The sequence below is a fragment of the Spermophilus citellus genome, assembly GCF_964194105.1.
Source record: "Spermophilus citellus genome assembly, chromosome: 4".
In the NCBI taxonomy this organism is placed as follows: domain Eukaryota; kingdom Metazoa; phylum Chordata; class Mammalia; order Rodentia; family Sciuridae; genus Spermophilus; species Spermophilus citellus.
The window spans coordinates 167,936,679-168,008,767 of NC_138185.1; positions in this window are offsets into that span (position 1 = coordinate 167,936,679).

The following is a 72,089-nucleotide window of genomic DNA, read 5'->3' on the forward strand; positions in this document are numbered from 1 at the left end:
GAGGTAGTAGTCCTGGATGAGACTCTCTGGAAATTTCCCTGAGACCCCAATAAAACTAGAGGACAGAGAAACACTGTACCTCTCCACTGTAAGAGACCCCGTTCTCTCCCTTTCCTCTTTCCTTTGAATAGACTCACACCTGTTATTCTGAGTGACATGTCTGAACTCTTTTAGCCTATTCACAAGAATCCAGGTTTGAAAGGGGTCTCTGAGCTGCCCCAGTTTGAATGGGAGACGCATCCCTGTAACAATGATTTCCTATAGCAGGTTCTGGTGTCTCCTAGTGGCAGGAGTAGTACATCTCTGGTCCCCTGGGCAATCTGAGGGTGGACCAAGGGGCTTCTCCAAGCCCAGCTTTACTTTGGTTTCCTGGAATTTTTTTTGAGTAAATTCATACAATTAAAAAATTCAAAATTACTACTATTTTCTAATTGGCCTTATACTTAAATATTAGAATGATATAATGATAACATAAATGATATTATTTCCCCTCTAATCTTCAAGTATGTGATACGCAAGTTTTATCCTATGAATATGAACCCTTCATGGCTCTTTTCCATGAACATTTTGGGGGTTATATGTAAACTAGTTTGACATCCTTTTTTCAAATTCTTCATTTCTCAAACTGTGGCTAAGTTCTTTGGTCTCCACTCATGGGCAATGAAATTTAAGGTCACCAGCCTAGTGTCTGAACTTCTGCTAATTTATAAAATAGGGAAGTTGGAATAAATCTTTTTTTTCCCCTCTCATTATCACTTTTCTCTCCTGAAATACTCAAATTTGCCTCAACATTCTGCTTAATTTATGCAAAATCATAGCCCCCCTGCAATCTCCATGGATCTCCTTTTATTTGCAATAACTATGACCAAATGATACTAGGCCTTCCTGTGGGGTTGTTCGGAGCCATCAAAAATAAAAGTTACTGCAAAGCTCTCTGCATTAAAGAGAGAATTACACAAAGACCTGTTAATTAATTTTATGCCCATTTGGTTCTGGTTCCAACCTAGCCTTTTCATTTTAACATATAAATGTATTTATGTATGAATGTGAGTGTAATTAGGTTTGTCAAATTATTTCCTTGGCTTAAAGTTTCTTCCAGGCATAATGCTTAAGAAAAATCAAAACAATTAATTAAAAAGCAGCATTATTTTGACTAGTAGGTACCATCAGAAGAGAAATGTGAAGACCTACAGTGGCTGCAGGTATTTTGAAGACGTGTATATGTGGGTCTGAAACACTGCCCTGGGTTTTCTATGTGCTAGGAGTTGATTTGATGTCTCAATGATTGTGCTGGGATTTAGGAATTTATTTTTCTCCTTCCTAGAGACTTATTTTTCAGAGAGGCATAAGTCCTGAGGTAGAGTAGTTAGTCTTCCTACAAGACATTACTCCATGTTACATGGGGTAATCTATAATGTACTCACAAGATCTGGATGCCAGCTCCATGGGAAAGGAACTTGGAGGACATTGTGGTTTCAAAACTGGACTCTCAGGCAAAGGCCCAGGCCCTGGAGAGAAAGATTTTAGCAGAGATCTCTGTCCAAGGAAACTCGTTCATCCACAGAGACATTTGCACCCTTGTTTTATGAGTGTCCTTATTATCCAATCAGTAGTATGAACAGAAAATGCACTTTTCAAAAATTTGATTGTTTTCCGAGTGTTAGGGAAGAGTCCTACTCTGCTGAGCCTCCTACAGCCTACTTCTCCAGTCCCAGCCCCTCCAGTCCCAAGGACTCCCCAGTCTCCTGTCAAGTTGAATGAATTGCTATTTCCTAACCAAAGCCATTATACACTTTAGCATTCCTTCTTTCTCTTCCCAGCTGTTCAAATTCTATTTATTCACTGTAACTCTATCATCATCCTCTGCAGGAATCCTCCTCTGGTGGCTTTGGGCGCCACAGGGCATGAGATGTTCACCATGTGCTAATACCCTCGCTCATCACTCCTCTCACATGGATTGTGATCTGGGATTATAGTCTACTTTGTTGATAGGCTGGCATTCTAGGGAGGGAGTGGCTGGACCATATTCATTGCTGTATCCCCAACTTGATCCAGGCTCCCTAAGTGTTTGCTGAAATGACTAGTGTATGTTGTGCTCAGTTAAACCTCTGCTTTTTCTGGACCATTTTGTCTTTAATTTCTCAAAAATTAGTTGGGCTGCATCTGATATTGGTTTGAGTGCATGTACTACGAAGCCAGTGTGTTTAGAGTCACGTGTCTGCTGCTAACTAGCTGAGTGAGTGCTGAGTCTGTTTCCTCATCAGTAAAATGGGGATGATAATAGAACTTAGCTCAAAGTTGAGAATTAAATGAGTTAATAATTGTAATACTCAAGGTATATTTAATTTTAATTTAATTCTGTGATTGAACCCAGGGTTTTGCTCCATGGTAAGCACGTGCTCTTAGGCTATACTCATGTCCCCTAAAGATTTTTTTTTTAATAAATAAAATGATTTTGGGGAATCTGAATGAACACAATGAAAGGTTCTGTACTCATATTGTATACACAATGAGCTTTTCAATGGACACTATACAAATTTACATCCTATATAATGATGATTAAAGATGATTTTAGAAAAGTTCTTAGAAGGAGTGAAAACTTCTTTATTTTCAGTTGAAAGACACCACAGGCCTTCAGCTCAGGAAAATAAAGCATGATTTTAATGAACTCTTTACCTATTTTTTAAAAAATTTGCAGTTCTCATTTGATTATATCACAGTCCAGTTAAAACTTGATTTTCCTAAACCCCTTCCCATGCCTTACAAGGCCCTATGACCTGACCCTGCTCAACCCTGACAGCCTCAGTTCTTGCTCCCACACCTGCTATCTTGCCTGTGCCAGCATGCAGTTTCAGACATGAACTCTTCTCAGTTGCTAAACCCTCCACTGTGTTTCCTTAGTGCATCCTTCTTATCTGTATAAACCCACCTCCGCACAGTGCTCTGGTTTTCAATTCAATTTAAGTATCACCTCTGGATTACTGTGGGGTCCCTTTGCTGCCCTAGCACGCTGCTCTCCCTCTATCAAACCATTGATCACACTTAGTGCCTTTTATTGCTTATCAGCCTTCCCCATCGAATTATAAACTCCAGCCAGGCAGACACCAAGTCACTCTTGCTTACTGTCGTATCTGGAATATTTTGAACTAGGCTTGGCATGAAGTAGGTACTCAATACATACTTATTGAATGAATGTGTACTTTTAGAAATCAAAGACTTTTAACTCTAACCTAACACAGATTTCAACTATATGAGTCCTACCTTGTGGCATTGCAATAGTCTGTTAAGGCAGTGAGAAATTGACTTGATCCCCCACCCTGTTTATGGTGGGCAATCTAATCTCTAGCTCATTGGAGGGTGGTTTCATTTGGGCATCTCTGCGGACTTTTTTTTGCAATTCACTTCCTCTGCCTGCTGGCCCTTTTCTTTACTGCAACCTTCTTGGATGCCATCCCAATTCCATTGTTACTCAGGTTATTCCAACTCAGGACAGCACAGTGAGCAGTTTGAAATAAAATGACACATCCCAGTGTTCTTAATTTTGGGATTTTTCTTGTTCAGCTTTGGACTTGGACAGCAGGTTCCTATAATGATTCTGGGCCCTTCTTTATCTTCTAAATCCTCAAATTCCTGTTAATTTCTTATGCAGATCCAGCCCAGCAGTTTCATTGTGTGGCTTTTACTCATTCAGGCTCTGTTCCTAATTTTTTTTTTTTTAAATGACCAAACATGTCCATAATCGCAAAGAGAAGGCTGGAGGGTCATGTTGAGAGGATGGGCCTTACCATTCATTCTCAACTGTCTTCATCCTTAAGGCTGTGTGGCCTTTCCCATGTTGCTTCACTACCACCTGCTTCAAACTCCTCATTTGTAATATGGTCATTGTGATGAGGATCAAATGAGTTAACGCAAACAAACACCTAGAAAATTCCATTGCATATAGTGAGTACCTATTAAATCTGAAATTTTTTTCTCATTAAGATATTTTCATAATAGAGAGTTCTCTTCCTGAGAAGAATTCTTCAGAAGGCTATCTAAGGAACAGCTCTTTTTTATTTTCACTTTGTACCAGTTCCGGGTCGCCTGTTCTAGGACACCTTCTGATGATTGTCCCCACGTGGGGCCTAGCTAAAAGGGCCAGGACAGGAGCAGACTGGGCTTAGTGCTTGATTCTACTTGCTTTCCCTTTGTGATCTTTTGAAATTAGTTAACTTTTTTAAAAAAATTTGTATGTAAGGAACATAATGTTATGAGACATATATAGATAGTAAGAAGGTTTCCATTGTGAAGCAAATTAACATATTTATCATCTCACATAGTTACCCATTTTAATTTTTTTTTTAAAGTCTTTATTTAAGGGCTGGAGTTGTGGCTCAGTGGTAGAGTGTTCGTCTAGCATGTTCAAGACCCTGGGTTTGATCCTCAGCACCACATAAAAATAAGTAAAATACAGGTATTGTTTTCAACTAAAAGATTTTTTTAAATACTTATTTTTATTTTAAAAAAATGTGCATTATGGAAACAGAAAATCACAAGAAGTAAAGAAGTCAACCAGTCACAAGCAGCTTGGTTGGGTGTGTCTACCTAAGTCCTGTATATTCATACACAATATCCCATTTCCTGTGAGTGAGATCTGGTATGCATCATGCTTTCCTATACATCATGAATATTCACCAATATTCATCATGAATATTTACCACCCCCAAAACTACACGAGTATTGTTGATAACCAAGAATATACTACACCAACCCAATCTGTTAGCAAAAATTGTAATCCTGCCTTTATTGGGCACAGAAATTTTACTGACGGCAGAAATGGCAACAGGCCTCTAGACAGATGCATTGGCAGAGTTACAATGAAAATACTGCATTCCCTTAATGCTCAATTGAAACCAAGACAAAAAGCAACAGAGTACACCAAGAATAATGTTTCTAAGAGTTCATCATCAGATTTTTACTATTAAAATATTAGAAAGCATGTTGCCAATGGAATAAAATATTTCAGAAAGTATAGCCAGAAGATGCACACTCATCAGTGACTCTCATCAAGATGTAAATCTGAATGTTCCTGCTCCCATCCCTCCCTGTGAACCTCCTCCTCCCCTCTGCTGCCAGCCTAAAGAATAAGTCCTGACACAAACTGCCCAAGGGCATCAAAACTCCATGTCTAAGATGCATCTTTTCTATCAGTTATAGCCAAAAATATATTTCCAAGTTGGCTAATTCAGTAGCTCTATTTTTTACCATATACTGTCGCCTCAGAACTTCTGTGGGACTTAGATGTTGTGAAATAAACTATGAACTTTGTACACAATAAACACAAGTATTTTAACAAAAATGCACAGAGTGATTATGATATAAAATTGTCTACCAGAAATGGAGATACTAGCAAAGAGCACTTCCTCTCACCAGTCCTCTTGTCCCCTTTTATCATTAATTATTCAAATGACTAAGTTCAGGACTGCCCCTTGACTAACACAGATTACTCCCAGAATACATTTCTTCTCCCAAACAAGAGGACATTTACAAAGAGATTATTTTGCTACTTCTAACATACTTTGGACATGAGAACTCATCCTTTAATATCCAGCAACATTAATTAAAATGCACATCTAGAACAATGTCTGGATAATCTGAACTGATCTAGGGGGCACAGGATGCTTTTCTCTGCATGCTTTCTCCTTCCCCTGCCCCTCCACATACAGAACCGACAACATGCTCTTCAAGACATTGAGTTCAACAATTCCACTCCCCGAAAGCAACCTTTCCTATGTGGTAACAAAAGACCCTTATTACTTTAGTCCTCTATTTTTATCTTGTGCTTTGCAATTTAACAAAAAAAATTTGTTCTAATTAGTTGTACATTACAGTAGAATGCATTTTGACACATTGTGCACAAATGGAGCACAACTTCTTCCTCTGGATGAACATGGTGCATAGTCACACCCATAATGTAATCATACATGTATATAGGGTAAGAGTGTTCGTCTTATTCCACCTTCCTTCCCATCCCCATGGTCCCTCCCCTCCCCCACTTCCCTCTGCGGAATCCAAAGTTCCTTCAGTCCCCACTTCCCCATTATGGATTAGTAGTGACTTCTCAGAGAAACATTTGGCCTTTTTTTTTTTTTTTTGGATTGGCTTATTTCGCTTAGCATGATATTCTCCAGCTCCATACATTTACCTGCAAATACCATAATTCCATTCTTCTTTAAGGCTGAGTAATATTCCATTGTGTATATGTACCACAGTTTCTTTATCCATTTATCTGTTGAAGGGCATCTAGGTTGGTTCCAAGGTTTAGCTATTGTGAATTGAGCTGCTATAGATACTGATGTGGCTGTGTCACTGTATTATGCTGTTTTTAAGTCCTTTGGGTATAAACCGAGGAATGGGATAGCTGGAGTGATTCCATTCCCAGTTTTCTGAGGAATCTCCATACTGCTTTCCATTATTGGCTGCACCAATTTGCAGTCCCACCAACAAGGTATGAATGTGCTTTTCTCTCCACATCCTTGCCAACACTTACTGTTTGTATTCTTGATAGTTGGCGTTCTGACTGGAGTGAGATGAAATCTTAAGTAGTTTTGATTTGCATTTATTTCTCTAATTGCTAGAGATGAACATTTTTTTTCATGTTTGTTGGTTGATTGTATTTCTTCTTCTGTGAAGTGTCTGTTTGGTTCCTTAGCTCATTTATTGATTGGGCAAATTTTGTTTTGGTGTTAAGTTTTTTGAGTTCTTAATATATCCTGGAAATTAGTGCTCTATCTGAGGTGCATGTGGTAAAGAATTTCTCCCATTCTGTTGGCTCTCTCTTCATGCTATTGTTTCCTTTGCTGAGAGGCTTTTTAGTTTGAGTCCATCCCATTTATTGATTCTTGATTTTACCTCTTGTGATTTAAGAGTCTTGTTAAGGAAGTTGGTTCCTAAGCCAGCATGGTGGAGATTTGGTCCTACTTTTCCTTCCATTAGGCACAGCCTCTCTGTTCTAGTGCCTAAGTCTTTGATCTACTTTGAGTTGATTTTTGTGCAGGATGAGAGATAGAAATTTAATTTTATTTTGCTACATATGGATTTCCAGTTTTCTCAGCACCATTTGTTGAAGTGTCAAGACAAAGTTTTCTTGCTATATACATAATAGTGTTGAGGAAACTGCATATATGTAGCAATGGTTATGTCTGAAAGCATCTTCTAAGTAGAATCATTCTGGCCTAGAATCTTCTATTTCTTCCACTTCCTTCTCTTCTACATCACAAATGATATAGGTACATGTGGCACTTAGGTTATGTTACAGTTTCACATCCAAAAGTCCTTTTCAGAAAACTGCCTTTCTCCGAATTTTAGCGCAAAGTGTACAAAATATGTTAGCTTCCTAACTTTTGACATCTTTTGGCAACCTCTTTAATACCTAGAGACTAGGTATTATAAAACTAGGACTTCTTTGTCCAGCATATACACATATATACAGTGCAACAAAGATAAATAAAATGCACATAACATAGAGGGCAGTGGATAAGCTGAAAATTCTATTACAACAAAGCACCTTTTGCAGTTTCTTCCCTTCTACCTCCCTCAGTCCATGGAACAAGTACAGACAGTATACTGTCAGAGATATTTAAATGATTCCATTTCCAAATGCAGCATTTCCTGTCAGTTTTTAAAAGTTATTTACAAGAAATTCTATTACTTCTGTGGCTAGAACAGCTTAAATCTATTTAGCATGAATCCCACATATAGTAAAATTCTTTAAGACTCAATTTCTTCATCAGTAAAATGAGCACCATGCTGCCCTCTGGGGTGTGTGTGAGTGTGTGTGTGTGTAGGCATTAAATGAGCAAATGTTTGTAAAGCACTTAGGACAGTATCTGGCATGTAATAAGTACTTCATAGCTGTGATTAATACGTTAATTTATGTTTTTAAAATAAATGGCTATGGCAGATCAAACAGATTCTGGAAGAATTAAATAGTTCACAGCACATGACAAAGTGAGGTGCTATCTTTTTGTTTATTTGAGGAGGCTGTTAATCTTGAAGTTCAATGAAGCCCTTACAAAGGAGGTATGGGAAGAGGCATGAAGTCCTTTATGTGAAAGGAATGAGAAAACTGTTCCGTACGGTATTTCCACAGAAAGCTGCCCTTTTCTCAAGGGGCCACGGCTCCCGACTAGAGCTTTCCCATCTTCTTTGGTTAGTGCATGGATGTATGTCTCTTGCTATCCAGCAGGGAGGCTGAGTGAGACCCTAATGGAGCCACTGGCAGAGGATAAACCAAGACAGAAACAAAGCTGCATTCCAAATAATGCTCAGTGCCTTTTTTTTTTTGATAGTTTCCATTATAATTCATTCCCATTAGAGGTACTTTGGACCATTTTAAAGCTATCACATTGTAATTTCAGAGCTGACTGTAATCTTAAAAGAACACACACAGTTTCTTAACAATTCAAAGAAAATCGGGGAAAAAAATAAGATTTTTCCATCCAGAATCCAAATTCCAAAGCCAGTGAGGTGTTGAAATACTGCTCTGCATTTCATTTGAACACCAGAGACAACACAGCTCATAAAAACCTCAAACTTCAAACAATCATTCCCATGCTGATTGTATAAACACGTATATCAAAGAGGGTAGAGAATCAAAAATCTAAAGGGGGAAAAGACCTTTTGAGAATCAAATGGTCCTGAATTTAGCTTGACTCTTCAGCTAAGATGTGCAAAATTGTGAACAGTTGCCTCCTTGTCCAGGTGGCAGTTAGGTTGTATGACAAAGCACTAGAAGAACAGCGCGCAGACTACTAAAGGCAAGTGCCTCACATGATTTTCACTTCACTGATTATTCCATGTCTGGGCCAAGATAAAAACAATTCCAAGTTTGTCAAATAAAGTCTCTTGCCAAGAGTCTTTGGACACAATTTTTACTAGGTAATAAAGCCTATGTGGCTACACCACGTGGGCCACTTTACAGATGATCTTGTAGTTCAGGCACACTGCAGAATTTATTCTTTTGAATCAGGCTTGTTGATAGTTTTAATTGAAATAGCTTTGGCTTCTAGAGTTTCTTTGTCATAACTACCTTAGGCAGCTCTGGACTAGAGAGGCAACAAGGACAAGGAACAGATAGAATGACATTTTTTTTCTTCTGCCTGCCACATGGTCTTTCTGCACTTCCCTAAGCTAGAGAAAAGGACTGGGTATAGACTGGAGCCTGTTTCCCCAGATGTACCTAGTTTCAGCAGGGCTGGGCTCCATGGTGGGCGTGGCTTGAATTTTTTCATTTACATGCTTCTACAAATGACCCAGTTACATCTACCCAACGAGAGCCCAAAGATCCTGGTAATCATCTGACATGGACTGACCCTGAAATTCTGCCTCAGACCTCAATACCTCCTCATGTCAATCACAGTTCAAGGATTCCTGGGACATGTAGGTTAGACAGTGAAGCTGTATTACTTTAGTCTATTACTTTTTAACCTCTCTTGCTTATCTTTCAAACATGGAGATTTAGTGGGCCATATGTTTATAAAATGCTTTTTAATTTACTGTTTCTATATTCAACCTAATCAACACTTGGATTGGGTTCAAATAGTGGAGATGACTCTAGATCTTCCTAACAAACACATGTTACTATTCTCCTTATATTCAACTTGCTATGCTCATACCTTAGACTTCCACTGAAAACACTGATTTTGTCTTCTCCTCATTCTGGGGGGATCCTTTATCATGTTTGGTGAAGATACTGGAGTTTTTTTTTCCCAATTCTGTTACCTTGCCTCCTTCATGTAAATCATGTTTCACATGAACTCTACTTTAACTTCCAATATAAACCTGAGGACTTGTTTAATGTGTTTATCCTCAATTGTACCATGAGATAGATTCTATTTTCTCCATTTAATTGATGAGGAAACACATTTAAGAGGTTAAAATAATGGCTAGGAAGTGGAAGATGTGGGATGTAGAACCTAGGCTCTCAACTCGTATATTATATTAGTCCCACTCACCTTAAACTGCTTTTAGCATTTTGAGTCTTGCTGTTGAAGTTAAGCACCAAAGTTTGACATTTTCCAGTGACTACTGGTGTCAAAGCTAAGCCAGGAATAGCAAGGAAGCTGGAATTATTCCTGAACTTAAATTCTCATATTTAAAAAAAAGTCTCATATAATTTTCACCTTGTCTTTGCATTACCATTTTTTCCCCAAAGCATCTTTAATATTAAACTATTATTCTTTTTGTTTCTCTATTTCCAGTGTCTATTGGGTATATATGGTTCTTCACATAGGGGGAATCTAGCAGAAGTATAAAGACCTCAATATTTTATTTCACTTATGACTACTTTTTTTTAATCCATTAATTTCTTTATTTGTTCTAATTTGTTATACATGCCAGCAGAATACATTTCACTTCATTGTACACACATAGAGCACAATTTTTCATTTCTCTGGTTGTACACAAAGTAGAGTCATACCATTCGTGTCTTCATACATGTACCTAGGGTAACAATGTCCATCTCATTCCACTATCTTTCCTACCCCCATTCCCCCTCCCTCCCTCTTCCCACCCCTCCATCTCCCTTACCCTGTCCAAAGTTCCTCCATTCCTCTCATGCTCCCCCTGCCCCCATTATGGATAAGTATCTACTTATCAGAAAACATTTGGCCTTTGGTTTTTTGGGATTGGCTTACTTCCCTTAGCATTATGTTCTCCAACTCCATCCATTTACCTGCAAATGCCATGATTTTATTCTCTTTTAATGATGGGTAATATTCCATTGTGTATATATGCCACAGTTTCTTTATCCATTCATCTATTGAAGGGTATCTAGGTTGGTTCCACAATTTAACTATTGTGAATTGTGCTGCTATAAACATTGATGTGGCTGCGTTACAATAGTAGGCTGATTTTAAGTCCTTTGGGTGTAAAGTGACAAGTGGGATAACTGGGTCAAGTGGTGGTTCCGTTCCCAGTTTTCCAAGGAATTTCCTTACTGCTTTCCATATTGACGGCACCAATTTGCAGTCCCACCAGCAATGTAAGAGTGTGCCTTTTCCCCACATTCTTGCCAACACTTAGTTTTGTTTGTATTCTTAATAGCTGCCATTCTGACTGAATTGAGATGAAATCTTAGAGTAGTTTTGCTTTGCATTTGTCTAATTGTTATAGATGTCAAACATTTTTTCATATATTTGTTGATCAATTGTATACCATCTTCTGAGAAGTGTCTGTTCAGTTCCTTAGCTCATTTATTGTTTTTTTTTGTGTTAAGTTTTTTGAATTTTTTTATATACCATGGTGATTAGTGCTCTATCTGATGTGTATGTGGTACACAATTTCTCTCATTCTGAAGACTCTCTGTTCACCTCATTGTTTATTTTGTCAAGAAGAAGTTTTCAGTTTGACTCCGTCCCATTTATTGATTCTTGATTTCTTTCTTGTGCTATAGGAGTCTTGTTAAGGAAGTTGGGGCCTAATCTGACATGATGAAGATTTGGGCCTACTTTTTCTTCTGTTAGGTGCAGGGTCTCCTAGGTCCTTGATCCACTTTGAGTTTTATGCATGGTGAGAGATAGGAGCTTAATTTCATTTTGCTGCACATGGATTTTCAGTTTTCTCAGCACCATTTGTTGAAGAGACTATCTTTTCTCCAATGTATGTTTTTGGTGCCTTTGTCTACTATGAGATAACTGTATGTATGTGGGTTTGTCTCTGTGTCCTCTATTCTGTAACATTGGTCTACAAGTCTTTTTTGGTGCCAAGACCATGCTATTTTTGTTATTATTGCTCTGTAGTATAATTTAAGGTCTGGAATTGTGAGGACTTATGGCTACTTTTTCCTTACCATGAAGAAAGTTACATATTCAAGTTTCGATGATAATCTGGGAAGAATGGTTGTCTCTTTCCACTTTGTGCCTCTATATAGAATACCCGAAACTGAGTGCTGTGGTTGGAATCATTCTCCAAAAGTTCATATATTGAAAACTGACCCTCCACACTTATATGTTAATGGATGTTGGACATAGGACCTTTTGAACTTACTTATGGTTAGGTGAGGTCATGAAAGTAGAGCCCTCATAATGGCATTAGTAGCTTTGAAAGAATATGACTGCCTTTCTTGCTTCACCTAACCACATGATGCCCTCTGCCATGGCATGGTGCTCTTGGACTTCCTGGCCTCTAGAACTCCAAGTAAACTTCTGTCATTTATAAATTACCCAGTCTCAGGTATTTTGTTATGGTAACAGAAAGTGGATGAAGACACCAGGTAATTTATAAAGAACAGAAGTTTATTCTTTCACATTTCTGGAGGTTGGGAATCCAAGATCAAGGCACTGGTATCAGATCTGGGTTCTCTTACTGTGTCTACACATGGTAGAAGGTGGAAAAGAAAAAGAGGGGTAAACTCTGTTCTCATGTCACAGAAAAGTGCAGACCAACTCTCACAATCCTTTTTTTATAATAGCATTTAATCCATTAGGCTCTCCTCAAAGGCCTCACCTCCCAACACTCTTGTTTTAGAGATTAATTTACCAACACATGAATTTTGGGGGGGACACATTCAAACCACAGCAAGGGCTTTCTTTAATATTCTTTTAAAAGTCTTCAAGAATAGATTTTCTGTAATTTGAGAGTAATATTTTCTAGAACAGAAGTAGAAAATTTTTTCCATTGACATTTTTTAATCTTAATTTATAGCTAATATCGCATATGGCTTGTCTTTGATTTGAAAATCTGTTTTGAAGGGGCTTCAAAGACTGAAGGAGTCAAATTGATGTGGAATATGGTGATACTATTTTATTCATTAGAAAAGATCAGCATCTGCAAATGCCATGATTTTATTCTCTTTTAATGCTGATTAATATTCCATTGTGCATATATGCCACAGTTTCTTCATCCATTCATCTATTGGAGGCCATTTAGGTTGCTTCCACAGTTTAGCTACTGTGAATTGAGCTGCTATAAATATTGATGTGGCTGTGTCACTATAGAATGCTGATTTTAAGTCCTTTGTGTATAGACTGAGAAGTGGGATAGCTGGTTTGCAGGTAAATGGATGAAGTTGGAGAATATCATGCTAAGTGAAGTAAGCCAATCTCAAAAAAACAAGGGCTGAATCTTCTCTCTGATAAGTGGATGCTGATCCATAACCAGGAGTGGGGTGGGGGGTGGGGTGGGAAGAATGGAGGAACTTTGGGCAAAGGAGAGAGAGGAAAGGGGGCATGGGGGCAGGAAAGATGGTGGAATGAGATAGACATCATTACCCTAGGTACATGTATGACTGCAAATATGGTGTGACTCTACATTGTGTGCAACCAGGGAAATGAAAAGTTGTGCTCCATTAGTGTAAAATGATTCGAAATGCATTCTGCTTTCTATAACTAGATAGAATAAATAATAATAATAATAAGGACTCAGATGATTAGATTGAGACCACACTAATAATTTAGCATAATCTCTTTATGGTCCATAATCAGTGTTTTTTTTTTTTCCACGTGAGGTAGCATCTGTACATGTTCTGGGGTGTAGGATGAAGAGATCTGTGGGGTAATTATTTCATCTACCACAGCAGGGTAGAAAACCGTTATTCAATCCTTGTACAGTCTTTCCAAGTACATTTTAAATGAAAAGCACTATGTATGAAAGTGGTCTCATTATTTAATAAATAAAAGATAAAGCTACATTCTTTGCTAATTTACTGATAGGCATATTAATAGATCTATTTGATATAGCATTTGGCTCCTAGAGGGCAAAATACTTTTCCATCATCACAAAAGAAACAAACTGAGAGTCTAAAATATTAATAACAATAGATTCAATAAATGGGAACTAAAGCCAGATCTACAGGCATGCCAAATTCTAGGAAAATGTAGACAATAATAATGTTCTGTATTGTATTTTGCTTCTTAGAAGGCAAACCCCAAAGGTCTTAACACAAAGAATTTACATGAATAAAAATAACTGTATGTTTTTTGAGTACACATACACATACTCTTTTTCTAAATAGTTTTACTTTTTGACTGAATCTTGATCAAAATGGAAGATACTGGAATGCTTCAATATCCTAAAACAAACTAGATGAGAACATTTCTTATAGTTTGCTAGTTGTCACATAAGGAAAATGTCTAAAACAACACCCTGTTTTCTGAGCAGTTAAAGTGTTTCTGGGACAGAGATAACAATGATGGAATGTGGGTAAGTAATATTTCAACTATTATTTAGGGGATGAGGCTGCAGTGGGGTATATGTGTTGGGGTGCCAGACTTGACATGGCACATCATTTCCTTTTGTTTTAAATGTAACCTCAGGCAAGCCCAGTACTTTCCTGGTTGGAGGAAAGGATAGGAGTGGAGGGAAAGGGGGGAAAAGGGAAAAAACTCAAGTTGGGTGAGTAGGAAGGGAAGAGAATAAATTCTTGTAAACACTTCCAATTGCCATTTAGGAAAAGAGAAAAAGTGCAGTCTTGGATTTCAGCAATAATAGCTAATGACAAGAATCAGAAAGCATTATGGAGTGACAAGCACCGTGTTTTAACTATGTTGTTTTGCTCACTGGATTCTCCATTTTCAGTGAGATAGGTATTATTGTGATTACCATTTTACAGATGAGGAAACTGAGAGGAAAATTTAAAAACTTGCCTAAGGCCACACAGCTATCGGAGCCAGGATTTTAAATTCCATTTGTTTTATTTATTGTCTCCTGTCATTCCCAAGCTGGCTTGGATGGGAGGTAGGGGGCATCTCAGTGGTAAAGGTCTGCTGCCCACTTGGCCTCTCAAGGTTGTCCTGCGGGATAATGCTGTCCTGAAGTTGCTCCATGGGACCACTTTTGGGAATTCCTGTCCTCAGGGTGGACTGCTGCTGTGTGTGTGTTTGGATGGGAGCACTTGAGGATATGGAGCAGAAGCTTGGGGTGAGGAGCTGGAGGAGAGCCTTCCCTATGTGGCTTACATGGGAGGCTGGGCTGTCACTGCAGTTTCTGGGGCACCACAAAAGGAAACGGGAACTGTAGAAGCTCTATGGGTGTGACAATGCTTCTTTCATGCAATGTCCCCAAGCTGGCTCTGCATTTCACCAAGTGCAATGGGCATGTCCTGAGAGAGAGGCTGAAGTTTAAACTCTCCCTGGAGGGGGATGATGGTGTTGGACTGTTCTCTCCATCATGGCTGGGTGCACCAAGTTCAGGGCTTAAAATGATGCCGTCCCTGATCATGTAGAGGTAGCATTCAGTGTGTCAAAAATACACATAGTAGATGTATATGTATTTATTAGGCTTTTCCTTCACACACACACACACGCACACACACACACACACACACACACAAAACCCAACAACTATGGAACCCAAATGAGCCCATTGGGTTCTGAGTTTATTTATTAAGCTAACAATTGTTTATTCATTTATTCAGTACATGGTCTATGGTAAGCACATTTTTTTCCATCCTTTGAGAGACAGCATGAGTGGCACATGGTTGGCATTAGATGGAATGTGAAACACATCCACCTAAGAGAAGTGAAAGACGTGGTTTCCATAGATTTTAAATCCCTGTGGGAACTATATATATTCGAAGCCAAAGAATTAAATTGTATTTTTAAATGGGGCAAATCCCAGAAAGGACAGAGTATTGAGATTAGCAGTTCTTGGCATAGATTTGGTTTAAATCCTGAGGTGCACTTGGAAGGAAAGGTGGAAATAATTTGGAAGTGAGATTATTCCAGGCAGAGATTTCTGGGATGGTGTGGGGTTGGGAATGAATGTCACTTGGCATGAACATGTCACTCGGGACAGCCAGAGGAACTGCAGAGCAGTTAGGAAGTTGGTGACCGCCTGATGTGATGAAACTGGAGAGAGACAACCTTCCCACAGGGTGCCTCATACAGAGTGGGAAAGGGTGTGGATGGGCACAGTCAGAGTGGGGCTGGCTCACAGATAGCCTTGACCCCTGAGGAAGGGGCTTGTGTTCAATTTAGGGAGAATGAGAAGCTGTAGATTTAGGAAGACACCCAGTACCTACTTGTTGAACTAAGACAAATCTGGAACAGTTTAAGAAAAAGTTTAATCTGTAGTTCTTATTTGAGAATATTAACTCAGATACTACTGAAAACCAGAGAAGATTTTTTTCTGGGGCCTGGGGTTGTCGGGAGAGGTACAGCATGAGAACTGATTCTGTTCTTCCTCTTGTTGTGGTGGGAGCAATGTGGCAATGGGGGCACAATTTGCTGTGGGATTCTGGAATTCCCTGGGCCCCTGGGCTTGGGCTGATGTGGCTTCCTCCTGTGTGGCTTTCATGAGAAGCATTTTGCTGACTTCCTGGAGTAAGAGGGTAAGCAGACAGGCTGTGGGAACCAACCCAGGACCTGGCAGAAGCCTGCACATCTCCTCTGGTGCAGAGAAGCTTTTGTTCTCCCAAGAGCACTGGGCCGTGTGTTTACTTCCTCTGGTACCCCCTCAGCCCAGATATTACAGACACCCTGCAAGGAAGCCACTCTAAAGACCCGTGTGGGGCCCATTAGAGCCTCAGCAGCAGTTCCTGGCGACTGCTGGAACAGCAAGACATCATTTCAGAGGCTCCAGTCTGTATCCGCAGTGTGAGAGCCGTTTTAATCTTGACTTTGCCTCCCTCATGCTTCATTGTATTTAGAACCGGGTGTTTTTCTGCCATTATTTTCTTGCAAGGAAGCCATTTTATGAAAAATGCCTGATTATTGCTGCCAGAAAAATAATATCCAACAATTTGCTTTAAAATGACATAGTCTTAAAAGTTAGTGTTATTCAGATAAATGCAAATAATTTCAACAATTACTCTGCATTTAATCACCATAAAATTAGGTCCTCCCCATGTCCCTTCTTTCACTCGGTGTGCGATAATGGAGTGTTTTAGCGAAGTAAACACTGAATGGAGTCTTGGAGGTATTTACCCCCTTTCTATCACGTCTCTTAGGAAACCCGATCCATTTCAGCAGAAACCAGTTGACTATTAAAGTGGCCCTGAGCAAATATTTATGCTGTTAGATCCCAAGAGCCAATAGAGGGACATCACACATTCCTTCCAAGGGGTGAGGCTGTGACCAAAATACTTGACAAGAACAATGTTGAAGAAGAAAAGTTTCATTTTGGGCACACAGTCTTAGAGGTTTGGTCCATGGTCCTCTGGCTCCATTGCTGTGAGCTGAGATGAGGCAGAACATCATGGAGGAAGGGCATGTGGAGGAAAGCTACTCATCTCATGGCAGTCAGGGAAACTTTATACCCACTGCAAGGAGGACAGTGAGACTCTATGAGAGCTAGGGGCAAAAGTAATTCCCAAGGACATGTCCCCAGTGATCTACCTCTTTCAGCCATGTGCCACCTGCCTATAGTTACCACTTAGTAATCCATTCAAATTTTTTGTCCATTAAACAGATTAATCCACTGATGAGGTTCCAGCTATCACAATCTAATCATATCACCTCGAACATTGCTTCTTTAGCACATGAGCTTTTCAGGGGACACCTCATATTTAAACCATAACACCAGGGATCCCAAACCAAGAGAACTGAGCACAGAGGTGAGCTGTAGTAGGGGTCTTTGAGAGCTGAATTCTTCCTTTGCAAAGATGAAAGGTTCAGTTAATGAAACCTTTTTAATTTTAAAAACTGGGTCTCGCTTTGTTGCCCAGGCTGCCCCTGAACTCTTGAACTAAAGTGATCCTCCTGCCTCAGCCTTCTGAGTAGGCGGGACCTCAGGTGTGTGCCATCATGCCTGGCTATGAAACCTTTCCAATGGGAGCAGGTCTCGGAGAACACGAAAATGGGTTATACTTTGCTCACTTAAGGACTTCTTGGTGCCTCTGAAGGTTTAAATGGATCCTGTGCTCATAGGAAATGTGTGACATAAAGGTTTTCAACAGCTCACTGAAAGGGCTCAGTGAATGTTTCTGATCTGCTGTGTTAGGAGCCACAAGCAAAATATATGATGTATGGCACCTTTGGTTGTAAAGCCAGCTAGCCACTGAGGTATTATTATGCTAAGATTTACATTCATATGCAAATTGGGCTCCTGCTGTTCACCTTGGCCTACTACTGGACTCATGTTACGGGGACTCATGGAGAGTTCCCATTGGTTGGGGAAGGATAGTAGGAGGAAATTCCGGGGGAGGTCCGGGGGACCCCGGTTCCGGGAGCCGGCGGTTCCGGTTAGACGCCCGCGTGGGAGGACCGGTTTTTTGCTTGCTGGCGCTGAGAGTGTTGGCGGCTTTTTCAAAATAAAGTTTTGTTCCTGCTTGAATGGCTCGTGATTCTGTGCCCAGCCAAGACTGCGGCATTTGGTGGCCCGTACGGGGAACGCCTGAAACTTAGAGGTGAGTAAAACTGCTCGCCCCTGAGGGAAGGCGACAGAATGGGTGAACATTTAGAAAAACAATGTGTTCTTGTTTTGATTTATTTTGTTTTTATTTCAAGCTCCCTAGCCCTAGAATTTTCTCAGGCGAACTGGGAAAAATGGTTGGCTCAAGGTTTGAAGTTATTCGGCCCTGAGAAAGAGAAAATTGATACAACCATTGTCTGTTCCGTTTTTGTTTCATTCTGTTTCGGCTTTGTTTTATCCTATCTTATTGGGTTACGTTACCTTTATAGTAGATTAGAATCCAGTAAAAAACAAACCGAAAAACTGCTAAGTAAATTGTTAGAGGTCCAGACTATGGTAGAAAAAACGCTAGGTCAAGCAAAAGAGAAGGTCTCTCAAGCTAGTCAGACAGAGGAGAATTTAAAGAAAGCAAGCTTAGAGGAAAAGCAGCCATCAGGTGGAGAATTACAACAGGAGGTTGCTACTAACTCCGTTCTATCACCAGAGGGCGTAACTCAACCAACAGCTCCATCTACCGCTGAGCGGCCCTCAACTCCCGTAGTTGATGGACGGAATTCTGAGGCAGGACCCCAAAGATTAGCATGCCCTGTACTTGAGCAGGCAGGAGGGCAACGAATTCACCGTGCTTTAGATTTCAAAACAATAAAGCAATTAAAGGAGGCTATAACGACCTATGGGCCGCAAGCTCCCTTCACAATAAGCATGGTCGAATCTGTTACCAACTTGGACATGACACCAGCAGATTGGGCTAACATGTGTCGATCTGTGCTAAACGGAGGACAATATTTATTATGGAAGGTTGCCAATGAGGAATTTTGCATGGAGACAGCTAGGCGAAATGCAGAAGCTGGTTATCCTCAAAGAAATATAGAGATGCTTTTGGGAAAGGGACCTTATGAGGGTCAAAGACAGCAAATTGAATATGACCCTGGCGTATACGCACAGATTGCTGTAGATGCAGTTAGGGCATAGAAAACTTTACAGGGGCATGGAGACTTACAAGGTCAATTATCTAAGGTAATACAAGGAACTAATGAACCTTACGCTGAATTTGTAGATAGACTTATTCAGTCAGCCTCTAGGATATTTGGTAATACAGAACAGGTAATGCCATTTATAAAACAACTGGCTTATGACCAAGCAAATCGTTGCTGCAGAGAGGTCATTAGACCATGGAGACATGAAGATTTAAACACATATATTAAATTATGTAGAGACATTAATGAACAAGGACAAGTCTTAGCAGCAGTACAACAGGCTTTAGATGCCAGGCCAAAAACATGCTATAATTGTAATCAAACAGGACATTTTAAAAGGAGTTGCCCCATAAGAGGAGGGTTTAACAAAGCTGGGTATCAAAGAAATAAAATACCGGGTATTTGCCCACGATGCCATAGAGGGAAACATTGGGCTAATGAATGCCGTTCTCAAACCACCATAGAGGGTATTCCGTTATCAAAAAACAGACAAGGACCAACTGTTTACCCACGATATCGTGGAGAAAGGTATCAGGCTCCGTTGCCAAAAAACGGACTAGAGGGCCCAATGCCCCGGGGCCCAAAACCACAAATATATGGGGCAATGGAGGAACCCAACAGCACCATCAAGGTAGTGCCCAGGACGCATTATCCATTAAATCCCTCATCAGACAAACTAGAGGGAACGCAGGGCTGGACATCTGCTCCTCTGCCAGAGCAGTACTAACTCCAGAGATGGGAGTTCAAATCATTCCCACAGGAGTAAAAGGACCTCTTCCCCAGGGAACAGTAGGCTTATTATTGGGACGCAATTTCTTCTACACTAAAAGGACTTACGATAAGTCCTGGGATAATTGATCCCGATTATGAGGGTGAAATAAAAATTATAGCTAGTTCTCCAAGAGGTATATCAGTAATTTCACCAGGAGATAGAATAGCACAGTTATTAATAATACCCAGCCTACATGATAAATTTTCCAGTCGTAATGTAGAAAGAGGTTCCAAGGGATTAGGCTCCACAGGTGTAGATTGGGCTATGCTGTCTTTGAATTTAGATTCTCGCCCAATGCTAAAATTAAATATTCAAGGACATGACTTTAATGGACTGCTGGACACAGGAGCTGACCTTAGTGTCATCTCTCGTCAAGAATGGCCAAAACATTGGCCATTACAACAAGCCACTCAAACGCTTCGAGGCCTAGGAGTGGCAACAAATCCCCATAGAAGTGCTATGGTATTAGATTGGAGGGATCCTGAAGGATGTGAAGGAACTATACAGCCCTATGTATTGGATCATCTTCCTGTAAATTTATGGGGACGAAATATCCTAGATCAATTAGGATTGACATTAACAAATAACATCAATCCTAACGTGCCCACTACTAGGGCTAAACAAGGCTTTAGGAAAAAAAAAAGATTAAGAGAACAAGAACAAGGTATGACAGCACCTATTCAAATAGATCAAGAAATAAATAGACATAAATTGGGTTTTCAGAAAGGGCCACTGAGACAATCAAAATTACTTGGAAATCAGAAAGACCAATGTGGGTTCCTCAGTGGCCCCTGACTAAAGAAAAGATACAAGTAACCCATGACTTGGTCAGACAACAATTAGCGGAAGGACATATACAACCTTCCGTATCCCCCCATAATACTCCCATTTTTGTCATTAAAAAGAAATCTGGTAAATGGAGATTATTACAAGATTTAAGAGCCATTAATAATGAGATGGTTATTATGGGACCTACTCAATCAGGGATTCCTCAATTGTCTGCTTTACCAAAAACCTGGCATGTTTTAGCTATAGATATTAAAGATTGTTTCTTTTCAATTCCAATTCATCCCGAGGATAGTCCACATTTTGCATTTACTATCCCTGCACTGAATCATGAAGGTCCTGATCAGAGATATGAATGGAAAGTACTCCCTCAAGGGATGGCTAACAGCCCAACTATGTGTCAAATTTATGTTAATAAAGCAATCCAGCCACTTAGAAACCAAAATCCTAAACTACAAATATTTCACTATATGGATGATGTGTTATTGGCACATAAAGATAAAAACACATTGCTAAAATGTTATGCCACACTTACAAACTTATTAAAAAATTATAATCTAGAGATAGCAAAAATAAAGTACAATTAAATCTTCCAATTAATTATTTAGGAGTTCTATTATCCTCAACCATGGTCCGTCCACCAAAAATTCAAATACGAGTAAATCAACTCAAATCACTTAATGACTTTCAAAAATTATTGGGAGACATAAATTGGATAAGGCCTTATCTAGACATACCAACAAGAGAGTTAGGACCTTTATTTGATATTCTAAAAGGTCCATCAGATCCAAATTCACCCCGCATGTTAACGCCTAAAGCAAGAAAAACATTAAAAATCATTGAAACGTATATAGAAAATATACATTTGGATAGAATTGATATAAGTTTGCCTTTATTATTTATTGTACTACCAACAAAAAATATTCCTACAAGAGTATTTTGGCAGGAAGGTCCATTATTGTGGATACATTTATCTTATTCTCCTAACACTATTCTTACTAGATATCCTGAGGCTGTAGGACAATTAATATTCAAAGGAATAAAAACAGCTAAGGGAGTGTTTGGGATTTCTCCCAATAAAATTATCACTCCATATACTATGGATCAAATTGATGAGTTAGCTAATAAGTTAAATACTTGGGCAATAATCATATGTAAAACTAGTGTTTCATTTGATAATCACTTACCATCTAATCCTTTGTTGTCTTTTTGGTCTAAGCATCCTGTAGTTTTTCCAAAAATGACAAGAAAAACCCCTATCATAAATGCTCCAAATATATTCACTGATGGGTCAAACAATGGTACAGCAGCAATAGTTACTCCTGATCAAACTTTTACATTTTTAGTACCCAAACAATCAGCTCAAAAGGTAGAACTTAATGCAGTATTACAAGCTTTTATGATGTTTAAAGATTCTGTATTTAATTTATTTTCTGATAGTCAGTATGTAGTTAATGCTATAATATCCCTTGAAGATGCTGGTAGGATCTCACCTTCTTCTACTGTTTTCTCTTTGTTTTCCACTATACAAAGTCTAATCTGGGACCGAAAAGATCCATTCTTCATAGGTCATATCAGGGCACATACAGGATTGCCTGGAGCCCTTAGTATGGGCAATGAACTAGCAGATAAATCTACACATGACATACATATTTTCTCCACAATAGAAGAAGCTATAAATTTTCATAAAAGGTTCCATGTCAATGCTAATACTTTACAAAAGCGTTTTAAAATAACTAAAGAACAAGCCAGACATATAATAAAACAATGTCAAAATTGTGTGACATTTTTACCACAAGTTAATCTTGGAGTCAATCCTAGAGGACTGATACCTAACCATATTTGGCAGATGGACGTCACACACTTGCCAGAATTTGGAAAATTAAAATATTTACATGTTACAGTTGATACCTCTTCCGGATTTTTGATGGGCTCCCTTCATGCCGGAGAAAAAACTAAAGATGTTATAACTCATTGCTTACAAAATTTTGCCACTGTGGGCGTTCCAAAACAGTTAAAAACGGACAACAGTCCTGGTTATACTTCCACCTCTTTTAAACAATTTTGCTCATCATTTGGTATTACTCACATAACAGGAATTCCATACAATCCACAAGGACAAGGCATAGTTGAAAGAGCTCATCAAACTATTAAAATGTACTTATTAAAACAAAAGGAGGGAATTGGAAAGGGGTATATATCCCCCAAAGATAAACTTAAAATAACCCTTTTTACTCTAAACTTTTTAAATTTAGATTCATCGGGACTTAGTGCTGCGGAAAGACATTTGTACCCCAAAAATGTACATAAGCCTAAGGTACTTTGGAAAGATATTCTAACAGGACAATGGAAAGGCCCAGATCCAATGATAGTCTGGAATCGGGGCGCTGTCTGTGTTTTCCCACAGGATGAACAGCAACCGATTTGGATTCCAGAGAGATTAACTAAAACAATTTCTACAGAAAAAGAAGATGATTTGACTCAAATCCATAACAGCTGACATCCAAAGCTCCAACTTGGCTATTCTTACATCTGCGACAGTGATTAACCAAGGTGTTTTTTTCAATATCTATTTTATTATTGCATTTTTCCACATCATAAAGTTCTATTTTATTTTTGAGCTCATACAAACCTAGGTTAATGTTTTTCTGATCAGTTTTATTTTTTGACTGTGTTTTATTTTTTGACTGTGGAGTTTTTAAACATTGCAATGGAGATTTCACCTAGGTATAGTTACAAGGCCTTTATTTACTATTGTCTTATGTGTTGTATGTTGTGTGCACACTTCTGTTTTGTGTTGTATGTCTGTATGTGTGTATGTCCATATTTCTTATATGAGGAGCGCTCATGAAAAAATGGATCCGAATTTTTTCTTTATTCACGTGATTTATATGGTTTAATTTAAATTAGGTGAACAGCTGTTAATGATTGTTTTTAAAGATGGTTAACAGATCTGTTTGTTTGCTAATTTAAATTTGGTAAACAGCTGTTAAGGATTGTTTTTAAAGGAGTTTAACAGATCTGTTTGTTTACTTTCACCTTTCCTTTTTATTATATTTAATAATTCTGTTCAGGATAATGTCTCTTTAACATCATTGCCAGAATTTCCATCTCCATCCCAATTCCAGTGAAGACTGAGATAAAACCAAACTACAGCTTCTATGATAGCAATCACAGTAAACTGTATAAACTGATGCATCAATGAATATAACTCAACAAGTAATGCTATCAAGGACTTGATTTACTTTGGGAGGAAATGGACATATTGATAGACTCCTCCAATTTGAACTGCTTGCAGAACTTGCCTGGACTATATATCAGTTACATACATTGTGAAATATCATCTGGTGCACCAAATTGTGGTACTGCTGGCATATCTTTGCTGATGGTGTCACCAGTGATGCAATTTCCTTGCCAGCTCACCCCATGTTTATTGTGGTAATACTGGCATATCTTTGCTGATGGTGTCACCAGTGACGCAATTTTTCCAAGGAGCCATCAATTGGCTTGGTGTCATGGCATTTCTGTATCCTCCTCCCTTCTACTAGTGATGGTCTAAAATTTGGGGGCCAACAGAGGTGAGGCAAAGAACCTTACCCCCCACTGGCACCAAGGCAAAATTTGGGGGCCAACAGAGGTGAGGCAAGAACCTCACCCCCCCACTGGTGCATAGGCCTATCCACAAGCATGGCTGAATGCTGGACCGGTAGTCAGCGACGGGTTGCTCTGATTACAGTGGATTCAACCTAAGACAGGAAGCTAACGCCTAAAGGTCAGTTCTCCCATGACGGGTAAGAACCATATGTTAAATTGGACAACCTACCAGGCACGGTCCCTAGCCACATTGCTTGTTACTTAATTAAACAGAAGGGGGCAAATGCTAGGAGCCACAAGCAAAATATATGATGTATGGCACCTTTGGTTGTAAAGCCAGCTAGCCACTGAGGTATTATTATGCTAAGATTTACATTCATATGCAAATTGGGCTCCTGCTGTTCACCTTGGCCTACTACTGGACTCATGTTACGGGGACTCATGGAGAGTTCCCATTGGTTGGGGAAGGATAGTAGGAGGAAATTCCGGGGGAGGTCCGGGGGACCCCGGTTCCGGGAGCCGGCGGTTCCGGTTAGACGCCCGCGTGGGAGGACCGGTTTTTTGCTTGCTGGCGCTGAGAGTGTTGGCGGCTTTTTCAAAATAAAGTTTTGTTCCTGCTTGAATGGCTCGTGATTCTGTGCCCAGCCAAGACTGCGGCACTGCTGGTATCCTAAAGAGTAAATCCAAGCCTTTCAGGTACTCAGCTCAGACTCTCACTAAAGTTTGTGGGTCATGGAATCACAGCTAAGTATAAAGATCCAGGCAATGTTTTCCCATATTAGCCAGAAGCGGCTAGGAGCTCTGTTATAAGCTTACGAAGATTTTGCCATTGTACACAACTTCTTTCCCAAGAAATTCCCAAACCCTCTTTATATAGCAAGGGTTAATATATCTATAGATACCTAGGACTGTTCTTTGATCTTCATTGTCTCTGGAAGAAATGATAATCTTTGATAACAAAAATACCAGTTGCATGTTATAATCCATGAGCTTTCTGAATTGCTTTTCAGAAAAGAAATCCCATTCACAATATTTATTGAGCACCTACTAAAGTTAGGTATCATGCCTGGCACTTTTCGTGGGTGAGTCCTCCCAGGTGTGGGCCCAGTGTGTGTTGTCTTGGCTGGTGAGGACTGTTTCTGACCCCTATCTCTGGTGTGAGGGCAAGGTTATCTTTGGATGAAACTGTAGCATGCAGGGAATCACTGGATGTGGCCACACTGTCCTCCTTGCAGTGGGTATAAAGTTTCCCTGTTAGCAAATCATTTAATTTGCTAGCATTCATCCCATTACCTTCAGTACCTCCCACCCTCACCCCAATATAGTCTACACACCACTTGCATTAGAATAACCTGCTTGTCAAATATGCATCTGTTAGTTCAGAAGCTCTGGGAGCAGGGCCTGGAGATTTGCACTTTTGACAAACACTAAGGTCACTTGTATGTATGTATTCTAAAGTTTGAGAACCAATGGCTTAAAGTGTAAGATTTAAATTGCTTGGACCAATGTAGGTGCCCTTTCACAGTGTGGTCCTAGTTGATCTTTCTGGCTTCCTCTCCAGAATTTCTCACATCTTTCCCCTCCACAATGTGCTATTGTTCCTGTTATTCATTCCACCTCTCATGCCTTTTCTCCTTTCTCTATTGGCCAATTCCTATTTATCCATCAAGACCCCGACCAAATATAGTGTCCTTATGAAGCCTTTCCAGGCCTGGTGGGATGAGTTTGTTCTTCTATCTGGTCTTCTTCCTTCATGGCTCTTCCAGGCTGTGAGCCCTTCTAGGTAGGGAATGGATTTTTGGCATACTGCATGTAAAATCTACTGACTAGCATGAGTGTTCTATAAATACTGACAGATAGGATAATTCTTGTCTCTTGCATTGAAATACCTGTGTTGTCCTTATATGAAGAAGAGTCTTTGGCAGACAGTAATCAGTTCTATTTCCACTTTTCTTTCTTACTCCTAATCAATGACGCCTTGTGTTCTTTGGGGATGTGCTCTGCATCAATAATAGTTTGCATAATTTTGCATTTTCTGCATAATTCTATTTTGCTGCATAACAATGTGTCAGTTCATTTCCCCCTCTCTGTACCCTGGAAAGAAAGTCATCTGAAATGTCTGGCAATCTCACAAGTGTTTGCTCGTTAACATTACATCTTGGAAAGATTCCCCAGAGGTATGCTAATAGGCGACAAGCAAAACAACAATAAAGAAAATCAAGAGAGGAAAAAAATATACACGCCTGCAAAACAGATTTGTAGCTTTCGGTGCTTACCAGTCACTCTGCTGCTCTGCCTCTGAGCTGTTAATTGTATGTAATTATGAAGTGCTGAACTATGAATGGTCCCGACTTAAAGCTGGGAACACTGAACCGAGGCTGTATTCAAATGATGCATTGATCTGTGAGGAGTGATATGCTGTTTACCATCTCAATGAGTTATTTACACCATAGTTTTATGATTCTTCAGATAACATTTTTAGTGGTGGAGAAACTTCAAGAAAAATGGTGCAGACTAGAGCATGTTCCACACCAGGAGTTTAGGGAATTGAATAAAAATAATATCTGTTTTCATTAGCGTATGCCTCAGGACAGAGGATTTTCATTGTGATAATTTGGGCCTAAATCTTACTACAAATATTATGCAAATACTCTTAAAGCAAATGAAGAGAGTGTCTGGGAGCTGTAAGAAGAACCAACAGCTCTAAGAGTGAGAGGCTTCCAGGTCCTAGAGGGCAGAGGAGGTTTTGAGTTGCCCTTTAAACCTGTCTTGAGTAGTTTGTGTAGCATGGGAGGTTTTGAAAAATGCCTTGATGGTTTCTTTTGAACTGTAGGTAACCTTGAAAGTAATTTAGGGAAAGCCAAATTCTAGAAAAATGATAAATATTATCAGTTTCATTTTGCTATTTTTTATTATATTTTCTAACCCTTGGAGAAAAGAAATTATTATTATTATTTTTAAATTTTATTTTAGTTGTTGATGAACACAATATCTTTACTCACTTATTTTTATGTGGTGCTGAGGATTGAACCCTGTGCCTCACACGTGTGTGGGCAGGCGCTCTACCGCTGAGCTACAGCCCCAGCGCAAGGAATTCTTTAGACTGAATTTATGTTACAGAACATTGCCCATCATAAGATGACTATAGGAGGTCTCTGGGAGACTGAGTCTTTGTTTACTGGGTTCAAGGACACAAGTTCAAGGTCTACCACCTACTAGCTGTGTAACTTTATAGTCTTGGTGAAGCTTCAGTTTTTGTAAATTTGTAAAAGGAGCATGATACCAATACGTTTTCTATCTCAGAGCAATGTTCAGAGGATTAAATAAGATATTGCCTGAGAAAATGGTTTGTAAACTGGGATGTTTTATAATTGTAAGCTGTTACTATGGATCTATTTCTCCTCTTCCTCATACATTTTCAGCTTACTGATCTAACAATTGCCATTTTTGTTGTTGTTGTTACCCCAAATTGTGTTAGACACTTAAAATATACAGTTGATCCTTTGAATGATTCTTTGAGACAGATACCATGACTTCCCCCCTTTATAAACAGAAAAGGGAGGTGGCAAGTCACTTGTCAAAGTCACATGACTAGAGAAGGGGATGGTGTGGGAGGAGAGGTGGCATGTCTATCTGACTCTGTGTGGATGAAATCCATGCTCAATAGGAATGATAACACTTCACTTTCAGTAGACACTGGTCATACTTCTCACGAAGGATTTCTACTTTTTGTTTAACCATTCTTTGTAAAACAGATTGCAAACCACATGCTTTGGTAAAGAAGATATACCTTAGCATTGTGATTCTCAGATAATCACTTCAGAAATTTGTGAAATGGGTAGATTCTAGAACCAGCCATTTGAAATTCAAAGGCGGTGTGAGGAGGGCCTCAGAAGCTGCCTTTTGAAGTTCTCCCAGGGAATCAGGAGGTTGGGGAACTGTGGTAAGGACATTGAGAGTCTGCTTTTCGGAAGCGGAATTTTTTCCTTTGCACAGAGTTCTTCACTATTACTTTCTGTTTATTCAGATAAATAAGAGATGATGAGCCTTTCTAGAATAGTGCAGGCTGATTCAGGTGTGGTTACTGCTGGAAGTCATTAAAAAATCAAACCTATGCTAGTTTTTTTTTTCTTTCTGCTGGTCTTGCACAAAAGCAAGTAATAATTGCCTTAAATCAAAAGTAATGAAAAATTAGGACATGTTCAAATTTTTGAGACTCAAAGATGTGTTAAAGAAGTTTCTAGCTGCTCTAAGAATCATTAACTAGCATAAATCATAAAGAACATTATTAGGGAGATTTTAAAAAGTTCTCCTTTTCTGAGCAAGTAAATCAATAGAGACTTCAAAAAAGGAAAAATATTTATGGAAGTGTCTTCAATCCCAATAATAAATAAATATAAATTAAAGCAATAATTAACAAAAATTAAAGCAATAATATATTATTTTTAGTTAAAAATTGGTATAAATATTTTGAAAAAAGTGAAAATAAAGATTATAGGTGCTAAGAGTATAGGCACATTTTAAACATTTTATATTGACTAGTTTAATCTCAACAATGACCTTATTAGGAACATACTATTATTCCAATTTTTCAGATAAGGAAATTAAAGTACATAGGTGACAGTCTTTTATGTACTGCAGGTGGGAGTAAAAATTGATAGTATCTTTTCACTGGAAGTTGTCAATATGTTCAAGAGTTTTGAAAACATTAACCTGATTTGAGTTTGTAATTCTGTGTCTAGAAATTTACTCTACGAAAGTGATTTATCATTTTACAAGGATGTTCTGATAGCTTTATATGTAGAACAAAAAATGGAAACATTCTAATTGTTCAACAAGAGACAAATTGCCAAATAATGGCTTATCCTTGGGGTGGAACATAAGCAACCATTAAAAATCTTGTTTTTGTTGGATGTGGTGATGAACATCTGTAACCCCAGTGACTCAGGATGCTGAGGCAGGAGGATCACAAGCCTTGGCAACTTAGGGTTCAGTGACAGAACACTTGTGCTTCAGTGATAGAACACTTGTCTAGCATTATGAGCTGGTGGGTTCAATCCCCAGAAAGCAGGGGAAGAAAAACAATGGTTTTAAAAATCATCTAAAGCCATAGGAGTATGTTTACAGTAGAATAAGTTATAAAAAAGAAGACTCAAAATTCCATGCACAGAATTCTTCCACTATTATAAAATGCTAATATAAAACATGCATGGCTGTCATTCTAAGACCTTGGTAGGAATCACATAAAATATACATAAAGCTTTCACCTTTGTCATTTTTTAAAGCCATTAATCACTACTTAATCTGTTAAATTAAAGAAACATGGCATCAAGTTAAGGCACTGGGCCAGATCAGTTATTTTAAGCATCTCTCGACTACCCTATAACTCTGCTGGTGGGCTGGCCTGGCATGGGGGTGTATGTCTCTCTTGTTTAGATGACTTGGCTGGGAGGGGCCAGAGGCTCAGGGACAGGAGCTGCCTTTCTGTAGATGTGGCAAAAGGCTTCTGTGGCTTTGGGTTGGCTTTCGAGGAGGGCTGGGTGAGATGCACCTTCAAGTAAAAATGGGCTCATGCCTGTCATTACTGTCACATTTTGCTGTAACTTTATGGATCCAGAATTGTGGAGTGTGTAGAGCTGGCTTGGTGCAAAGAACAAATGAAAAAACCCAGAACAAAAGCTGTGGCCCAAGACCACAGCTTGGCACACCTGGGGCTGGGATCAGTTTTTTGATTCTCAGAGTAGGATACTTTGAATGACATTAAATGGCCTTCCTTGCCCTAAGATAAGAGGAAGCAGTCCAGTGCTTTTTCATGGGAAAAGCACTGCTGTCTAGGGAGACTGTCTAAAGCACAATCTCCTGGTGTTTGAAGGAGTGATATATATGCTTTTGGAAATGGAAGTCAGGAGAATATTGTATCCCTGATGGGCATTTAATTGGGTGGTATTGGTTGGAGTTATTCAGAGGTATTTTGTGAGCTTCATGGTATGATGGAGGACACACAGACAGAAAATGACATATTTTGGTGTCTTGAAGACCTGGTCTTCAATCCCAGTTCTGCCTTTACCAATGCTATGCACTTGGGCCACTTATTTTTATGTCTCTCTGAAGACATGTGTCTTCTTTGTTAAAATATACATTATAATACTTACAAACCCTATAAGTAACTATTATATGGTTTTATATTTGCTAATAAAACAGCAACCACTTTCATAGTGCTAGGCACTATTTTAAACACTTATGTTAACTAATTGTCATAAAACTTTGTTAAGTAGATACTATAATTGTCCCCATTTTACTGATTGAATTTAATTATCCCAAAATCAATCCTCTAGGAAATGCTATGTTTGGATTTCTTTCTTTTTTATTTTGGTACTTTATGTGTTACCACTTAATTACATCCCAAGTCCTTTTTATTTATTTTGAGACAGGGTCTTGCTAAGTTGCTGAGGTTGGCTTTGAACTTGTAATCCTCTTGCTTCAGCCTCTGCAGTCACTGGGATTATAGGCATGTGCTACGGCAGCCAGCTTGTGCTTGGATTTCAGTCCAGGAGGTTTGGCTCAGATTTATACTTAAATCATGACAGTGCTGCCTCAAGTCAAATTAAATGGATAATGTAGAGCGTTTAGTATATGCATTGTCAATAAGGGTGGGGAAAATTAGTTATTGACAGGCAAAAATATTTTTTTCATGTATAAAGCACAGATATACTAAACATTTGAGTTTGTACTATATGAATATCTGTGACACTAAAAATTAATGGGTGATGAGAGTAATCAGGAAAAAATGCGTAGAAAGGCTCCTTGGGAGGGTAATAATGAATAACACAGAAATACTGGTGTAGGGAAAGGCTAGGTACACAGCAGGTATTTTATGAACCTTCTTTCCTTTTGTCATGCCATTTGGTTTGAGAAGTGGAAGGTGGCTGCATCCATGCAGTCCAAGCGCTCGTAGGCCGAATGAAGAAATTTTTGTTTTAAATTTAACACAATGGGCTGAGAGGCAGAGCTGATCCAGCCACAGGATCTACACTGGAGCAGGAAACAAGGCAGAGAGGAATGAACTAGTGCTCTCAGATGCTGTTCCAAGTGCACGTTCAGCTTAGTTATTAAGCAGAATCATTGAAAAAATTATGCAAGATCTCAATGTCACAATCAGTCTGCTATTCAAGAACAGATGAATATTCAAACCTAACAAATACATGGGATAAATAATTTCTGAAGTAAGCATTACATATATCTTAGGCCCCAGGACAAATGCAAAACAAGTATAGATCTAAAGGGTATGGGGGAAATACCCCAGACAAATTATTTACATACAACATGTGTCTGTGAACATATAAAATATTTAAAGGAAAAAATAGTTACTGAAGTAGCACAATTAAATACCTCCCACTTTTCTCCTCTGTTTGGAGTGGAATTTTTAAATTCTTTTATTCTGGAGGTAGAATTAGTTATTCTATTTTTTACCTATTTGAACATTTTCATCCTGTGAATGTTCTATATGATGAGGATAAAATATCTTCTGTTATATTTGATCAACTTTATAGAGCATACAGCAAACCTCTTCATGGATGTTTTAAATGAAATAAGACCTGCAGAGATGCACTTGGTAGATGGCAGATCTACCTACTTTACCTTTCTTTCTATTCTGCTAATGCACCTCTTCAGCCAAGCACATCTCTTACCAGGTATCTGTAGAGTCTCACAATGGCTATTAGGGAGCTGAAAATAGTTATTTGTCAATAGATAGCTTTCTTAGCTAACTTTGCCAGAGGGAGCTTGAACCTTTTTTTTTTTTTTTTTTTTTGTAGAAAATTTGCCTTGATTCAGGGTCAAGAGGACACAAACCCTCTTTAACCACTTGTTTCCTTATGAGCTGAGGACCAGGAGAAACTCAAGAGAGTTCTCTTTGGAAAGTGCAGTCGTGATGAGTGCTATCACGAAGGATGCAATTCTCTTCTGCCCCATGTCTAGGTAGATACTTGGAAATGTTGTAAAATAGGAAAGAAAAAATACTTCCAACTTCCCAGCTTATCTCCCACATCCCAGGCAGCCCACCCTAATCTGGATCTCTCTACAACAGCCTCAGGCACCATGCCTTCTTCCTATCCTGGGCTTAAAGCTGCTCTTGAAGGAGAAGGGAGAAAGGAGAGTGCTACAGTTTGGATCTGTAATGACTCCCCAATGCTCTTATGTTGAAACCCTGGTCTTCAGTGCAGCAATGTTCAGAAGTAGGGCTTTTGGGAATTGCTTGGATCATGAGGGCTCTAACCTCATTAGTGGATTAATCCATTGGTACATTCATAGCTGATGGCATTATTGGGAGGTGGGAGAAACTGGAGGAGGTGGGATCTAGTTGAAGGGAGTGGGTCCTAGTTGAAGGGAGTGGGTCCTTGGGGGTATGCTCTTGGGGGACTATATCTCATTCCCTGGACCCTGCCATGTATGCACACACATTCTTTCTGCCACCCTCACCCCCCGCTTAGCTTCTTGGCTACCATGAAGTGAGCAGCTTTCCCCCACCATGCCATGCTCTTCTGTCATTGTGTTTCTGCCTTGCTGCAGGTCTAAAAGCAATGGAGCCAGCTGACGGAAACCTCTGAGACTGTGAGCCAAAAATAATTCTTTTCTCTTTTTAAGTTGTTTTTGTCAGGCATTTTGTCAGTGAGGAAAAGTAGACTAAAAGACTAGGGACTGCTGTCATGAAATTTTTCCTGCTATAAAATCACTTGATTTGGAGTAGAATTCTGAGTCATCAGCCAAACAAAAAATGACTAAGGATTGAGGAAGGTGGTTTGGCCCAGGGTGTCTTCATGGATTTTTGTGGAATTATAGCAAGTTCTGATGGCTCTCTGTGAACTGGTAAGGGATGCTACAAACATCTGCCTCATGTTGGTGCTGGCAGGGCTGGTTCTGGTTCAACAGGAGACCAGGCTTTTTTTTTTTTTTTTTTTTTTTTTTTTAACCAACTCTCAGCTTTCATTTATATGGTAGCTGGGGGATTTGCCTTTTAGATCTGACTGTAGGTAATGTAGTTGGCAGAAGACCCTAATCCTGTATTCTGAAAAACCAGGAACACATTTCTGCCAAGGCTGTGCTTCTCATAGGTGGCTTCCAGCCAAAGGCCGAATGAGGCAGCAACAGGAAGGCAGACCTGTCTCTGGGAGATGTGGGACTCTCTGACAGGTGACTTTGCTTAAGGAACTTCCTGAAGGCCTTGTTGGTACACAGCTGCACTGCAGTGTAAGGTCCTTCTATCCAGTCTTTCCTTCCTTCATTCTCTTTCACGTGGGGTCAGAACTTCATTGCACTCTGGCAGCTTCTCAGGTCTGCTCTGTCTCCCTCCTCATTTCTGTTCTGAGAAATTTCCCCTGATCAGTTTCTAGAACACTCATTATGTTTGGCTCTCCTTCTTAGAGAACATACCTTCATGGTGCTCCATTTCCCAGCTGGTCATTTCCCACCTTCTGACTTCTGTCCACTCACCTTTACATCCACTCCTTAAAAACTCTTAGGAAAGATGATCGGAGATCAGCTATTCTGGGGTTACTTCCTCCACTCATATTTGCATAATGAAATATCCATATTTGTGGATTAAAAGTCTTTTCAGACTCTCAAAAGCCTTTTGGGTTCTCCAGAAACTGGGCCCTGTGAGTGACTGCTTAATCTGCATATATGGAAGGCTGGCCCTGGAGGAGGTGCTCTCACAGAAATGTCAGTGGTTTTGCAGTTTGCTCCTGGAAAAATATCACGGGAACGTGAGATAGTTACTGTTCTGTGTAGCTGAGCCCTGGCCTTCTTTGGTCCAGAGTTTGGGGAGTTCTTTCATTTCCATTCAGGAATCTGGATTTACCGGGAATGGTTTTGGTATGGGATTTGATACCCAGAGCTCTTCTCTAATTGTGGTCTGCCTTTCTCAGTCCCCATTGGACTTCTGGGTGTTGTTCAGTAAAGTGTGATTGCCCTGAGGGACAGTAAGTGGATGGCTACAGGGTGCTGAAAAGCAGGGAAGTGTGAAGAATAGGGAAATGTAGCCCTCGTTCACAGGTAGGTGGCTGTTCTAAAAATGGCAATGCCTAACATCAAATACAGGCTGTAGTCCAGGCACTACTTAGTGCTTTACCCATAATGCTTCATTTAAATCTTCTTGTAACCTTGGGGGGTGGGGATTAGCCTATCATCCCATTTTATAGCCAGAAACCTGAAGCTTGAAGAGATTAAGTGACTTGCTGAGGGACAAACCTGAGAAATGGCTAAGCCATGATTCAAAGCCAGGCTGTCCAAAGACTCAACTATACTGCTTCTACTTCTTGCCAAATGTTTGAGCGCTGATGTGTGTCACTCCCTTAATGCAATGGCTTGGAACTAAACATTAGCACACAAAGCTGAGTGTTGTTTTGATGCATTTGTTGTCTATTTCCCTTCCCTATCCCTTCTTCCCCTTGCCCCCTTATTTCCTCCTCCTCCTTTTTTTTTTTAATTTTTAGTTGTAGACAAATATAATGCCTTTGTTTTTTTGTGGTTCTGAGGATCAAACCAGTGCCCCTCGTGTGCGAGGTAAGTGCTCTACCACTGAGCTACAACCCCAGCCCTTATTTCCTCCTTTTTATCTTTAAAGTCTGCATTGTGAATGTCCAAGCAAACCCTCAGGGATTGGTATCTAGGTTGGAGCTTAGCCATTAGGTCCTTGACAGTTGGCCCACACTGACTGGTGACCTGGAGAGAGGTACTGGTTGCCTACTAAATGTCAGTCTCCTGGGGAGGGAGGAAGGAGTCTTTTATACCACAAGTGCAAAAGGAGAAGACACAGGAGGCCAGGAGGCAGGCAGACATTTCTCAGGTCTCCTTCAGAGGGAAGCAGCCTTAAAGGGTAAATCAGAGGAGAGAACCTGTTCAGTCCACGGCCTGAGAGTCAGTACCCAAGATGAGATTCTCTAACCAGCTGCCAGGTCATCTGTGCCATCTGCAGACACCGGGGTGTTTGTTCCCTCCCTCTTTGTGAGTCTTGGATCTTGATCTCGATTGTTAATAAGGAGCCAGGGAAACAAAACACTGGGAATAAGCAGACACCAGGAATATTTATATGTGCCCTCTTAGCTAAAAACTGTGTTGTGCTGCCAATAAAATTGGGTGACAGCTTTCTTCCAAGAATTTGTTTTCCTTGTCTGTTGTTTGAAAACGTTGCCATGTTTCAGTTGTACTTGAAAGGCAACAAATATGGCATAGTGTCAGACTCGGAAGACATCCATGATAATGGCATGACTTGTTTTTAAGTGACAAACAAAAGTCTTCCCAGAATGAATAAAAGAGTGGGTGGGAAAAACCTGTTTCTCAAAATATGCTTGGTTGATAGTCCGAATGAAAGCTCCTGTTTCAAAACTTTCCTTCAAGATCCATGAATGTCATGTGAAGAAAAAGGATGACATATTCAGAAAGGATGCTGTACACATCTTCATGGGCCAAATGCACGTATCTTGCACAGGGTAGGTGCCCAATAAGTTTTTCTTCATAATGATAACTGTATTAGTTTTCTATTGCTGTGTAACAAATTACTCCCAAACTCTGTGACTTACGACTATAACATTTATTATCTCACACAGTTTCAGTGGGCCAGAAGTTGAAGAGAGGTTTTGCTGGGTGATTTTGGCTTAGGAGCTCTCCTGAAGTTACTGTTGGCCAGGTCTGCTGTCCTCTGATAGCTTGAATAAAGCTAGAGGATCTACTTATATGGTGTCTCACCCACATTCCTGGCCAATTTGCACAGTTGTAAGAGGTCTTTGTTTCCTTGCCATGTAGAATGTTTTTACAACATAGCAGCTGGTTTCCCCACAGACCGATGGGAGAGGGTGGAAGATGGAAGCCTCACTGTTTCGTGACTGACCCTTGGAGGTCATTCTTCATTTCTGCCATGGTTTGTATATTTAGAAGAGAGTCACCAAGTACAGTCCACACTCAAGGGAAAGGGAATTGAGTTCCACCAAAGGGAGGCATATCAAATAATTTGTGAACGTATTTGAAAACAATAATGAACTTTAATTGCACAAAAGGGATGGATTTAGAATAAATTCCTCACAAGAGTAGTTGCTTTCATTTGAGGATAAAAATGTTAGCCGAGTGTGGTGGCACACGCCTGTAATCCCAGTGGCTCAGGATGCTGAGGCAGGAGGATTGAGGGTTCAAAGCCAGCCTCAGCAACTTGGGTCTTATCTCAAAATATAAAAAGGGCTGGGGAAGGGCTTTAGTGGGTAAGCACCTTTGGGTTCAATACCTAGTACTGAAAAAGAAAAAAAAAATTTCTGCCATCAATCCAAATAACATAACTCTGTGTTATTATCACAGAACAAGCGAACATGAAGAGTGATGTATAATTATATTTTCATGGAAATGGATGGGAAGAGAATTTTTTAAAAAATCATGTATTTTAAAAATCGATGCATATTAATTGTGTTCATGAGGTACAATGTGGCATTTCAATACATGTCTACAATAGGTAATGATCAGATCTGAGTAATTTTGGCATATTTATCACTTTAGACATCATTTGTATTAACTATTTTGAAATATTCAGTAAGTTGTTCTCAACCGTATTATTCGATTGTACTGTAGAACCTTTGGAGTTATTCCTCCTATCCAACTGTACTCATTAACCTTTCTATCTCTCTCCTTCCCTCACACCCTTTCCAGGTTCTGATAACCACTATTCTATAGAGAAACTTTCTAATGTTAAAGGTGAGTCGGATTTGCTCTTTAAGTTTTGGATGATGGTAGTTTTAGTTTGTTCAGGCCGCTATAACAAAATACCATATACTGGGTGTCTTATAAACACTAGAAATTTATTACCCACAGTTCTGGAATGTGGCAGGTCCAAGATCAGAGCACTAGCAGATGTAGTGTGTGGTGAGGGTTTGCTTGCTGATTCACACATGGTACCTTCTAGTTGAGTCTTCACCTGGTGGAGGTGGTAAGCTAGTTCTCTGGGATCTCTTTTGTAAAGGCTCTGCCTCATGATCTGATCATCTCCACAGATCCCACCTCCTAATACCAACACATTGAGGGTTAGGATTTTAACATGAATTTTGAGGAGACGTAAACATTTGGACTGTAGCATTTCACTATTGGACTCCCCAAATTCATGTGTTTCTCACTGGCAGAAAGACAATTTTCCCTCTGTATCCATGGTTTCTGTATCCATGGATTCTACCAACTGCAGATGGAAAATGTTGTGTCTGCGCTGAACATGTATAGACCCTCCCCCCTGTCATTATTCCCAAAACAATACAGTATAACAACGATTTACATAGTATTTGCATCATATTAGGTAGATGTGATTTAAAATATGTGGAGACTGTGTGTAGGTTACATGTGGACATTATGTCATTTTATATAAGGGACTTGAGCACCTGCAGATTTTGTTACCTGTATGGGTACTGGAACCAATCCCCCCATGTATACTGGAGATGACTCTACATTCATTCCATCCTTATGGCTCTCAAATTCTTAAAGCATTCCAGCATCATGTCTAAAGTTCCATAAAAACATTGTTTAAATCAGATATGGATGAGACTCAAGATACGATTCAATAGTGAATTTTATTTTGAATTGAGTAGTAGAGGCAAATTTGAGGCACTCCATTCATATAGATGTTTGGGTATAGGCTTTGGCCTCTTTATTTGCTCTCTGCCTTAGTATCAGAGCCCTAATTTGAATTTATTCCTCTTATTTCAAACTTTCTTTTAAAACAATCTCTGCTTTTGCTAGAGCATGAGGCTTAACCTTCTCTAGAATTGATATTGGATACAAATGTGATTGGAAATATGAGATGCCAGCACATTGTCAGAGGTTGGCTGAGAGAGCCTATTTCCTTTGTGATGTGGGTCCTTTTTCAATTTGAATTTTTTTTTGAAATCCAAAAATGCCATATCTGATTTTGATTAAAGGCTAATTCTGACCTTGGGAGCATGAGAGCTTTACTTTATCTATTTAGGACTCTTTTTTTTTCAGCCCTAAAGATAGATCCGATAGCTCTTAGGATACTTTAACATCCTTGGCAAAAATAATTAGCACATTTCAAAGTCAAGCAGAAGATGGAAATTATTAGTTTTTTTTTAATGAGTGGTAAATTAGTCATGGCAATGGATTTCTGGATGAGAGAATATCTTGATGGTCAGATGAAATGAATCAATGTGTGTGAAAGCATCATGGGAATACAAAGGGCTATTAATTGCCACTCCCAAATTCCTCACTGCTGGCAAAGATTTTTCAATAAAATGGCTTTCTTTTTTTAAAAAAACATTTATATTTTTAGTTTTAGGTGGACACAATATCTTTATTTTTATGTGGTGTTGAGGATTGAACCTAGTGCCTCATGCATGCTAGGCAAGTGCTCTACCTTTGAGCCGCAACCCCAGTCCCTAAAACAGCTTTCCTTGATAGAATTTGAAAGAAAAGGTATTTTTCTCCAAATGAAGGAGGAGGTGGTGATCCTGTATCCAACCTGGGTCTCATTTTGGGTCTATTTTAATTTCAGTGGAAACCAGGTGTGGCTATATCAGGGTAGCACAAATCCTCTGGTTGGCTGTTTCTCACACCTTTATTTGAGCTTTTTGGGCTGAGCATTGGTAATGGCCCTTTAGTTATACCAGGCTGGTAATAACATGTTTACATGTGAGTGTTTCCAGTGATTCCTGGCGTGTTCAGGTCCTGGCCTATTGTTGACTTCTCCAAGGTAGAGAACTTTCTTTTTGATGTTGACTGTGGAGCATCCCCATTAGCTAATAAATCATGTACATATGCTGTATATATAAAAACCTAATGAAAAGTCAATTTTAGTATCTCAGGGAAAGCATCCAGTACCAGAAAGCATGAGCTTCATCATGGAGAATCTAATGCCAATCGGAATTGACTCATAGGGTTTCCTTTACTGCATGTCACCAGGGCATCTGAGTAATTATTCCACACATCACATATGCCCTTAGATTTATTTGCCCTCAGACATGTTCCCCGGGCACTTCTGGGACAAGATCCATGAAGCAGAATGAATAATGTCTTGTGTGGGTACTGCTGAGCTAAATCCAAGGTTGGCATTAGATTTAAAGTAGATGCCCCCATTGCATAATTAGACTAATCAAGATGGAGATTTAGGGGGCTTAACCAGAATTTGAAAGAACAGCTGTTCCATGATAAACCAAAATTTAGTGGTTTTTTTTTTTTTTTAATGTAAAGGAATCTGTAGTTTACTTTTTTTTTTTTTTTTTTTTTTTAAGCAAAGCACCTGTGAACTGGAATGGAGGGAGGATTTCTGAGGTTTTTTTTTTTTTTTTTTTATGATAATGCTTACTACTCTGATCCACAGCCTGAGCTGAAGTCTTTCTCTTCCTGCCATCCTTTCTGCCTCCCTCTTGCTTTTAATCTGTGCTCAGTGCTCAGTGCATGTTGATTTGCATGTTTGAATAGTAACACCTACTGACGGGCTGGGCTCAGGAGACGCAATTTGGTTGCGGATTTTTCCTACTGTGGAGCCTGTCAGCATCTCGCATTGATTTGGAGTGTAATCAATGTTTCTCGTTACTGCTGTGCCTGCTCCTCCTGGGCGCTGATTTTCCTCCTCCAGCTCCGTTCTCTGGCATTGGTGTTGCAGCAGATTGCTGGGGAAAGCTCGATTTCACCCTGGGTAGATACCAGAGGGATCAGCTGGGGGGCTATTAATATGTTCTAGAGGGAAATAGCTCACACTGTCTTTTAAAATCGAATAATTTCTTGCCTGTTTTGTCATTTATCATATCTTTTGTTTGAAATATTACAGCTCTCCAGCTAGGAATGACAGATCTCTGTAACGGTATCCTTTGAACACTGGCTTGGTGTTAGGAAAGCGATGATATGAACTTCTAATCAAAATTCACTGCGTGAGGTTCTGTCTTTTCAATAAGGACATTTCAAAACCTTGGTGAGGGGAAAAGCAATACACATCACCATAACAGGCAAGTCCCTGATAATAGTGCTGAAGTCTACTGGAGGAATATTTTATTTTCATTGAGAAAGCAGCCCATTTTTTTCAGTGCAAGGCCCCCTATAGTCTTTAATGACTGAAGCTAAGTTCTATATTAGCTTTCTATGGAGGAATGCATTTGAGCAGTTCCCAGTGACTGATTGTGAGGCTAATGGCCTCATCTCTTTGAGAGGGCTGAAGCCCTTGGAAATCTGCATCCCAGATGCTTCTTCCTTGGACACTTCTCTTCCAATCCATCTGCTGCCAGCCATAATAGCATAATGGATGATTCTTTGGGAGGTTCTCTGTAGTCTCAGGGCAAACTTCCTATGAACTTTAAATACTTGTCTACCTTTGGACACAGGGGAATATGATTGGGTCATGAAAGCTCCTAGTGAGACTGGAAAAGTGGCATGAATAACACTTTTCCCCATTATCACAGCTTTTCATCTTTTTACTCCTTATTTTGTTTCCCACATAATGTTTTCAAAATAGCTATAGGAGCATTGTTTGAGGTTGCATCAGCTATCGGATAATTCATACAAAGTAACTTTCTTCCCCCCTCAGATACTCGAGGTTGTGTTTGTGTATTTTTAAACCTGTCCATAGTTATTTCACATGAGTGGCTGTGTCTATTAGCTCCCCACTCCTACACCTTTGGTTGGTTCTGTGTGTATAAGAACCTCTTTAAAGATATAAAAGTGCCCCGAGAGTGCTTTTACCTGTGAAAACTTTTGTACAGGCTTTGGGTCCCTTTGTTGTGTGAACACTACAAGCTGAATATTCCCCATAAAATAGGCCTTGGACTTAAAAAAAAAAAAAAAAAAAAAAGGCTAGTTTGTCAATCTATTGATTGCCCCAGGCTAAGAAAGCTAATTCCTCAGCACTACCACTGCATGTATTGAGCAGGTTGATCCTTCTAGGTCAAATAACTCACATCGCTAAAATAATATTAAGGTTTGTTGTGGCATGAGCCAAATAGCTGAGAAAATCCATCATTATCACCTGATGCCTCTGCCTTTTAATTTATATCATAATAGAAAGACAGAGGAAGGAGCGAAGAAAAGTACAGGGAAATGTATTCAAAGTGATCTACAATGTTCTTAATAAAAATGCCCTTCCTTTATGAGCACCTGAATGGGCATATAAATATAACCAGCAATGGGAATTTTAATCAAAGCTTTACAGCCTTTTCTTTTTCGAGACTTTGACTTCCTAACCAAGTGAACTTCCTGAGAGAGTGTCTGGCTTCCCAACTCATCTTGAGAAGACGACTCATACTCTATTTTCATGTTGGCCCTGTACCAGTTTAGTTGGTCTCCTTTTGTATACCTCCCCAAATGGTTTTTCTCATGACTATGATGAACATTTCTTAAAACTTTTGAAAATTACTCAGAAAATGAAAGCAAGAGATTGGAAATGATCTTGCTTATGAATAGATGTACAGGGAATAGTACTCTGCATGTTATGCTCCTGAGCGCCTATGGACCATGACCTACAGGCAGATTGTGTTCTTCTCAGCCTTCCTGGCTGTGCTGGATCATCTTTAGACTTGCTTCTTTTCTATTTAGAATGAACAGTTCAGGATTCGACCAGACAGCATCTGTGCAACATTCACAAGTTTGGTGCTGGGAGGTATGTATCTGAAAATGGGGCAAAGTGTTCAAGGATCACAGTGGTATTTCTCCTTTGAAGTAAAGACAGGCTGTGAATAAACGGAGAAAGAAACAGGGACCTCCAAGGGAGAAAAAAATGTCTAGAGAGATTTGGAGATGTCATTAATAACTAAGTCCAGCACAAGCACTTTGTAAAGATGTCCAAAAAAGGGGGGGTTATGAAAAGAACAAAAGGTATAGGTAGGAAGATAAGATGAATGAAAATAATAAGAAACAGACATGGCCATAAGCTATAGAGGCAAGTAGTTGCAGGTTAATTTTCTGATGAGTTGCTTTCTCATCTTTACTCCCTACAATAGCAGAGACCTCAGTTTGAGAAATTGAGCTGTGTTTATCCCTAGATTTATTTGTTCTATCTGGGCAGGTAATTGGGTGATACTGTCACCATTTCAGAACTGAACCTACTCTCTGACTTCAGAAGCTACCCTGCAGTAAGATGTCACAGTGGCAAACACATTTTAAAACATGTTTTAAAGGTATCATGCATTAAAATAGAACAGTGCAAATCCTGTCAGCTACCAGGAACATTCTGATAGGCAAAATGATTGGAATGTGTAGGCACTGGCACCTAGATTTTTCTTCTGGCCTAATGGTTCTCAAAATTACATCTGGGTAAGAATTCTGACTGCACAATTGAACACAAAATCATCATCACTGTACTTTGCAGGTACTTCTGCATTTGTTTTGTTTATACATGAATGATTTATTAATAATATATATATATATATATATATATATATGTATATATGTAAATATAACATTTTTGTATATATGTATACAATTTTAAGGGTAATGTTTATATTATTTAACTTGATGATTTTAGAACCCAAGTCCCTGTAAACTGTGACTCCACTGCCGACCCTCACATTATCCAGGAGACATTTTGCAAGAGGACTGAAAAGTGTCCTCAGAGAATGAGTGTGGAGAAAGGAGCAATTTGGGACAGCAAAGTGTCCTTGACACAGTTTACTTGTTGTTGGGCCTGCTTTACACAGAAGCTAAGGGAACAGAATGAGAGGAAGTGAGGACTCTTTTTGCTTGCTTTTTTGAGTGTGTGGGAACTGAGAATTAGGTATTAAGGCCAAGCATTGGGATGTACCCACTAATCTCTGTAAATTAAAAGAAGATGAGCATGTTATGATTGGGTAGAACTGGAAGCTTTGGCAGTGTTCTTGGCAACAAGTAGATATGGCATTATAGCAACCCATGATAAGAGATTGAAAAAATGGTGGTGGTTATATGGTAGGTGAGAGATCTCTTTGAGCAAACTTCCCAAGCTGTGATAGTAATAGCTATCATATGGCAGGTGCTTCAGGGATAATTTACCAAAGTGGTTAAGAGTTCTGATTCTAGAGACCAACAGACTGGGTTTATACTCCTAGTTCTGGCATTTAATAATTTTGAGTTCTTGGATAAAGGTAGTTGCCTATTGGCTTTAAGTCTCAATTCCCCATGAGTAAAATAAGTAATAATTTTACTTACCTTGTGAGGTGGTGTTTAGGATTGGATATAATAAAAGCACCTGCCACCTATGAAAATTGTCAGTATTATTTCTCATATTTAGGGCAGTTCTCAGAAGGTGGCACAGATGATAATTTTGAGGTGTTCATTCATCCACTCATATTTATTGAGTGAGTTCTTTGAGTTGAGCACCAGGCCAGGCTCTCTGGGGATTTAGGAAGACAGTGAGCTGGAAAGTAGGTATGGCTGAAGAAAAGCTATTTCATGGAAGATGTGGCATCAGAATACTTGAATTGGATTGGGTTGTGACTGTGATTTGGGATAAAAAATTGCCACTATAAAATTGGACCTCAGTGTTCAAGTGGATATTACACTTGAGCAGGATTCAGCAACATTAAACCTTCTGTCATAAAGACGGAGGTAATGGCTTTTTGCAGGCAGAGTGGTAGAAATGCTTCAATTGTTAAGTATTTATATAACCCTTTATATTTGCAATGTATGCACTTTATCATTTTCCAGAAATTAATGTCTAGAAATATTTCCTTGTGGGAAGAGAATGTTTCTTGTAGGTTCTGTGCTGTACCTAACATACTTGGCAAATATTAAAGGGCCCTCGAGAAGGCTGACAGAAAGGGAGCAAATTAGCTTTAAAGTAGAAGGAGAAGAGCTGCAGTGTCTCCCTGATTCTTTGAGTTGTCTTCCTCCAGTCCCCTCTCTGGGTGCCTTGGAGAGTAACAGTCTCTTGCCAAGGTAGTGCCTTTCTCTTTGTGTGTTGCCCCAAGAGCTTGTTCCTGGGGTATGCGTGTCTAGGTTCCACTCCATTTCTTTCCCAATGTGATGACTCTTCCAGGGCTTTCTTCTTTGTTGGGCAAAGGTGTGGGGACATGGAGTGGCTAACAGGGCTCATAATGTGATGTGAGCAAGGTCAAGAGCTTGGTGCTCATGAGACTATGCAAGGATGAAGAGATTAAGAATATTGAGACTGCTTATATTTTCCCATGTGAAACTTGTATTTAATGAATACCATTACTCTATTTTTAACTAAAAGCCGGTTATATTTCCATAGTCCTCCATTCGAATCATGATTTTTTTTTTCTGGGAGATTATTTTGTTGTCTAGGTGTTATTTTTCTCCCTTCCTTCATTATATGTGCATAGTATTATTACTGTGGTATCTCTGTTTTTTCAGCTTGTGGACACTCCAATGTGACAAGTTTAACCCTCTCAACCAAGTAAAAGTGTAGGACTACTACTAGATTTCTAGTTGGTGAGATAAAAGAATTAAGAGTTTTATCTGCAGGGGCTGGGGTTGTAGCTCACTGGTGAAGTGCTTGCTTTGCATGGGTCAGGCACTGAATTCTATCTTTAGCATCACATAAAAATAAGGTTTAGCTAGGCACAGTGGCGAATGCCTCTGATCCCAGCAGCTCAGGAGGCAGAGGCAGGAGGATGGTGAGTTCAAAGCCAGCCTCAGCAACAGCAAGTGCTAAGCAACTTGGTGAGACCCTATCTCTAAATAAAATACAAAATAGGGCTGGGGATGTGGCTTAGTGGTTGAGTGCCCCTGAGTTTAATCCCTGGTACTGGAAAAAAAAAAGTCTTTTTTTTTTTTTTTTTAATCTACAGAAAAGGACATGCAGGATTGTGAGATGTGGTTTATAATGAAAAGAAAATACAATTTTATTTACTGTTTGAGTAATTATCACAGCGTAGACATGGAGTTATGCATTTTACATATTTTCCCATATTTCAACCTCAAAACAACATTATGGGGAGAGTGTTTATTATTTTTTTATTTGCAGAAAACTGAGGTGTGGATAGAATAACTAACTTGCTCAAGATCACATGACTAGAAAAGATTGGAGATAGAATTTGAACTCACAACTGACTCCCAGGTATGCATTTTGGACCACTATGTAATGGGACCTCCTATAATGTGATGAGATCTCAAAAAACAAATCTGCTAGAGTATGTTCATCAAGTGGGGGCTGTGTCCTTCTGGAAGGCCACACACTTGCTACATCGAAGCAGCTACTGCTGTTCTAAACAGTTTTGAAACTTTTTTGGGAGAAATTCTTTGGAATGTTGACAAATCTTTATCTTTTGAGGGGAGATTTGGCTTTTGTAAATGTCTAAAAGTCACTTGGCATTTAGTCTGAAAAAGGTAGTTCATTAAGTTGGAGATTCCTAATTTTCCATCTAAATAAGATGTGATTACAAAGAAGTGTGAATTAAGTTTTCCTGTGTGATTTACATGTTGCTCTGAAGGCAGCTCCAGAAACATTTTGGGCAAAGGAAGTACAGCCGATGGAGCGTGCACATCATTCTGAGGTGGTTATGCTGAGGGACATTATTGGGAAGTCCACATAGAGTCTAATCTCTTGGTTCTCACACACTGCATATACACAGTTACACGCATGCAGATTGAGTTGACGAGCCTGTGAAACTATCTTGAAACATACTTTCTGGTTTTTTAAAAAATTGTCTTTTTGATAGTGATGTGTTGTTTCAACAGCTATTTAGGCAGATTCCTTGCAAAATGTCCTATCAAGATGTCCCAAATTGCCATGTATTGAATTCCCTTTTGACTCCTCCATTCACATTACTTACAATTTATTCATTATGTAAATAAAGAAAAATGATCTTATACATGCTTCCTGCTTTTTCCATTTCATATTTATGAGATAGAGAAAAGGTTCGAAAGGAAGTGCTGAATGAGTGAACGTTAATAGACTCACATATCAACCTATGTAAAAAATGTATTTTTATGAAAATTGAAGCTACATGCTTTGAAGCACAGTACATTAAGGATAATGAAGCTTAAAGCAAAGTTTGAGTTCTGAAATATATGAAATAAGAACACAATAATACACAGTAGTACAAAAGTGAGAGGTACAATATATTGAAGCCCAGAAGAGTTTGAGTTTTTCCTTTTGGCAAAAACTTAATGTTTTTATGCTTTCAGAAAGTACTACAGTTGCCATGTAAGGGTGGCTTGGAGCCTGCTCATACAGGTGCACAAGAGCCTATTAAATTTGTAGGAATTTTGTGAGCCAGTTGAGGTAGTTTGAGAATTTTGAAATGGTATGAGCATCAACACCACAGAAACTGGCAAATGCTATAGTAATTTTTTTCCCTCCCTGAGAGTTGGTTGTTACCCATTCCTAGAGCACTAGAAGTATTAAGTATGTCTGCTTATATTTTATTTACCTTCACCTTCTGTTTGGAGAAGTTTAAGTTTAATGCCATTAGAACATGCTAATTTGCTGGGCATGATGGTGTATACCAATAATCCCAGCAGTTTGGGAGGCTGAAGCAAGAGGATTCCAAGTTTGAGGCCAGCCTCAGCAACTTAGCCAGACCCTGTCTCAAAATGTAGCTCAGTGGTAAAGTGCTCCTAGGTTCAATCCCCAGTTTTTTTTTTTTTAAGAACATGCATAATTTCCAGAACTATGCTTCACCTTTTCTACCAATGATCTTTGGAAACACATATTGGGAACTATGAGGTTTTTTTTTTTTTTTGGTTGTTGTTAATAAAGAAGCAACCTGATTACTTCCCTGAACAACATGCCAGGTGACACATTGTATTCTGTAACATTGTGAGTGTATTCTGTAACATTGTGAGTGTGATTGTGTGCAAGGCCTTAGAATCTCTGGTATTCTTGTACTTGGGAGGGAAGAAATATACTTGCTATCTTCCACTCTAGGAAGTTATGAGGATTCATAAGGATAAAAGAAAAGATGGGCTAAAAAGTAATGATGTTGATTTGCATAAACTGAGCCACACCAAGAAGTCTCATAATCTGATCTTTGTATCTCACATGTAGTGTCACTATATTGCCATAAGAATTATTTAATATACAGAGCAGATCTTCTACTTTTGACTGAATGTCATCTCCTTCAACAGCGTTCATTCCTTTGGGAGACAGGGCATTTATTTGAATAATGCTACTGTTGCTGAAAATAGGTTTGGACCTCCTTTTGAAGCTGAGTTCAGAATCACTTTGCAAACCAAACAAGGAGCCTCATCTAATTACTTTTGAGTCACAATTTATCTTGAACTCAGTATGATGTTACCTAACAAGGCCAAGCTTTTATTCATCAGACTTGACTTTAAATGACTTGGGGCGATTTTCAGAAATTAAACCTATTCTCAAAAGACAACTGCTATCACCCATGATCATTTAAACAAGAGGATGGGGAGGAAGAGAGAGTCTAGACTCTCTCATGCATTGTTTAAGAGTGTCATTTACACAATCTCTTTGGAGATAATTTAGATGTATTTATCAATTATAAATGAGTTTACCCTTTGACCCAGAAATAACACTTTTTGCAATTTATCTCACAGACACATTCATAAAATTGCAGAGAGAATCTTGCACAGAATATTTATTGCAAGAGGAAAAGATTAGAGAAAACAAATATCCAATGATAGAAGATAATTAAAGAGCATCCACAAATTAGAACACTATTCCATCATTAGTAAGAGTGAGGCAGAGTTATGCATTAAGTAAACTAGGTACAGAACAGTGTACTACTGCTTTGAGAGTATAGGTACATATTAATTTACACATACATGAGGGTATACTTGTATTCTCTGGAAGGGCTTGAAGGAATGAATAGCACCTTACATCTAGGAAAGAAAACTAGGAAACACAGGCAAAAGCTTGAGAAGATAAATTTTCATCTTGTAATATTTGAATATATAAATACACATTTTTCAAAAGACACATATGTGCCAGATGCAAGGCGATCCTCAAACAGTTTCTAAAAGTTTTAAATAGTAGTAGTACCAGTATAGTAAATGTGTGTGACCTGTGATTGCTCCCTGAAGAGGTCCTAAGATGTTGTTAGTCCGCTTTTTGTCACTATGACAAAATACCTGAGAAAATCAACTCAGAGGAGGAAAGATTTATTTTGGCTCATGGTTTCAGAAGTCTGAGTCCATGGTTGGCTGGCTCCCTTGTTTCTGGGCTGGTGGCTAGGCTGAACATGAAGCAGAAGGGTATGGAGAAAAGTTGCTCAACTTGTGGTAGCCAGGCAGTAAAGGAAAGGGCAGGAAGACAGATAGACAGACATAGGAAAGATCTGGGAACAAGATATAGTCCCCAAGACTATACCCCTAAGGATCTACTACTGTTACTGCCACTTCTCAATTGTCTTTTCAGCTATGAATGCATCAGTGGATTACTCCATTGATGAAATCAGAGCCTTCATGAGCCAATCACTTCCCCAAAACTCACCTCTAAATATTGTTGTGCTGGAGACAAAGTCTTTAACATAAGAGCCATTGGGGGACATTCCAGATCCCAACTATGACAGATGTATAAAATGTCCTGACATGTTTACTAAAGAAATGTGTTGTTACTTTAACCTCACCTTATATGGAGCTTCCACATTGGGAGGTAGTTGCTAAAGAAAAAAACAAAAACAAAAACGAAAAACAAAACAAAAAACAACAACTATAAACTTGGACTTTGAAGATGTCCCAGGGCAGGGCCCTTGACTGTGAGACATTTCACAGAATCCTGGGAAGGAGGATACCTCACTCTGTATCCAGGATGACATCCCAATCGCTGCAGAGTGAAAATGCTACTGTCCCCTTCAAGGGGATATTTTGCTGCATTCAAAATGCCAAAACGCCCTTCAAGGGCACGCCGTTGGTGCCTCATATCCTTCCACTAGGCACCACCTCCCAATAGCACTATCAGCTGGGGACCAAGTCTTCAACGCAGGGGCTTTTGAGAGACATTTAAGATCCAAACTGTAACAGGCTCCAAAGTGTAAACCCCTCATCTGGAGAAGGTTGCCTTTCTTCATTTACAGGAAACTGCCACCTCCTGGAATATGTTCAGTAGCCAGGTGATACTCTGGCTTGCAGGAAACTCAGAGTAGCTGTTGCAAATGTGTATTTTTTTTTCCTGAGTATTTGAATTTCCTTCTTTATCCTTGAAGAAAATAAGCACTGGATAGTACTCGTTTGGTTACCAGATAATTTAATAAGATTTTAATCATTTGAGTGTGAGAATGTTTTCACATGTGGAAACCCATGTACATTGATAAATGGAAGGTGTGGATCCAGGAGGATACTGAAATCCCAGTGGAAACTCTAGTGTTTTAGATGCTCAACAGTGGAATTGTAGCAATCTGTGGGAGGACAGGTATAAAATATCAAGGATGAATCTTGAAGGTGCCTTTAAGTTAGGGAGTCCACCATCAGAAGGAATTAAAAATAAAGGTTATAACTTCTCTCAAATTTAGTGGCACTCCTGTTTTGACTGGTTTCAAGAAGCTATTGAATAGTTATGGGAGTTTTTGAGACCTTTCAAGTTTGTATAAGAAAATGATTAAGAAATTAAGCCGATACTTTAAATGTGCTAGCTCTTCAAGAAGAGCTCTTCAAACATTTGCAATGAGACCTAAACTGTAAATTGTATCTTTAACTTGTAAAAATACATTACATAGGTTGAACAAAATGGTGTATGTACTTGTGAAAAATGTCTTTGATCATTTCCACTGGAGTCTGAGATTTGAAAGTTCTCCTGTCCTATTTCAGATCCCAAAGGGTCTTACTGACTCATGTTTGATTTATTTCTTAATTTTTCTCAAAGTACATAGAAAACGCTGGTTTTCAATAGCTATTCTTCAGGACAACCCTACCTGCTGGGTTTTTCCTCCTTTTTCCAATTTGTCATACCTCCTTCCTCCCCTTTGCTCATTGGGAATGTGGTCTTTTCACTGAAAAGGACCCCTTTCTTGCCATTGTACTTACTGCTTGCTCCCTGGGGCTGTGGTGCTTACAGAATTTGCCTCTGTATCCTGTCATCCAGTATCTCCTCCAGGGTGTCCTCAAGATGATGATTGTGTTAATTGGTTTGTGCCAATGGATTTTTCTGTGTTTGGGGGGGAAGACATTACAATTACTCCTTCATTCTCTTTGTCCATGACTATCTTTGTGCAGGACTGAATTGTGATTTAACAACAGAATACGTATCATAATTGAACTTCTCTCTAGGCCAGAGTGACCTTGTACAGCGCCTACAATTAACTAGAGCCAGCGTACAAATGTGGCTGTAAATGACCAGGCTGAAGGTTAATTTAAATACATGAGCAGTTAAAAATGGAACAGTTTGTCTTTTAGCCAAGCTAGGGCATTTTATGATTCATAAATGCTTCTAAAAATAGAGATGTGCAATATATAGATACCAACTGAAAAAACAGCCCTTTCCCTTATGTCACCAGAAGCTTGGCAATACTCAGGGCAAGCTCGTCATCTGTCCCTAGGCTCATGTTCCTTCTCTCAATATTTTTATTTCTGTAAATGACCTCATCAATATCCAACTGACCTAGGCTCAAGATCTCTGAGTCATTTTGAATTTTCTTGTTTGTCCCCTAATTCTGGTCATATTCCAGATCTTGTCCATTCTTCTGTTCAAAACATGTCATCTTGGCATAGGACCTGTGCTTTCCTCTCATTACTCACTTTCACAACCCTGGTTCAAGGCCTGTTGCAGTATTGCATTAACCATCTGCCTCATCTATGCTTCAGACTCCGTTGCTTCAATATACCTTGTGTTCAACTTTATTAGTGGGTCCCATTCTCCTAGCATATTGTTGTTCTTCAAATTCTGATTCCAGCTTCAAAAACTTCTATTGATTCTGCATAGGTAAATCTCACCCAGGACTTGCGCAGATGAGACGAACTGGGTTTTAAAGAGCTGGCTGCAACATTAAGCTAAGAAAGCGGTGAAAAATCATGCAACACAGACATAAGTTTTTCAAATCGAGGGCGTGATGGCTCTATGACCTTAAGGGTCAGCTTCCATGCTAGAAAGAGTGTGAGCCCGTGTTTCCTTTGTTTTATAGTGGGAACATCAGAGGCAGGGATAAGGTTTCAAGGGTGGATTCTTGCTTCCTGATGTCTTGTGGTCAGCAGATCAATTGACATCTTGGCAAGTCACACCCATCTCAGGTGCTGTGTGGGATCTTAGGTAGAGCTAGAGGAGGGAAGCACACCTGCATCATGCATCCCTGACAGGGAGCCTGCAATGCCAGGCCTATCCCCTCATTTGGCTGTTATGCTCAATATTTCACACACATAGCCCATGGATGGCTCGTGATAGGTAAATTTCTGCATTAGTCAGTTTTTCATCATTGTGACCAAAATACTTGACAAGAACAACTTAGAGGACAAAAATTTATTTGGCTCTTTGTTCCAGAGATTTTGACCTTGGTTGGTGAGGTCCATTGCTTTGGGACCAAAGTAAGGCGGATCATCATGGTGGAAGGGCACAGTGGAGGAAAGCTGCTCCATTCGAGGCAGCCAGGCAGCAGAGAAAGGAAGCAGGAGAGCCCTATAGGGAAGATGCACCTTTCCAGGGCATGCATGAAATGCCCACCTCCTCTGGCCATGCCCCATCTGTCTGTAGTTACTACTCAGTTAATGCACTCAAACTAGGATGGGCTAATTGGATTACAGCTCTCACAATCCAATAATTTCATCAGTGAATATTTTTGCATTTACACAGGAGTGTTTTGGGGATACTCATGTCCAAACCACAACAAACTCCAAATGTGTTGACCTAGCTTTTAAGGTTTTGCTTAATTGTACCCACATTTGTCTCTTACCCCTCTGCGTGAATCCAGACTCCAGGAAGAGGATAATTTTCTTCTTCTTTGGCTTCTATTCACATTGTCCCCTAATTGCCCCCATTCCCATGGCCTGATATTCAAGTCATACCTGTTCCTCAAGGCACATCTCCAGAATCATACCCTGATAAAGTCATTCTTGTCCATTTCTGTCCATATTGGCTGGACCATTCTTTGAGCTCAAAGGCTCTGTAGTATGTGGAAACTGTCAGACGCTGATTTGGGGCAGTTTCACAAGGTATCTGGTGCACAATGAAAATAAAAAGAAGCTGAGACATGGTTGTTGGTAGGCCTGGACCAGGACTTCAGGATCTTTTGAGTCCTGACAGTATAACTCTCGTATAAAGCACTGGGTAACATCCTTGTATGGCTATTTAATAATGTATAAGTTCAATTCTTCAATAATCTTATAAGCTCTTCAAGATAAGGACCACTCTGTTCTTTTCATTCTTACTTTCTCAACCACCAAGTTAAAACAATTCAACTGTTGAGAGCTAAATTGATGGACAGTTTTCTGTACCTTGGTAGTATCTCAACAAGAGCACAAGCTTTGGAGGAGGGAGCAAACCTTTTCTGAAGGCTGCTTATAGCTGAGCACTGGCTCAGGGAAACAGGTTTTTTTTTCCTTTCAGTTTCCATTTCTGGTGCTTTTTTATCTCAAATTTCACAGTCAAAAGTGATTTTCGAGTGTGTCTGACTTACATTTTTCTAGTGAGGGGGCTAGCACTCTCGTTTCTCTTTCCTCTTGAAGTGGTTGAATTTCTCCTGCTATCTCCCTCCTGGTTTGGGTAAGTAGCCACAGTGGCAGTTAGACAAGAATCCCATGTATTCTCACTCTGACGTTTGGACTTTATAGAATTAAAAGTCATCTAAAGATTTAGAAATGAGTCATGTTTCAGCTGGCATAGCTATGGAATACATATTTTGCATATTTTCTTGTAGAAAGGCATTTCCCCCCATGTTGAATCAGGAGGCAGATCTGTGGGATTCAATTTAAAACTTTTAATAGGCAATCAGTATCATCCTACATTCAATGCATAACCACAGGGTGCTCAGCACTGCCAGGGACACTGTAAATAATGGGCCCTTAACAATTGCACCTAAAATATCCTTAGCTAATTTACTGGAGTGACAACTGCCATCTGTGTGGTGTTAGAGCACTTTAAAGTGGCCAAAGTTCTGAATTGTTTGACTTGTTTAAAAGCACAGATCATTGTTTTTACTCTGAGCAGGTGAAGGGGGCAAGATTTCAGTCACTCTTAAATTATTTCAGGAGTCCATTTCTGAAGGGAAGGCATTTAAATCCATGTCCCAAATGAACACACAGAGATGGTACATTTCCATCCTCACCCTGGAAACACCTCTTAAGTGCCACTCCCTCTTTGTCCTCCTGCTTTCCTGCTCACAAACCTACTTACCAAGTGACCATAAAATCCCAATCCCCCCTGGTTGCCTTTTATGATTATACCCTCTGCTCTCCATTCTCTGGAGTGTCTCCCTGCCACATTCGTCTCTCATAAACCTCATTCATCACATAAGTGATGGTGGTTCTTGATAAAAAGTCAGAATTCTAGGCCTGCTAGAATGGGGAGTAGTAGGGTTGGCATCTCTCTGCTCCCGAGTCAGGTCTTGGGAGTGTGGTGGGCCCTGCGCCCTTTCTGACATCTCTTGCAGTCCAGGAGAACTGAGGAACTGAGAAGAGATGGTAAGCGAGATACCTCACAGTATTGAGTTAACAATCTTTCCTTAGAATCTAGTAGACCTCTGCATGGCCTCCACAGGGGAGTTGAGACCTCATCTGCTGCTGAATCTTCCTTCTCACACCTTTCCATTTCATAAATGAGTGAGCTTGACCACCAGAGCCCATGGACACTTGCCCCAGTCATCCAGCTATTAAATGCAAGATGTCCTGACCCCAATCTATCCTCCTTCCTTTTATTACTCTTCTGGGCTATAAAGGCTCTTCATAGCCTGATCTCTCCACTCAGCTTTAGCTCTCACAACTCTCAGACCCAGTCTGCATTCTGATCAGGGCAGACTTTTTATTGCCATGTGAAAATGAAACTGCTCTCTGAGACTATATTCCTAGCCTCTTTGGCCTGTGATGCTATCCTGTCTTCCTGTCAGGTAAGTTCTACTCATTTGTGTTGGAAAGGATGTGGATTTTAGTACTGGGTATTTAATTGGCCACTACCTGAGGAGTTTTTTTTTTTTCTTCTCACAGAATGCTTGGGTTAACTGAGACAGTAGGTAAAAATAAGTTGTTCACTTCCTGGAACATCAAATATCATAAACAGTATCAATATCCTTTCTTTATTCCCATCTCAATGTTCACATAGTTGGCGGTGTTTTTCCGGACCCCTCTCTCACTTCAGATTCCCACCTTCTTGGTTCAACCCATAGTTATATTTTCTGATGTTTAGTCTGGGTGGTAATTATTAGTATTTTCTCTCTCTTCTTGTAAGGGGGCTATCCATCTCCACCTAATTGATGTTGGGCTTGATCATGTGGCTTGTTTTGGCTGATGGAGTGTGAACAAATGTGACACATGCTGGATACTTAGAGAAACTTGAGTTTCTGTCCACTCTCTCCCATTCCTTCTGCCACAAGAATGGCTTATGGCAAACTGGGGCTGCTCTTTCAGCTTGAGTGCTAGGTGAGAAAATATGTGTTGTGGTAGTTGACCTAAACCATGAGCATAAAACCAAAGTTTTATTGTTATGAATCTGTGAGATTGTGGGGATGGTCTCCTGTGAAGATTTACCAATAAGCTCCTGTTTCCTCTGTTAGTGTTATTTCCCAAAGTAGATTTAAACACCTTTAGATAGTAAATTTATGTATTCAAGGAATTTAACAGGATTTAGTTCTACAAAAATGGCCTCCAAGTCTCTATTCTGCTGGGTTAAGTGGGACAGAGTAGGGTGAACTTTGGCCAGTTTTGAAATTCCTCTCTCCATATAATGCTCTAAGTCTGTACTATAGTTATTAGGGGTGCTCAGGGCTCTGGTGCAATGGGTTTTGTTCAGATGACCATCATGCCTGTAGACATGACATCTCTAGGTCTGGTGGTTCTCTCTGGCTATACTAGGGGCACAAGCCTTCAGGGCTGCCATGATGTAGGTGCGATCCATGACTGTTTCTTTCTCTCCTGCTCCTTTGTTATCAGGAAGCCAAGACTAGATGCCTCTACTTGGGACACACAGACCTCTCCCTCTATCCATTCTCTTCTTAATCTAGAAGTGTTTCCTTCCAGTCTTGGAGCAATCCTTCCACTTTCCCTTCCAAGTTTCTATAAAAAATTCGGTCTTTGCCACCAAGCCCTTTTTCCCACAGAAGTTGAAAAGGCTTGTTTTCCTGCTGGACACCTGTTTGCCCCAAGGCAAGGGACACAGGGCTGCCAGCACCTGATTGACCTAGGTGGACAGGACAGGGAAGAATCAGGAAACTGAAGCAAGTTGTATTTCAAATTGTTATTTCACTATTTTTTTTTTTTCCCGCTTTAGAGCAGAGTTTCTCAACCTTTGGCACTGTTGACATTTGGGCTGGATGAATCTTTGTTGTGGGAGGCTGTCCTGTTCAGTGTATATTGCCGGGCAGCATGCCTGGCCTCTACCTGCTGGTGCCAGGAGAATTCTCCTCCTACCTGTGACACGCCCAAAGGTCTCCAGACATTGCTAAGTGTGTGTGTGTGTGTGTGTGTGTGTGTGTGTGCGTGCGCGCGCCTGTGTGTTGTTTTAGTCAGCTTTTTTGCTTCTGTGACTGTGACTAAAAGACCTGACCAGGACAGTTTTTGAGGAGGAAAATTTATTTGGGAGCTCATGGTTTCAGAGGTCTCAGTCCATGAACAGCAGGCTCTATTCCTCAGGGCTCAAGGTGAGGCTGAACATCATGGCAGAAGGGTGTGGTGGAGGGAAATGACTTACATGATGATCAGAAAGCAGAGAGACTCCACTCACCAGATACAAAATATATACCCCAAAGGCATGTTTCCAATGCCCACCTCCTCCAGCTACATTCTGCAGGCCTTCAGTTACCACTCAGTCAATTCAGTCAGGGGATTAATTCACTGATTGGGTTAAGACTCTCAAAACCTAATCAGTTCTTCTCTAAACCTTCTTGCATCGTCTCACACATGAGCTTTTTGGGGAAACCTCACATCCAAACCATAACAGCAGGGCACCAAATCATATCCAGTTGAGAACTACTAATTTAGTGAATGTACTGAGCTGTCACCTTTACTGTTCTCAAGACTTAGCAGAATATTTAACTCTTAGTAGGTACCTAATAGATATTTTCTGATTGAAGGAATTTTTTTTTCTTCCCTACCCCTTTGTAGGTAGCCAAGATATATGGGTAAATTCTTAATCTAATTACTGCTACTGAGAAATCCTAATGAAATTCTGAAATCGGCTGCTCAAACAATGTGGTGATTAACACAAAGTTGGTTGCAGAAGAACATTTATGAAAAGGAGTAACAAATACTTTATATGCCAAAGGCTATAACTCCCAGGAGTGCATAAGTCAATTGCAGAGTTCTGCCTCCAGCCCACTCCCAGAGTTCAGTGCTTGAGGGATTTGCTAGGAGGAAGAAGCTGAAAAGGTGAGTTGAAGTTCCCCCATGCTAAGAAAGCTGCATATGCTGTCATGGATCTAGTTCCTTGGAAGACCTTTTTGCAATGAAAGGAGCATTTCCCTTGAAAGATGTGTGCTTCAACTTGAAGTTTTCTTAGCAGGACAGAAGGTTCCACATTGGGCAAGAAAAGAGATTAAACATTCTTCGAGTAGGGGAGGTGACTCTTGTACTTATGCAGGTTACAGTTGAGAAAGGAATAACTGAAAAATTGTTATTTATATTTCACAGGAAATTTATCCTACCTCTCTTCTTGGGCACAATGGCAACCCAATTATGAAGGCAAACAAACTAGCTGGGGATTGGCATTGCTCATGTTCCATGCTGCTCGCTGCCTGGTTAAAATGAATGCAGGTGCTTTTATCTTTAGATACACAACAGATAGTCTGTCATCTCAAGCTTTTAGAAATTTAAATATGTAAGCACTAGACAGAGCAGGTATCTTTGCAAACTTTCTTAATAATAACAGACTGCTGTTCCGTGCCTGGGGTACAATTTAGTGGGTACATCTCATTTTGGCATGTGTGTGAAAAGGAAAGCCCTATGTAGTAGGATTACTTTACCAATCTGATGTTTCAGAAATAGCTGAGATTTAAATTACCATGGGGCTACATTATTAAAGTAAGAGATTTATTCAGTTTACACTACAAATCCCTGGAGAGATAAATGTGCTTATATTATGGGTAAAACCAGAAAGGTAAATGGCCAGTCTGGACGCCATATTCTTTTAAGTGGTATTTTAGTTGTATGAAGATTCCTTAAGGGCAAAAGCAGATAGAGGAATGTTTAATCAGAATGTGAAAAATTAGACTCAGAGGGAGACAAGAATTTTAAAAGAGGCTTATTTTTTAGACAATAAACTATGACTACTGATCCTTGAATAGATTTTTTTTAACCTTTTAGAGGACTCTACCAGGGAGTGGTATGCTGATAATTCGGTGACTTACTGTTTCTTTTTCTTCCTGATTGTTATCACTGTCAGCAGGGATCCCACCCTGCCTGGAATATTCTCCTCCCAAAGGGTGCATGTGGACTCAACTTATCCCATGACCTTCCTCCTTTCCAACCTTTACTGCCAACTTGAAGACATTTCAGACTTACCTTTCCTGGGTCTTGCCATCCTGATGGTGCTTCTTGTTTTCTTCTCTCCTAGTTATATGAATTGCTTTCTGGAGATCAAGCACCAGACTCCTCTTGTTCACAAATTCTTCTTTCTTCACATAAACTGATCAATATATCGACTCTCTTGCTAGTGTGTTCTCAAATATATTTAATTTCAGAATTTGCTTTTAGAATGCAGTGTATCCATATATTCCAGAGCATGTTGTAGGGAATATAGCTAAATGGGATGTTACTAGAAATCACATGGCAAACGGGCCCTTGTTAAAATATTTAGAAGTCTTGTGTGGACCAAGTTTTGCCATCTCTTAAATCCCTTTCACCAGAACTTCTCAATGATGTGAGTATTAAAGATGGAAAAATAATACGTGGTATTTCCACGTATTACTTACAGGTTGTTTTTCTTGTAACATCTATTAACATCCCACAGAATTAATATTTCATAAATCAGAATGGACTTTGGGAATGCTAAGTTAGATTACATGTGTGGATGACGCTGGCTATGCAAATGCTTGGAATGAAGTGAGTAATGGCATTTAGAGGTGGAGAATAAAGGCACTAATGACAAGTTAGTACCTTCTTGGTAATGCTCCCTTACTATCTAGCAAATCTGACCAAGTTCCATGTAGGCACTGAGATCTTAGTAGACAGGGTAATGAATTCAGGGGATGTGAAATGAGGAAATAGCTTTGACAGTGCTGTGCTAAATTTTTAGAAAACCAGGAAGAAGAGATGGAAATATAATTATTTGAAAATTTAACAAATATTTATTGAGTACTCAGTATGAACTGAAGATAGGGTTTATAGGAATGAAGTCACCAAATAGAACCTAGCTGAAGTTCAGAGTTCGGTGTGGTATGGCTTGGATCTGGAATGTCCCCCCAAAGGCTCATGTCTTGAAAGCAAAATCTTTGTTGCTTCAAGGTTCAGAGGTGGATCTTTTAGGCAATGATTGGCTGACAAGGGCTCTGACCTCACAGGTGGATTAATCCATTGACAGCTGAATGGATTACTGGGAGGTGGGACCTGGTTGGAGGAAGCAGCTCACTGGGGGTGTGCCCTGGAAGGTTTTATCTTGTCCCTGGCCTCTTTCTTTCTCTTTCTGCTTCCTAGCTACCATGAGCTGAGCAGCTTTTTTCCATCATGCCTTTCTGTGAGCATAGGTAGTTAGCTAGAGATGAGCAGGAATGAGAGAAGGGGGTAGCTGTCAAAGGGCCCCTGACCAGCAACTGACCCAGAAGACTCAATACCCATCATGTATTGCCACAAGGACAAATTTCCTCTTCCCTGGTGGGCAGACTTTTCACTCTTGAAGATTGTGGACATATATTGTGTTCACAAGGTCACATATGCACCCAGAAGCTGCTCTGTGAGTCAATTATTACATGACCTTCTGCTGGTGACAGTAGGCCGGAGGGCAAAGTAACCCAAGTGCACAGGCACATGCCTTCAGTTTTCACAGTGCAGGCACATGACTTCCCCCAAGATAGGCAGCAGCTGTTGTAAGTGCTGTTCCCAGAAAGGTGGAGTCACATGCTCTTCCAAGGTTTTGTGCTACTGCAAGCTCCCACCCTGAATCCTGACAAAAGCCTAAAGCCTAATCATTTCAGCACATTTTGGTTTATAACTGATCTGTCCCCCCCCCCCCCCCAGGGTGTATCTCACTTTCACATCTTTCTTTTACTTTGCAATAAACCTGCTCTAAATAACATCCCTTACTTGCTGTACGTCTGTTTTTGTGCTGGAGTAATTGCCCTCATTTCAGGCCTTACACCCAAGGACCAAGATCACTTCATGGTTGACTGTCACTCTCTGATAACATTCTTACCATGATGTTCTGCCTCACCTCAGGTCCAGAGTAATGGAGCTGTCTGACCATGGATTTAGGCCTCTGAAAACATGAGACAAAATGAACTTTTCCTTTTTTTTTTTTGTTATTCTTCTCAGGTATTTTGGACACAGTGATGAAAAGCTGATTAGCATATGTGAAGAGAAAGAGAATAGAAAACCAGACACTTAGGATTTGTGCAGATCTGAGAAGAATGGAGAGGGGATGTCTTGCCAGCGTGGGACTGCTCAGGAGTAGCCTAGTGATTTTGCCCTGGGGGCAAAAACAGTCTCTAGAATTTGCAAACCCTGTTGCTCAGCAGGATGTGGCTTTGACAAAATCCTGGCATCTCAGTGAGAGCACAAACAGCTGGAGGCGGCTGAGGGCTGACATTACTGTCCACGCCTTGATGGAAAGGAGCAAACTCCTTATTGCATGGTGACTTCTGGGATTTCAACAGCAGAGAACCCCATCATAGATGAACTTCCCTTATTTGCTCTTGAGAAACACCTATCACATTTCTACGATCATTTCTGTCCTTTACCTTCTTCTTGAATTAACTCCCACTCACAGTATTTTATTTCTAATCACTCTTCAAAGACAGGCATATTGAAGTACTTGGGGGGGAAGAAAAGGCAATTTGAATTCTCTGGAACAATTCTTTATTCTTCCTGCCAAGTATGTCCTATGTCCACAGCAGGAAGTTAAATTAGCAAATCCATGAATCAGGGTTTTAATTATACATTTATCTGAAAGGAAAATGCTAGCTTCCCTCCAACCTATACCTTATTTGTGGGAATCACAGCATGACTTTGACTGAACTTGGGTCCCTGTGGTGAAATGTGAGATGGTGGAATGAAAACATGTTGGTGGGAATTCATTCAACATTTTTTCATGGATATTTCTGTATTTAGAAAGTAGCAAGAATTCTTGATTGTATGGAAAAAAAAATTAGAATCCACTCAAGAAGGTTAAGAAGCATCCAATTAAAAGATTTGCTAGTTGTCATCCCCTGCTGGGTCTGTAGAGTATATTTGCTTTTAAGTCATGACTAAGCATTGAACAGTATCTTTTCCTTGAACACATTCTCTACTATTATCTTGCCTTTCCAGCTAGTCGGTGTGTTCTTTAAGGCTGGGAACATGTCTTCTTTCCTCCTCCTCCTTTCTTCCATATTTTCCACTGTAGCTTTTGGACCTAAAGCCCCCCCCCGAATGCTCAATGAGTGTTTCCCATAAATATCTTTAGGAGAACTTTTCTTTCAAAGGCTCTGTTATTATATATCCTGAGTGGGAACATTGACAAGAGGACTAGGTATTGGGGTAACCAGGCCCTTCTTCTGTCCAGGCTGTGGCCAACACTGTCTTGGGTGAGTAAAGAGCAATACCTTTTGTCTGACAGGATCTTAGGAGACTTTGTTGACCATCTGAGCTCAACCAGTTCTCAGAAGCTTGAGGTGATTGAGAAGGGGGGTAGAGGGTGGGAGTTGTTTTGAGAAAAATCTATACTCCAGACTTACAATAAGTCTTCTGCAGCAATCAACAGGTCCATGCTTACAAAATTGCTAGAATGCAGTCACTGTCATTATCTATGGATGGGTGGATGGCAACCTTGTAGTATAATTCCATTTTTAAAGAATCCAAAGCCATGCCTAGAATAAAATTTTAATTATTGATTTTATTGACTGGCACTCCCAAGAAGGGAATTTATCCCTTATTTCTTGTTTACAGGGAGAGATCACTGGGCTAAATGTTTGTGGACTTATTTGTTTGCCCAAGTAACAGGAGGGACAAAGGAAAGCTAGGAAGAGATATCTGGTCACTCCAAGCCATCCTTCCTTAAGGTGTTCATTAGTGCTGCGTGGGGAAAGGACCACAGAGTTGTTTGCTTTTCTAGGTTCACTGTTAATTTTATCTTAATATGACAAATAACATGCCTATGACAGAAAGGGATTTGTGGGCCACTGAGAAATTAGAACGATCACTTATAAAATGTGAGTCTGAGATGTTTAAGTAGGAATAAAAAGGATAGGAACCACAAAGTAATTTTCCTAGGTGCAGCATGGGGATAAGATAAGACATTATAAACTTTCAGGATATTTCTACTAAAGTTCCTTTAATCTAGGTTATAGGAATAATACTAAGAAGGAAAAAAAAAAAAGAGCTTTGGCATTGGTTCATAGAAACTGTCTTCTATTTTTTTCCTTGTGCACCCCTGAAGAATTTTGAAAAATGAAATATTCCTTTTCACATTTCAATTTAACTTCTGAATTTATATATACAAGTTTAAGCAGATGTAAATGATATATATCTTAGTCAGTTTGAGCTGCTATAACAAAACACCAGAGACTGAATGGTTTAAATAAGAAACATTTATTTCTCATAGTGTTGGAGTCTGGGAAGTCCAAGATCAAGGTGCTGGCAGTTTCCGTGCCTGGTAATACTCTTTCTGGTTTGCAGATACCTACCTTCTTTCTGAATCCTTACATGGTAGAGAGAGGGCTCTGTTCTCTTGTTGTTCTTATAAGAGCACTAATCCTATCATGAGGGCTCCAACCACATAGCCTCATCTAAACCTAATTATTTCTCAGAATCTGTACCTCCAAATAGCATTACATTAGGGATTAGGATTTCAGCATCTGAATTTTGGGGTGGTCAATATTTAGTCCATAGCAGTGTAACTTACCACATATATAAATATGGGAATTTAAAAATAAAACTGTTATGTTTAGTCAGGTGTGGTGGCGCATGCCTGTAATCCCAGAGACTTGGGAAGCTGAGGCAGGAGGATTGTGAGTTCAAACCAAGTCCTAGCAACTTAGGGAGGCCCTAAGCAACTCAGTGAGATCCTGTCTCTAACAAATTATAAAAAGGACTGGAGATGTGGCTGAGTGGTTAAGTGCCCCTGGGTTCAATCCCTGGGGAAAACAAAAAAACAAAAACAAACCCCCCAAAACCTCACAAAACAAAATGAAAACAAAACTATTATGTTCCTCTTTTAAAATTATTTTGTTAAAATTCTTATATCTAGTACATTTATGAGTTTAAATATCATAACAATTTATATTAAGGTTAAATTTTTCTTACCATATTATTATAAGTTTCAAAATGTTAATGTTTTCTATATAGATTATTATTATGTGGTTGTATAATTATAAAATATAAAAAGTAAAATTAATTAGAAATCTATGTCTTAATGAGATAGAAGTTTCATGGTGCTGTGGATTGAACCCAGGGCCTGGTACATACTAAGCAAACTCTTTACCACTGAGCCATTCCTGACCTAGAATAAAGTAGAGTTAGCATCAGTATCAAATCTATTTTTTATTCTTTATATTTGCAAGCACTGGGAAATCCCATTGATAAGTGAGTAAATGGAATGTTTTATTATTTCAGTGCCAGTCAATTCTTTGGGCTCCTTTCAGTCAGATGCCAAAAAATTATATAGTGATCTTTCATTATGACTAGAAAAAAGTTGTTTCTCTCTCTTTTTTAAATCAATGAGTTGACTCAGTTTTTATTTAACTAGATTAAAAGCAATATATTGGAAACAACTGACTAATAAAATGATATATAACCCAGTATGTGACTCTCTTTCCCAGCAGGAAGGGCGATAGCAGTGTTTGAATTGTCTCTTTTCTGCCTCTGGGGTTTCTGCTTTGCATCCTGGTGTGGGATCCAGTCTGCCTTTTGTTCATAAAATAGGAACAGGGTTATTGTGAAGGGGAAAGAGGGAACAGAGAACTAGTCTGTTGCCCTGAGTGTATTTGTTCTCAGGAGTATCATTTTAAGAAAGAAAATAAATGGCATCTGAGGATCTGGAAATCGGCTCCCTTAGGTCTGTCAGAGAACCTAAGGGAAAGTTTTACATGTACATACCCTAGTTGGAAGGCCTTTCATTTAGGAAATATGAGTAGATAAACTATTCAAAATGGGCCTTTTGAATAAAACCCCAAGAATTTGAAGGTTTTTTTTTTTTTTTTTTTTTGTACCAGGGAGTAAACCCAAGAGTGTTTAACCACAGAGCCACATCCCCAGCCCTTTTTAAATTTTGAGACAGGGTCTTGCTGAGTTGCTTAGGGCCTTGCTAAATTGCTGGGGATGGCTTTAAACTTGCAATCCTCCTGCCTCAGCTTTCCGAGTCTCTGAGATTACTGGTGTGCATTACCATTCCTGGTGATTTGGAGTTATTTAACATGAGAGAAAAGTAAGAGAAGGAAGCTAATAGAAATGGATACAGTCTGCAGGGTAGATTCTTTTATTGAAAATAAAATAAGAATCAGTGTATTAACTTTAGGCTAGAATTTTAAAAGGCTCAACCCTTTAAAGATTGAACCATCCATCTTTTTGAGGAGTTTTTAGGAAATTCATAACCTGGTTTTATGATAACATTTTTTAAGTATTGGGAGAATGCTAGTAACATTTTTTTTTGATCAAAGATAGGCTAGCATAAAAGGCATGAATAGGGTGAAAATTATTGTCAATGAATTTTTCTCAGTTTGACTGTATGGAGGAGGAGTTACTGCTGTTAGTAAGTAGCATAGTGGGTTCTGTTTTCAAATAAAGTTCTGCCATGGTTGCTTACTGACTGTGTGACCCTAGAAGATTTATTGGTTCCATAACTTCATCTCCTTATCTGTAAAGCAAAATTTATTTCATAGGAGGGTGAGGAGTGAGTAAGATAATATGAATTAAGTGGAAAGTGCTTTGTATGCAAGCGGCGTATACTAATTAATCAGTAAGTAATAACTATTAGCCAAAGACTGGAGGAAGTTTTAGTAAAAGAGTTTCAATCTCCCAGTTTTTACGAGATTGGTTTAATCGTGAATGGGGAGGGAGAGGGCGTTAAATTCTCACTTAATTTATAGTATTAGAGGAAGTAAACTTTTAACTGATGTTATTGTAGTGAAAATATTTCTTTAGGGTCTAACCTTGACAACTTTGGTCTTTGACAGCCTCTACATTTCCCAGTTTTTATTCAACTGTTAACTATCTGGCAATTTCTCTGTGTGTAGGAGTGGATGTCAGGTCCTCCATATGAGAAGCAATGCTGAAGTGTATAATAACCATCCATTGAAATTTTAGTCATTTAGATGTGGCTAAGGATACTGAATAGTGGAGAGAATAGAGGCTTGGTGGTTAAGACTCTCTGGTTCTAGTCCTTGGTACTGCCACTAAACAGAAATGGGTCACAGGTAGGTTACTGATCTTTTTTAGACTTCAGTACCATTTGCTAAGAAATGAAGCTGTTGTTCAAACCCACCTGTGTACAAGAGGCATAGGGTTAGTGCAAATAGGCGAGGTTGCAGGATTTTGATATAAGTACAAAACTGCTTGGACTGGGGCCAAAGATGTTACCTATTCTAGGACATAGTCTTTATAAAGCCTGTGCTGGCTTTGCAGAGCAGCCAAACCAAAGTTTCTCTGGAGAATGTGGTCTGAGCAGGACTTCCAATATGTGCTCTTGGTGTAGAAGGATCGTAAAGCTCCTTTTCTGCTCTTTAAATCTGATTCTCTGGATACATTTCATCTTTAAAAATAAAGTAATAAAACTGATTTGATGTCCCCTTGAATTTTCAGTTATCAGTACTTGAAAGGAGATTCTTTCATATAATAGACCAAATAATGCAAAAAAGAGGAAGAAAATGCAAATATAAAAACATAAAAAGATGTGTCAGAAAAAGAATTAAAATTATGTTGACAGCTTTCTTTTTTCATTTTAGGAACAGATGAAACTTTCTAAAAGATGAAAATGGCTGGTGATATGAAGGCAGTGTTCAATAAAACGACTATAGGCAGAAGGTATTTGTAGTGCCGTCAGATTCAAATGAGAATATATTTAAGACACAAATTTTCTGCCTGCAAATTTACATTTGTCAGAGAAGCACTTCTGTAAGGATTCCAAAGCACTTTGGTCCTATCGGTCTCCTTTGTCTTTTTATAGCTTACGCTCTAAAACTGAAGTGGGAACTGCTAATTAGCACAGGCTCACATCTTCACAGTCCACCTTGGCTTAAATCTTCAAAGAAAAAACTCAGGTATGGGAAGGCTACAGAGCAAAGGTAATTGTCCATTTTTCTTAAATAAAAAAAAAAAAAAGTGAAAAGTGACTTGACCTTAACTTTCTGTTTCCTGGAAATCCCCAAGTAGGAGTCTTGAGACATCTACATACCATTTGAACGCAGAGTGGGATAAGATCGATGCTCGGGCTGCTTTCAGGATGTTCCATTTCATAATTTAGAACACTGCAAAAGCATCATAGCTCATCTAAATACCACTTTAGAAATCTGCTGTTTTTCCTCATGAGGGCAAGAGAGGCAAAGATGTGCTCATTATCACTACACAAGGCTTCTGACAATTAGCCATATTCCAGAAGCAGGGTAGGTCTTTCCACAGGGCAAATTGGGGGTTCCATACGCCTCATTAGCCAGGATTAAATTATTCAACATCAAATGGGAAACCAGTCAGGACTTCCAATTATAATTCAAAAATGTTTTCTGTTTTACACTGCAATAAAAATAACACTCTGGGGTGAAAGCGTCAGATAAGGCACAGTTACAGGAAATGCTGGGGGAACAATTACCATGAAGCCAAATTAGAAAGTTTTAAATGGATGGGTGAAACCTGCCTGGAATAAACACAGCCTTCCTTTCAATAGATTGCTGGTGAAATGGCCTTCATGAAGACGGTGACACTTAGCCTTATAAATCATGGGCATTCCAGGAATGGCCCAGTTTTTACGAGATTGGTTTAATCGTGAATGGGGAGGGAGAGGGCGTTAAATTCTCACTTAATTTACAGTATTAGAGGAAGTAAACTTTTAACTGATGTTACTGTAGTGAAAATATTTCTTTAGGGTCTAACCTTGTATAATAAAAACTGATGGTTTAGGATTCATGACAGAAATAGAAAATTGCACACACTGGACTTTGTATTGCCCGAAGCTAGTCAGAAAAATTATGAGGATGTCTGAGGTTTTAGCTAGTAGCGTGGAAGAATCCAGCATACTGAATATATTATAAAAGGAGAGTGATTGAAAAAAAAAAAAGGTTGTATTACAAATAGCTAAGTTCTATGGAATATTCACCATGCGTGGCCAGTGGGCTTACAGCTTTAGATGTGTGTTTAATCATGTAGACCAGTAGCTAAGGGTGTGGCCTTTGAACTGACCACCAGGTTCAAAACTTACTATGAGCCTGTGAAGTTACATAACCTCTCTGTGTTTGCTTCTCAGGATGGGTTGAGCCTGTTTGACAGAAATATAGTGTGAACCATGTATGTAATTTTATATATGCCAAGCTCATATAGCCACATTAAAAAAAAATAAGAAACAGGTGAATTTAAGTTTAAAAAGATATCTTTGAAAATTGAATATATCAAAAATATTAGTATGTAGATCAAAATATTATCATTTATATATGAAATAAATGACTTATTTCAACATATGATTAATAAACAAATTGTTAATAACCACATTCTTTGTATCATCTTCAGAATCAAGTATGTATATTGTACTTAGAGTGCTCCTTGTGCTCCATAGATCCCCCTGGCTAGCGGCTACTACATTGGACGGCACAGTTCTTCATCTAGCTTGCCAAGGTCACCTGCCTCCTCCTGTATGAATTGTTTGCAGCACTTGAAGTTTTGTTTCCCTCGGTACTGGCAACAACAACAACAACAACAACAACAAACAAAACAAACCTAGTGTTTGCTTGCCAGATGGGAGGCTTGCAGGGTTTCTAGGAATTCTCAAGTTTTCAGAAATGTTTTAGCACCTTCTAGAAGATTTACTCAAGAAAAATTAATCCAGTTCTTTTAATTTTGTGAGGTTTTGGTACCTGCAGCTGGTTCTCTTTATGGGCTTGGCCTTTGGTTGGCATCCTGATCTCAGGCTTAATGTCTCTAGTGTAAAGCAAACAACTTGAGGGCCTACTTCTCATTTCTCTGCTGCCTCCCGTAGGACTCAGAATTTCCTCTCTTTAGGAAGCTGCTAATTTAAAAAGGGGCATTAGGAATATTTGATTAGTTCAACATACTATTTATTTATTTTTCTATTTATTTATTTTTTTTGGTACCAGGGACTGAACTCAGGGGTACTTAATCACTGAGCCACATCCCCAGCCCTAGTTTGTATTTTATTTTATTTTGCTTAGCATCTCGCTTTGCTGAGGCTGGCTCTGAACTCGCAATCCTCTTGCCTGAGTCTCCTAAGCCTCTGGGAATACAGGTGGGCACTACCTCACCCTGTGTAGTTCAACATACTTTTATTCCACTGGGCATAAACGCAGTTCCTGTGCTTAAGAAGCATACCGCCTACTGGTGGAGGTCGTAGTAATTCCAGGAAGTGAGTGGTCCTAAGAAAAGTGCAGGAGCCATCAGCCCTGGTTGCAATGAAAATAGGAAGCACGAATTTCCCTCAGGCAGTGGGGGAGCTTTGCTGTCCTGGGAGCACCTCTAAGAGTTCTAATCTCCAGTGAGACTTGGGTAAAACAGGGCATACGGATGTCCTGGCAAATCACTTTGTGTGTTCATGAATGGTAGTGCTGAATTTATTAAACTAAGGATATTTCAGTATGAGTCTACTAATGACTATAGTTGATAGTGAAAGTGTGCCCTTCCCTAATTAGTGAAAATATAATCGCTCTCTTTGCATTAGTGAAACTATTAACCATCTCTTTGCATTTTCAGTTTTTTTTAAATTAATGACAGAGCTGCTCAGCAAAGAATATAAAAATCCCTCCCTTCTAGGGGATTAAAAAAAGGAGGTCAGTAATTCCATCATTATTTAGAATAACTGGCATCTGCAGTTATTGAACTCTGGTCTTCAGAGTTAATTCAATTGTTTCCTATCCAGATACAGCAAGTTGGTGAGAGAGAAATGACTTGGGGACTTAGTGGCAATATTATTAAATATTTTCTATCTTAAGCAACAATGTCTAAAATTGCGTAGTCTTTCTATTTACATAGCTACATTTGAATATATTTATCATAATTTATGAAGTTATTTATCATAATAATATGATAAACATATTATTTATCATAATTTATGAAGTATTAAAATGCTGCCTGAACCAAGGATATTGAGCCAGTCAGGCATCCTTCTCCTACATGGATGAAAGAAGACTCATGAATGGCCTGGCATGTGTGAAGAACTTCTGATTTACTCCTTCTAGAGCCAAATGGCAATAGTGTATTAGCTTCTTATTGCTGGTATAACATATTATCACACATTCTGTGGCTTAAAAATGGCACACATTTACTTATCTTCCAGTTCCAGAGGTCAAAATTCCAAAATGGGTCCTGCTAAAACTCAAAATGTTGGTGGGTCTGTGTTCCTCTGGAGACTGTGGGGGATCAGCATTCTTGCTTTTTCTAGTTTTTAGATGCTGCCTTTTTTTTTTTTTTTTTAAAGAGAGAGTGAGAGAGGAGAGAGAGAATCTTTTAATATTTATTTATTTATTTTTTTTAGTTCTCGGCGGACACAACATCTTTGTTGGTATGTGGTGCTGAGGATCGAACCCCGGGCCGCACGCATGCCAGGCGAGCGCGCTACCGCTTGAGCCACATCCCCAGCCCCTGCTGCCTGTCTTTATGGCTCTTGATCTTCTTCCATCTTCAAAGCTAGTAGCTGGTTGAGTCGTTCTCAAGCTATATCACTCTGACATTGACTTTTCTACTCACCTCTTCTGAGTTTAATGACCTTTGTGATTTCATTGAGCCCACCCAGATAATTCAGGATAACTTCCTATTTTTAAATTCATCTGATTATAACCTTAATTGTACCTGCAACCTTAGTATACCCTTACCATGTAAAATCTGTTTACAGGTTCTAGGGATAGCATGTGGGCCTATGTACTTGGGGAGCTGTTATTCTGTCTACCATAATAAGTATTACTATTATTGAATTTTACAGGTTATAAAGCACAGGTGTTTAGTAACTTGCACAAAGTCACACAGCTAGGAAGGATCAGATGTAGGATTTGAACCTGGCATCAAAGACTTATTTTCTTAATCATCACATTCTATCTCTTCTGATGTTTTAGAAGCAGGGGATTGAATGATCCAAAATCAATGGTATCAACATTCCTCTTCACTAGAACCTGCACATGCTCCACATCATGGTACTGAGCCTCTTGCTAGCAGAGTGACCAGGAAGACCCCAACTCTTTTCAGGATGGTGACTCCTGCTTTGCTCTTTCACAGTCCCACCTTACCCCTTCAGAGTTAACTGCATCTTTCCTATCTCACCAACAGGTGTTTATCAAATACTATTGAGAACTTCTCAGGCACCTGGTTAGCCTCTGAGGAGATATCACTCTTGCATCTAGAAAGGTTACGGTTACAAGAGAAGTGGTAATGGCTATGACAGAATTGCATGGAAGGTTGAGTTCTTCTTATTCTGCTTCTGAAGTGTGTCTTGACTGTTTCTTCTTCATGACCATCCTGTTTCTCAGGTCACCATTATTTCTGATTACTGGACACTAGTTTCCTAATTTATCTACCTGTTTCCCCTTTTGAATCTCCCAAATCCATTCTTAAACATCCGATAGAGTACATTTTGAAAAATACAAATCAGATCTTTTACTTTCCTGCTCAATTCTCATTAGGAGCTTCCACTATAGAACTTAAAACATACCTAAGCCCTAATATAAATTCTGAAACCTCCTATGTGTTCTGACCCTTATTCATCTCTGCAAATCGACCTCATGCTCCCCTCCCCATCCTCACTGTCCTCTGTGCTAGCTGTGATAGCTACCTTCTGTGCTAGCCTACCTTCCTAAACTGCAAATACACAAAGTTCTTCCTACTCTGAGGCCCTCTGTGAGGTGTGAAGAGCACAGAGCTGGTTTTCTCATCTTTCAGGTCTCAGTTGACCTTGTCACTTAAGTAGGTTCTTTTTTCACTCAATATTTTCTACTACACCCCTCTTTATTAACCCCACCCCCCGCCGCTAATCTGTACTTTTTGAAGGCAGTGGCCATACCTACAGCTTGACACAGTGCCTGTACAACACATGTACACAATAAATATTTTAAGAAAAATTCAAATAACTGTAAAGGGACCAGTTAATTTGGAGATAATACCAGTACTTTCCTCTAGGTTTGTCTTGTGGACCACGGGAGAGAATTCACAATGCATTTCCTATGGCAACTGGCAGAGATGATGTGTAAGCTATTCTTATTTTTATATGGATCAGGTAGTGTTTAACTGTAAAATTTCTTAGTAATTTGTCTTTTCAAATGCTTTTTAATTTTTTTAAAAGGGGGAATGAAACTGAGAATTTGTTTCAAACAAAGGGGTGTTGAATCCCACTTTTGGATCTTTGCATTGAAAGTCTGACCTGAGGATTCTTTCATCCTCCTTACTATGAGGCCTGTTTCACTCTGGTTCCATATTTACCCAGAGGGCCATCCACCCTATTGGACACAGACTGCTGCTTGCTTGGCTTTTATGATACCACTTCTTGTTAATAAACAGAATTAATCTTGATTAAGCCAATTTATTCAAATAATATTCTATTCCATTTCCTTAGGCCTTTTTGCTTCTGTTCTAAATTCACATTTTTTTTTTGGTCTTTCAAAGGTCATTTTCTTCCTTACTTTACTTCCAAAGTACATGCTGTAAGTATTTAAAGAGGTTACAGAAGGAAATAAATGGGCAGCTCCATTACCTTGAATTTGTTCTCTTGAATCTGGCTGATTATATTTCCTTTTGCTTGCTATCTTAACTAAGAGATGTATTACTGGCAAAGACAGACTTGTCTCATTGTCTTGAAGGTGGTTTGTCAGTTTAGAAAAGGCCTGGTTGGTTTGTTTTTACTACCAGATGGCTCTGGCTCACCAATCTATAGTTAAAGCAGGGTTTGTAAGTCATTGGTTTCCCTGCTGGAGGCAGTGGGGATCAATTTTCCAGGCTCTGGAAACATCATCCACAAATCTCTGAAAGTACTTTGTAGAAAAAACACTCTGGCCCAATTCAATTCAGCATTTCCAAAGTTTATCATCTGTCTTGACACCTGAAGGCACTCTTGTTCATACACTGAGCATCTCTGGCAGCTGTTGCCTGGAGAATATTCCCTGGAGATGGGCTCCCACCCAGGGGGCTAGACTGTGCTAATCTGTTCACACTCTGTTCCCTGGTCCCCATCCAATTGGATAAGAGGCTTCCACAGGCATACAGTCTGAAGTTGTTAGTAGACTTTTCCTTTGCTACATGGAAACCTAGATGGTTTAACTTTTAAGACATTGTTCTTATTAAGATTGATACCTAAAAATGGAGCA